The sequence below is a fragment of the Triticum aestivum genome, chromosome 2A (assembly GCF_018294505.1).
Source record: "Triticum aestivum cultivar Chinese Spring chromosome 2A, IWGSC CS RefSeq v2.1, whole genome shotgun sequence".
NCBI classification, from domain to species: Eukaryota; Viridiplantae; Streptophyta; class Magnoliopsida; order Poales; family Poaceae; genus Triticum; species Triticum aestivum.
Window position 1 is genome coordinate 36,319,665 of NC_057797.1, and position 72,089 is coordinate 36,391,753.

At 44.4% G+C, this 72,089-nt stretch overlaps 2 protein-coding genes, 1 long non-coding RNA gene and 1 pseudogene across 4 annotated transcripts; 3 read left to right on the top strand and 1 right to left on the bottom strand.

The window, feature by feature from the left end:
• The first annotated feature begins 2,117 nt into the window (after window positions 1-2,117).
• On the top strand, window positions 2,118-15,798 carry LOC123184514 (putative F-box/LRR-repeat protein 23; annotated as a pseudogene).
• Window positions 8,248-11,484, top strand: LOC123184515 (uncharacterized). 2 transcript variants are annotated; one of them, XM_044596615.1, is made up of 4 exons: window positions 8,248-8,460; window positions 8,545-8,649; window positions 9,805-9,919; window positions 11,366-11,484. In XM_044596615.1, the coding sequence occupies exons 1-4, from the start codon at window positions 8,344-8,346 to the stop codon at window positions 11,383-11,385; spliced, it is 357 nt and encodes a 118-aa protein (XP_044452550.1). In that variant the 5' UTR covers window positions 8,248-8,343; the 3' UTR covers window positions 11,386-11,484. The 2 variants fall into 2 exon arrangements, with proteins under 2 accessions (XP_044452550.1, XP_044452549.1); XM_044596614.1 differs by lacking the exon at window positions 11,366-11,484 and having other exon boundaries at window positions 9,805-11,314.
• An 845-nt stretch (window positions 15,799-16,643) lies between the features above and the next one.
• LOC123184516 (probable flavin-containing monooxygenase 1) lies at window positions 16,644-19,442 on the bottom strand. Its single transcript, XM_044596616.1, has 5 exons — window positions 18,968-19,442; window positions 18,150-18,387; window positions 17,770-17,945; window positions 17,320-17,672; window positions 16,644-17,223 (listed from the first exon to the last, which is right to left on the bottom strand). Exons 1-5 carry the CDS (start codon window positions 19,406-19,408, stop codon window positions 16,872-16,874), a joined length of 1,560 nt encoding a protein of 519 aa, XP_044452551.1. The 5' UTR covers window positions 19,409-19,442; the 3' UTR covers window positions 16,644-16,871.
• Window positions 19,443-30,397: 10,955 nt separating this feature from the next.
• LOC123184517 (uncharacterized) lies at window positions 30,398-32,987 on the top strand. The gene is made up of 3 exons (XR_006492984.1): window positions 30,398-30,707; window positions 30,896-31,063; window positions 32,660-32,987. It is a non-coding gene; the product is annotated as an uncharacterized lncRNA (long non-coding RNA).
• The last annotated feature ends 39,102 nt before the right edge of the window (window positions 32,988-72,089 follow it).

The following is a 72,089-nucleotide window of genomic DNA, read 5'->3' on the forward strand; positions in this document are numbered from 1 at the left end:
ACCAAAAATTTCTTATAATCTGAGCCAAATCATCACATAAGGAAACTGGGAATTTAAAGATACCCATGGCATACACTGGTAGCGCTTGCAACACTGCCTTGATTTGATTTTCTTTTATACCACTTGAGACATATTTTTCAATCCAATCTGAAGCTCTTTTAATGCCTTATCTTTTGTTGATTGGAACTTGCCCACCTTCATTCTACCCTCAGGTACCGGTAAGCCAAGGTACTTATCTTCAAAACCTTCTGCAATAGTATTAAGAATAACCATAGTGGCCACCTGATCCTCCATACTACACTTTTTGCCAAACTTGATGGAACATTTATCGGGGCTCAGACGCTGACCCGTTCCCACCTCATAGCCCGACAAAAAATTTTTAATGACTAAGGCTTGATCTATGGACCCTTTGAAAAACAAGAGACTGTCATCCGCAAATAAAAGATGAGAGATACGTCGCGCATGCCTGTTCAAGTGAAATTCCTTCAGAGCACCTTTGTCACAAGAGATACACGTAAATCTGGGAAGAGATACTTCCCCTTTCTTCACTATAATTAGAGATACATGCAATCAGAGGAGAGATTCTTTCAATTTTTCTGGAGGGCTAAAGACGGAATTACGAGGAACTAAAAGAAATGCATCTTACATTATGAAATTTTATCAAAAAATAAATACATCTTATATAAAGGAACGGAGGGAGTAGTTTCCGGCGACGAGAATAATGAATTTTCTCTCTAGTATGTGGATTTTGGGACATAAGTCTATGTGCACCCGTTTAAATAATTTCATTTTTTAATTCTTAAAAAATATTTCATTTTGAAATAGTAAAAAAATAAACTTGAAACTTTTTGGTGACAAACATAGTCTAGCATAATAAAGACATTTAAGATCTCAGGACAAAATGAGTTATGTAGTATTCTGAGCGGAAAAAGGAAAATTGCAGCTATAAAACTGTGAGCTGTAGCGGTTATATATTATTGATTATATCGTATTTTGCTCGGAATATGGGATAAATAATTTTGTCCCCAAACTTTAAACATGAGTATTATGATTGACATTGTATGTTGCCAAAAAGTTTCATTTTTTTACTATTTTTAGTATTTTCTATTTTTTCCAATTCAGTTGTGTGCACACCTAGGTTTCACGATGTATTTTGTTTTCTCTCAAAGAAAAACAAAACAAGAACATATTGAGCCAGCCAGCAAACTTCGGTGACTATCCCTGAGCCGAGCCGAGCCACCCAACCTCATCAATGGCTCTAGTGTCAGCAACGGTTAGGCGGACAACGATGGATGACGACTAAACGGGCCTACGGACGCAGCTGTGGAGGACAAGGATCAGCGAGCAAGCGAGCGCAGTTGCGTATTTTGTTCTGACTTAAAAACCCAAACTTAAGGAATATTTTCAGAGGAGGATAGAACACTAGCTATCATTGCCCCATTCTTCTAGACGTTATTAAAGCTTTATCATTGATATGTTGTTTGTTTGTTTGTATTTAAATATATCTATACTTTCATTGTATTTGTTTTTTTGGATTACATATAGAAAGTTTTGTGTGGGGACACATAAAAATATTAGTGTGCAACGCGATATGGCCTCATGCGAGGTCTGGCCGCCGGCAACGCGATATGGCATGCGGGTACCGGAGGTGGAGGTGGAGGGGTGGAGCGGTGACAATGACCGGAGGAAGAGCCGGACTCGTGGTCGTGCCTGCCCTTGCGCCCGGAGATCCAATGCCATTCCATGGTGCCCGACGACAAAGTGGAGATAAGGTTTGGAGAAGGCAAGCGTGTCGGGCTTCGAGGAGGCACGCATCGCTGGTAGTGAAAGTGTAGACTTCCACCGGTCCACGGCTTCCATATTAAAAAGGACCATGATCACGCCGTAAATGTGGATGGTGGGAGATAGATGAGCGGCTGCCACACAGGTCCGAGGCGAACACATGGGCGTTCGTTCGACGTCCGTGTGAACATAAACTAAATAAGGCGGATCAAACGTCAAACGAACAAAAAAAAATACAGATGTGATCACGCGTTGGGCCGTGCGGTATGTCCATTTGGGCGGACCGGATGAGGTCGTGCCTTGGAGTTGGCCTAACCCCAAGCCGACTCGCTTCTTTTTCCTCTCCTGGCAAACCCTAGCCCCACCTCACCGCCGCCGCTGCCTGGCCACCCATGGAGGAGGAGGAGGGCGAGAGCCACGACTGGGCCGGGATGCAGTCAGACGCGCTCTCCACCATATTCGGGAAGCTGGACGCGGCCGACCTCCTCACGGGAGCCGGGCAGGTATGCCACGCGTGGCGCCGTCTCGCCGACAGCGACACCACGCTGTGGCGTCGCGTCGAGATGACCCACGATGGAGACATCCTGATGGCCGGGGCCATGGCCTGCGCCGCCGTCGACCGCGCCGCTGGCACCATGGAAGCCTTCTGGGCCGACTCCTTCGTCACTGATCTCCTCCTCCGCTACATCTCCGACAGGTTTCCACATCTTTCCTCTTCCTGTTACATATATACATGCCCATTTCTTTCGTGAGATTGCAAATAATTTTGTTGATTGGGTCTGATGACCAAAGTTGTATGTAAATGCGAGTATCTGTTAGTTACCTTTAGTTGGGTTGAGACTTGAGAGGACAATCTTGATCGTACTGCTGGTAAATTAAAAGCGCATATCTGTATTCTTAACTCAAAATAAGTCTCCTGGTGATATATGTTTGCTATTCCTTAGAAAATGGACCTTTCTGCTGTGCCTTTTGATGTGAACCGTTGCTTTATCAAATCGGGGTTCACCCACGGAAATGAACTTGTCTAAAAGTTCTGAAATTGCACAAATGGTAATCAGTATTTCACACAGAAGATTAGGTGTTGGTTATGTTAAGATCAAATGGCATGCTGACAGCCTGAGAGTGGGTTAATCGATCCAAGATCAGTGTATACAATATGTAAATATCCTTTCATTTACTTCTCTTTTCTGACAATTCTAGTTTTACTACCAAAAAAAGTCTTTTTTGTAATAACGTATAAATAAAACTGGAGGGAGTGAAATGGTACTCAGCAGTAAAATGCTTGGAATATATCGCGTGAGTCTCTACTCTCTAGCGCTGCATCTTTGTGTGACTCAATGTACCTTTCTAAATGCTGCCTAGCACGTAGCTAAAAAAAGCTTGGGAGAAAACGTGGAGCAAATTTGTGAATGCGACATCTTTCCTCTTCCTATTACATACATTCCCATTTCTTCTGTACGACGGCAAATACTTTGGTTAATTGGATTGGATGACCAAATTTGTGAATGTGAGCCTCTATTAGTTTACCTTTATTAGATGGACTCAGATGACAATTTTGATCGTGCTGCTGGTAAATTAAAATGCTTACCTGTATTCTTAACTTAAAATAAGTCTCCTGCTGATATACGCTTCCTCTTGCTTCGAAATGGGCCTTTCTGCTGTGTGATTTGACAACCATTCTGCATCCTTTTATTTCTGCAAGGAATTTGTTCTCCGTTTGAACCTCAGATTTACTTTGTAGTGCCTTTTGATGTGAACCGTTGCTTTATCAAATTGGGGCTCACCAACGCAAATGAACTTTTCGAAAAAATTCTGAAATTGTGCAAGTGGTAATTAGTATTTCGTACAGAAGATTAGGTGTTGGTTAGGTTAAGACCAAATGGCATGCTGATAGCACGAGTGGGTTAATCAGCCCAAGATCAGTATAGAGTATGTAAAGATCCTTTCACTTCCTTTTCTTTTCAGACAATTCTAGTTTTAGTACCTAATAAAATTGGAGTGCGTAAAACGGTACTCCCTCTATAAACTAATATAAGATCTTTGTAGTGATCGAAAAGATCTTATACTAGATGATACCCCGCGCGTTGCAGCGGGAAATTCTACAATAATTTAGAGAGATATGACAAAGTGAAACATTTTAGCACAAAAAAAGTTAACATTGATGCATCTTCTCACTTCATATCTCATCAGACTACTGAAATTGGATTGTACATCTGATGCTATGATGTTAGGCAGGAAAATATTACAGGAAATAACACAATTATGAGCCGGCCAAAACCGTTAAAACTAATTTTATATAAGATCAAATGAATGTTTGCACATCTAGAAGAAAATTGTGAAATAGAAATAGGTTAGTTTATTTGGAGAGGGGCCTACCTAATTGCTTTGCCTGGCCGTGATAGCAAGATCCTACAATCAGGAAATTGAAAAATAAACATGGGTTAGTGCTGATAAATTTGACTGTCCTATTAGTGGACATGAAGATGGGGCTCGACAAATACGTATAAAGTAAATATAATAGTCACAAGATAAGCATAACACGACAATAGAAGACTGTTCTAAACATAATTGCTCAAAAATATAATGAAGAAAACCAACGAACCACAAAATAATTAAGAAAGGGCAGTTGCTAACCCTGTTAGGAGAAAGGTCAATTAATAAACACACAGAGTTTTAGCCAGGACAGTTGCTAGTGCTCAACCCTGTTAGGAGAAAGTAAAGTGAACTGCCATCCATCTTATCTAAGGAAAAGATGGGTCTCAACAGTTCGTTTGGTAGTTTTAGTTTACAAAGGTCAAATGTTACAGACCAAATGCTTATGAATTCCCTACAGAGTTGGAACTTTGAAGATCAGAGTACTACTTTTATAGCACAAATAAACAACCAATAAATAGGCCGCTGATTGGTGTTGACAGTATGTATGATATGTCAGAATCAAAATCCTTGAGTTAGATGGGTCTCAACTGTTCGTTTGGTAGTTTTAGTTTACAAAGGTCAGGTGTTACAGACCAGATGCTTATGAATTCCCTACAGAGTTGGAACTCTGAAGATCAGAGAACTACTTTTATAGCACAAATAAACAACCAATAAATAGGCCCCTGATTGGTGTTGACAGTATATATATGATATGTCAGAATCAAAATCCTTGGGAGTTAGAACTCTACATCAGAGATTACTACTTTTATAGAACAAATAAACACAAAGCAAAAAGGCCACTGATTCGTGTTGGCAGCATATGTAAGATAGGTTAGAATAAAATTAAATAATGTATTGTGATCTGAATGGGCTCGATCTAGTTCGCCCAGAGTTTCGATATTTTAGTTTCTTCAAAGATCCTCACTATTGAGGATAAGAGGTTCCATGTAGCCTGAGCTACAAAGGAACTTTGCGTTTTGGTTTTCCAAAAGATACAACCTCACTGCATTTTTCCCTCAATTGTGAATTAATTTCTGGTCTAAAGACTAAATGGTGCATAAAATACTAAGAGAACAAACTGCAAAAACGACCACATATAGGCCAACGACAGCGACATGACACTGAAGGAACAAACTGCATAAACCAGAAAGTAACTGAACGCCGAGGGATTGATGTCCTGGAAGGCTGGAACGCAACGACCTTGTTGTCATCCTGCACACAACAATGGAAGGTCCCACGTTGCAAGAAAATCGACATATAGCATTGCTTGCACACAAATAACAGGTCTCCGATATACATTTATCATAACAGCGTGTATATCGGAGACGGTGAGGGGACGGTGTACGGAACGCAGTAGAAGAGAGCGATGGTGGAAGCGAGGGCGCGGTGGGCGATGTTGCAAAACACACACCAGTCCGCCATCTACCTTCGCCCTTTCCCCTTCGCAACAGAGGTGTGGAAGCAGAAAGACTTTTTGCCCCCTTTCTAGGACGCAGCGGCCGTGGTCGCGAATGCTTGCCGCAGTCGTTGAATTCATCGGAAGCATAAGCCGATTCCACAGCGCACAATCGACGCAACTGGCTCTAGGCGAGGCCCCTCATGCTTGGTAGAGCAACGGTGGGTAGAATCCTCAACGGTTGTGCGCACCTTCGTTGAGGATCTGGAATTCTGGGATCAGCAATGGAAGAGTGGCCCGACCTAAACGTGTTGGCTCCCGGGTGCCAGAGTTCCCCTTCTGCCGAAAAAATTCGGGCCGCCGGAGCAATTAGAGGCCAGGGCTGCCAGACCTAGGAGATGGCGTTGGGGATGGGTCGCCTGCCATTTAGTGGGGTAGCACGAGATCATAGTTGATGTCCATCTTCCATAGGGGCTTCAAGATTTCTGACGGAGAAGATGGACGTGCAGACCACTGAGAAACAGAAGCGGTGGAGGGCTGAGGATAAGGATAAGAGACGGTCCGTATCGGATATTAAAGAGGAGAATGTCTCGTGGGTTTCAGAAGAGTAAATGTCTCGTGGGCTTCAGAAGAGGAAGAGGAAGAGGAAACGATGTGTGATTAAACCAGACTATTTAAATCGTGTAATTCTTTTGCTGAGGTGGCATATTTGCTGAGTTGGATGAATGCATGTCAATGATGATGTGGACAGTGTGCATGTTGAGAGAATTAGTTGTAGTGAGAATCAACTTCTTAAGAATGTAAGATTAGTTTACAGTGGATCAGCAGTAAAATGCTTAGAATATATCGCGTGAGTCTCTAGTGTTGCATCTTTGTGTGACTCAATGTAATTTGGTAAACGCTGCTTAGCGCGTAGCTCGGGAGAAAAAGTGGAGCAACCCAGAAAATGTATGTAGAGTAGAATAGTGAAGGTTTGTTTTCCTGGTGGGAATTGGCCTGTTCCCACTACTCTCTGCCAATAGCAGGATTCCTGAGACTGGTGTCTTGTGCTCTTTGGGTACAAATACCTAAAACATACGAGGGTAGGTAAGTTTCAGTGTGGAGACTTCACAGGGTAAAAGGCCATCTGAATATTTTTGTTGGTTTACAGCAAATTACCTTCTCCTGATGATTTACTTGCTGTAAAGGTCTAAGTAATTCTTGATCTATAGACCACAAATACTCACTTTAATGGTCTGACCTGCATGGTTAACTAGCATTATATGTTATTAAATGTTTTTGAGTAGATGATAGAGTCATACAGCTGACATGGTACATGTTCTACCTTCTGTATTAACTGGAGTGTAGAAGAATCACTTCAAAATGAAGATGTAGGTTGGCTCTGTGCTGATTGGGTGACTTCTATGTGCGAAATAACCATTGTACTGAAAGGCTGAACGTTTTAGTGAGCCTGCACGTTTCATGTAGTTAACTACATACTTGAATTGGTTCACTGTGGGGCCTCCCTCTTCAACATTTTCTTCATACAAACTGTTGAAGGCCCTTTGCTGACTGCACATTCCATACCCTTTGTGTAAATCTGTATCATGTAGTAATAACAATAGTCAACAACTATGTAGTGAACAAATAAATGTGTAACTACTAACTGTTACTAGCTACCAAAAAGGGCTTCCCCCGCTTTGTATTACAAAGCAACCACAAATAAGTCCAAAGCAAAATAGAGCAAAAAGAAAGAGAAACAAATGCCAACAACGGCAGAACAACGGAACTAAGACGACCGGTGACCGCTGCACCCTCCGGAGAAGTACCACCACTCTCCCAGCCATGGTTTTTGAGTCGCGACTCATGCGAGTCACTCTGGGGCAGTGACTCGGAAGAAGTCGAGCCTGCGTTGTGACTAGTCGCGACTCAGAGTCGCAAGTCGACACTAAGCTGAGTCGACCATATTTTTGCGACTCATAGACTAGTCGTCGACTAGTCGAGCGACTCAAAATCCATGCTCCCAGCACTCTGAAGTGCCGCGTACCAAGCAACACCTTCAAGGAGGCGACGACGACGCCGCTGTTGCCCGGACTAGTCCTAGGGTTTCCCCCGGTACGCGGGGGCAGTGGGGGGAGGGTGTACCCAACGCCCTTCAGGAAGGTCCGGCGGCACCCACAGGCGTCGCCGCGTCGGGACCGGACGAGCCGCTAGAGATTTCTCCCAACCCAAACCCCCACCACCACCCCAGACGAAACATAGTGCACCGCCCATCACGCCGCCTACTAACATGTGCCACCACGGTCACCGAATCAACTTCGCCGTCTCCTGAGGTCACCGACACGAGACCTGGAGGACGGGAGAAGAGATAGTGGCCTCGCACTACTAGAAAAATGCTTATACTTAGAACTTTACCAGTAGCGTTTGTTTGGGACCCCACGCTACTGGTAAATACCAGTAGCGCTTGGTACAAAACGAGCTGCTGGTATTACTTAGCAGTAGCGTGATTTTTTTTGGCAGCGCTACTAGTAAGTGTGCCACACTACACCCCGAAGTCAAGACATAGTAGCAGCGTGGGTGATCAACCCAGCGCTACGGCTAAAGACATAGCTGTAGCGCCTGGATTGCAAAACTCGCTACTATCACCCACGCTACAAAAAAAAATTCACCCAACACCCTATCCAGATCCCCTCCACCCCCGCCTCCCTTATACCTCCTCTCTTCTCTCAACCCACTCGCCGTCGGCCCTGCTGAACAGCAGCGGAGGGGCCATGGCGACGAACAAGCGACCCGCCGCGTCCGTTGACCCCTACGTCGAGCTCGCCTACTCGCGCGGCCCCTCTCCCCCTTCTGCCTCCCCCGAGCCCCCGCCTCACTCTTCTCTTCTGGTGCGTGCGGACCTCAGATCCACGGAACGGCTCTGCCGGTTGATCCCATCGCGCGCGCTCACACCATCTCTGTGCTCCCTACAGGGACGTGGTGTTCTCGCGCTCGGCGTGGGGGCCTGCGGCACTGACGCTGTCGACGACAAGGAGCTCCACCTCGTGCATCACAAGGACGGCCAGCGCCACATCAAGGTCCCCCGCCCCTTCCCTCCCTCCCCCGATCCGACCCCCTCTCATTTCTGCGCCAATTGGTTGTGGCGACTTCGATTCCCAAATCGTATCGACTATGGCTGCTGGAATTGATTTCGAACAAGAATGGCAGCAATCAGATGCAATTTTGAGTAGTACATATTGAATAAGCTGACCAACCAGCAACCCCTCACATGGTCTGTATTTTCAAGCAATTTTCTTCTCCAGGTAGGACATTTACTCAGGGTGAGGTTGTTAGTTGCCTGGGTAAAAATACATGGAGTATTCATACAGTCCATAGTAATATCGTTCTCCGGTGATCCAATCTGGTGCTACTTACTAAGCAAGTTAGTGATAATTTTTGTCTATCCATCAGCCTTGGCTCATGTCTATGACTATGTACATGTAGCTGTATACATGTTCTCTTAGTCAACTGTTAATTCACTGGACCGCTGACAGTTTTTTATTAGTGTGAGTGTGATTCCACTTGTAACTAAGCAAAGTGATACGCGGAGGAATTGGCAGCCAAGGTGGCTCCACCTCGACATCGGACCTCCCACTGGACAGAATCGGAGTGGGACAATGTCGGTTCGATGGTCGACGGTGGCTGCGTATAGGAAAGAAGAAGACGACGGAAGCTGCACAGGAGTTGGTATGGCTTGGCTAGGACAGCTCGCGGACAGGAACAACGGGCAAGAATTGCATACGAGGCAGAGCTTAGGACGATTTGTTTTCTGAGTAACTGAGCAGGAGGAACAAGGGAGAGCAGTAACAATGGGGAGAAGCGCTCCCTGTCCTAATCCATCATGGTTGTGGCCTTGCCTTCTCAAAGGTGTTTCATTGTGTTCTTGCCGGTTTGAATTGTTTTGTTCCTCAAGTTGAGGATGCTATTCCAGTCCAATGGCACAGCGTATTATCTTATCTCTTTCTTTATTTGATGGGTGCTTATCCATCTTAAGACTGCAACTGCAAGTTCCATTGTCGTCTACATGTCTTTCAGATTGTTTTTTATACGGTGGAGAAGCTTTGTGCAGGTGCTCACTACCAAGATTGCTGCTGTTTGTACTGCATACAGCTTTATGCATTGGCTAAATTTTTAGTTTGGCTTCTCACATCATGGTTTGCTTACCTAAATCTTTGTGTATGTTTGCACTGCAGGGCTGTGAACCTGTGATGCATCGGTGGACGAATCTGGTTTACGAGAAAGAGTCATATGCGAGCGCTTTGTTTTCTTCTTTCAGGGTGCCTCCTACAGATACAAGTACATGCTCAGGTCAGGTATATATGTTTGTTTCTTTGTCCACCGGTTAGACTAAAACTTCTTTTAGTAGGGTAAATCTAATATTTTGTGGTAACTGTCCAGAGAAAAAAATGGATGGAGTGAGTTGAGTTGCAATTCCTACAAAGTAAATAATAGAAATTATAATAAAGTATTGGTTCAACTAAAACATTCACAATTCCTTTTGGGATTCTTCGGATCCAAATCCTAACCAGTCCATTTGGTTAACACAAATGGATTACTGAAATGAATATGCAAAAAAAAATCAGAGATGATGACCTTGGGATTGACAATGCATTGTCATCAAATAGACACTGCGGCCACTATCGTAGAGGGCGGAAAGGAGGATAAGCGACACCAATGGGATGCCATGTTTGAATAGAGAACATGGAATTGTGTGGGGAGAGGGTTATCCTTTAACCATTAAGCCATGCTTGTTAGGCTAGGGGTATGTAGTATTTTTTTCTCCCGTTGCAACGCACGGGCCTTTTTGCTAGTATAACTTTAACAGCTACAATCTTGAGAATTTTTTCCATTCTTTTTTTGGCCCATGCCTTCCACTAATTTTCTGCACAACGAAGATATAGGCTACACACCTCCACATGATTTCTCTCTCAAAAAAAAAACCTCCACATGATTGCCACTCCAAACTCCAAAGGATTTCCAGCCACAATGTGTGGTCAGGAAGACAAGTCAAGTCAAGTGGAGCATTAGGTACACGCTCTGCTGTGTAAACACACACACACACACACACACACACACACACACACACACAAAGATACTTCAATCCACTCCTTTATTCTTGCTAGGAGTCTCGCTGCTCTGCCTCGCACGGTCACTGGAGTCTGGTCAACGGCAAGACTCTGGTAACTACGAACCCTTCCTTTATTCTTGCTATGGAGCTGTTGCTTGCTGAATTTAGGCTTTGTTTTTTTTTCCGATGAAGGGCTCTTAATTTAGGCTTAGTTGGAATAATTCCTTGCAATACTACTATTTTTAATTGTCAGTGCCTTCGATGATCCATGCTACATCTGCACACATATTTATTATGTGTGTTTATATTCTCAAAAAAAGATGGCGTGTGTTTATCTGTTAACCGTATCGCATAGCTAAGATCGTAACAAGATATTGGTAGTTGTACGCTTTCTAAAAAGGAACATATTTTGCTCACAAAACTAAGAGACGATCAACTTTAGGAATTGCAACTTTATAGACAATACTAATCTAGACTGGTATCCATGGTAACCATGTGCGTTCCTGTACCATTTAGTTTGTATAGCCAGTGAGGAATTAAGCATATATTTTTGGCATGAGCTCTTTTAAATTGCTAGATGAGAAGGAATCTTAACTTAATTGGTCTTGTGAATTGTAATATACTATTTGGTTGAACTTATGATATTTGCATACTAACAAGTTTTCACTTTCCCGACGTGGACGCAGGGTTGATTGACGCGGACTAGCGCGGCCCGGTGGGCGCTGTGCTCTTCAACCCGGTGAAGGCCGGCGGCCATGTCGCACAGATGATCGTCCAGGTGATCGTGACACCGAAGGTTGCCGAGGTGGAGGACCTCGACGCCACCGTCTGGGGGGGGGGGGGGGGTTGAGGATTTGGGTCTAGAGAAGATGTTTGTTTAGGTTGGTGGTGAACACTAGGGAAGGTACACACGTTTCGATGATGGTTGTGTGCATATGATGTTAAATGGACTCTTGTGATCTCTTTCAGTTGAGATGGTTCTATGACCTTAGTTTGTCTTGCACTGGATGTGTCTCTGATTTCCATCCATGAATATGGCATCTAATTTTTTCATTCCTAATTAGCTAGTAGTAGCGTGGGGAAAAGGTGCACGCTACTAGTCCTAATTAGCTAGTAGTAGCGTGGGAGAAAAATGCACGCTACTAGTACTTAGGATAGTAGTAGCATGGGTTACAAAAAAGCGCTACTGCTATCTTCAGTTACCAGTAGCGCTGGGACAAACAAGCACTACTACTAAAAAATAGCTGTAGTGCCGTAGCAGTAGCGCGTCTACCAACGCTATTGGTAGCAAAAAAACCAACGCTACTGGTAAGCATTTTCCTAGTAGTGTCGGGGGCATCTGCAACATCGCCGACGTGAGGGGACAACCACCACCGCCTCCGCCGAGCCGACCGGACGCATGGACAAGGGGCCTGCCAGGCGCCAAGGCTCGGCAGGACCCAAAAAGGGTCCGGATAGCCCCTGCCGTCACGCTGCAGCTCGCCGGCCGACGAAGCCGCCACCGCCCGCAGACCACCGCCTCCTCGCCATCAACCAGGGAGCACCGTCGCCGCCAGCCCGCCCTAGCCTAGATGGAGCCCTAAAGGGCCCAGATCTGGGCCGCCCGGGCGCCGCCAGCCACCAGCACCGCCACGCTGCCCCGCGACCAACGGCCGCGCCGCCGCACCGAGGACCCCGCGGCCTGCCGGCGAGCCGCACCGCTGCAGGCCGAGCTGCACCGCCGCCACCAGGAGGCCCCCCAGCCTCCCCAAGTGCGCGCAGGGAAAGAACGGCCTGCCGCTGCCGGCGCCGCGCGGGCAGGGCCCGGCGGACCTCGCGGGCGACGGCGGGAGGAGAAGGACGGGGGGGTGGGGCTGGAGGAGAAGAGGATGCAGGCCCGACGCCCGCCGGGGGGGGGGGAGCGGACAAGGGGGAGGAGGGGGAGGAGGAGGAGGGGGAGGAGGAGGAGGGGGAGGAGGGGCGCGACGCGCGCGGCCCGTGGTCGGAGGCGGTGGGAGGGGAGGGCGGCCGGCGGCGGCGGGGAGGAGCGGGAGGAGGAACCCTAGTCGCGACGAAAGTTGTTTGACGATCTAACTGTTAGTAGCTACTTTCTGTTATGGTATTGCAACTTCTATATCCCCTCGCTGAAGCAAAAAAGCCTCCATTTTTTTTTGAAATATTCTTGTGACCTTCTTTTTATTTTATTTTTGTGAAAAGGTATGATTTTATTCCTCTGAAATAGTGTTACAGTGCGCTAATACAAAGCAACCATCTGTTTGCTTGTTATGCGTAGTGCTAGTCAAAGTTCATATTTTTTTGTTTTGTTGATCTATTGGTGCATTGAAATAAAGTGATCTCACTTTTATTGATTGATGATTGAATTTGCTGGATATACCAAGTTTGATTTCTACCAGGCTTTGGGTATAAAGGTTTTGGTTGAGCGAAGATTCTGATTGTGGCTGATAGGAGGGACAAAACTATACACCTCGTTTACCCATGGTTTTTGAGCGAGTGAATTGCAAATAAACCACTACATTAGCGCCTAGGTTTGCAGAAAACACCGGTTTACAATCTCTTGCCAAAAATCACTAATTTTTGGCCTAATCTTTTGCAAAAAATGCTAGTTGATGGCTTTGGCCCATCTGATGAGGATTATGACAGATGGAGACCACCATTTGCTGATGTGGCGCAACGTTTGCGATAAGCAATGTTAGATGGGTCATTTGTGAAGAACTCCTCCCTCCCTGAAACTATCCCGATCCAGTTGGGGATCGAGCAACCCCCTCGTGTGAGCTTCTGTAATCCGAGGAGGAAAGAAGAGGCAGTAGGCCGGCCACCCCGTTCTCGGGGGTGCGCAGGTGGGTGTCGGGGGTGTCCGACGACCCCGTGCTCGCGTTCCAGGTGGGTGCGCGAGGGCGCCAGTTGGGTCCTGGGGGTGGCGGGCGACCCTATGCTTGCGTTCCAGCCTTCTAGGTAGGTGCCCGATGGTGTCCTCCTCGACAGATACAGGAGGGTGGTCGGGGAACTCCCGGCTACAGAGCTTCATGGTGGAGGGGAGGCTGGTCTAGAGCGCATCACTGGCAAGCTCAGCCGCGGCGCCGCCTTGTGAAGGCCTGGATGTGGGCGAGGAGCCAGAGGGGCAGGCGCATGCGTTCTTCAACCAGCGAGCTCTGGCTGCCACGAGGATGGCGGTGACGTTTGGCTCTGCGGCAGGCCGTGCTCGAGGTCTGGGCCACTGGACAACGACGAGGGCACTCGCCGGCCGACGGCGACGTGGGAGGATTTTTTAGAGAGAGAGAGAAGAAGAATTGACTAATCAATGCGCCAGCTCACCCGCCCAGCCAGCTCCGCTGCCGACTGCCGCAGCAGCCACGCATGTGTGCCCGTGCCCTCTGCTTCCGCTCCCGGTGACGAGGCCCATGACCGGCGTGCTGCTGCTTTGTTCGGCTGCTTGGGAGCCCAAATCTGATGTGGAGCTGATTGCTTATTATTATTATTATTATTATTATTATTATTATTATTATTGTTGTTGTTGTTGTTGTTGTTGTTGTTGTTGTTGTTGTTGTTGTTGTTGTTGTTGTTGAAGGGTGTCCCTATAAAACTACAGGGACTATTTTGTAAATCTAGACAATCCAGCATCTATCGTCATATACCTTAGACTGTTATGCCACGTCATCAAATGCAGGACCCACATGTCATAATCAGAGTTAAAATGCTCAAAGAGACTGATCGGTGTTTTTTGCAAAAGATTAGCCCAAGAATCAATGGTTTTTGTCACAAATTCTTAAACCAGTATTTTCTGCAAACCTAGACTTCCATGTGGTGGTTTTTTGCAATTCACTCTTTTTTAGCATAGAGAGACAGAACGCCTGGCGTGATAGCAAGGGAACAAAGATTGGGATTAAACTTGCTTGATTATTTTTCAACTAATGTTTGGCCATTATTTAGGCTATGCGTACAAACTGATCTGACTTCACCTCAATCTGAATCTAACTAAAAAATTTCTAATTATTCTGACTTCCTAATTGAAAAATAACCTCTTAATTATATCTATACTCTATACTGGAGTAGAAAGTAAGGAACTCTCTTCTTGGACCTTACGTCATTAGCGGAACCTAGTTTAGGCTTGAATTTGCGCCTGTTGTAGGGTGGATGCCGCCTGACACATGTTTCATTGCCCTCTTCTGCTCTTATTCTCATCATTCTACTGAATGTGACATGTAGAATTCACACACAGTATCAAGTCATGTGGTATTTTGTTAGAACTGCATGTTGAACTTCATTTGCATGTGACTGCAATTATCAACCTTTTTGAAGATTATGATGAATCCAACATCATAGAATGTTTTATTTTCACATGGATTTTAATTGGTTATATTGTTCCAGTGATATTTCTCATTGTGAGCTTGGAAAGCATGTTTAGATTTGATATAGCTTAAATGTTTGGGTTGGCTAAAAACTTACCATGTCTCAATGCAGAGCATTCTCGTTGAAGAGCCTTCAGCTCAGCTTTTGTGATAAAGTATCTGATAAAGGGTTGGCAGAGGCAATTAATCGCCTTCCTCAGCTTGAAGAACTGGATATTTCGTTCTGCTCATTGTATGGCAATTTCTGCGAGTTAGTTGACAAAAGCCGCTCACAACTGAAATGCTTTAAGCTAAATGAACGCTGGGCTGATTTTCATAAGCGGTTTGATGCAGCCTATGAGCGCATAGAGATTGACCCAGAAGCATCATGGATTGCTAACAGTATGCCTCATCTCCAAGTCCTTTAGTTGATTGGCAGCGAAGTAACTAATGATGGACTGATGGCAATCCTTGACCATTGCCCTCACCTTGAATCACTTGACATACGTATGTGCTACAACCTCCAAATAGATGATGCTATGAAATCAAAGTGTGCTAGAATTAGAAACCTTAAGCTTCCTCATGATCCCATCTCTGATTTCAAGTACTGGGCCTACGTTGACAGTGAGGATTACAGTGAGGATTACTCTGGTTCTGATTTTGAGGTTGATATGCACGATGATTTGCTGAATGTGGTCATGGATGATGATGATGATGGTGAATTCAATTATGTGGATGATTATGATGATGTTGGCTCAGAATCTGCCATGTATGATGATGTTGATGACATCTAAGCGGTGACCATGGACCTTCACTTTGGCGGGATTTGGAGCTGAAATGATGTGGTGCTCACCTGTTGTTGAATGAAATCCTTGGAAGTGGGGTTCGAGCACTTTGTTATGTGTGATTCTCTTGAGTTCGTGTCACCTGTTTGTTTCTCACATTTTTGCAAGAAACTAATCCATCCTCTTGCTGTCAGACTGGGTTGTTCGGTTATCACTCTTTTCACTTGTAGTTTGTGCTGCCTTGTGACTTGTCATGGAATTAGATTCTTGTAATGAACTATGACACCCTTGTTATGATTTTGGTTTCTTTTTGTTTGACCCCATCGCGGCCACTGAATCCTCTCAAAATGGCGCAATGCCATAGATGTCGGTGGCCAGCAAAGACAACAAGCTCATCGTAGTTGCTTGCAATAATGAGATGTTGTCTCGTGCGCTCAGTTGCAATAGGCAGCCATTATTTGGTTTCTCACATGGAGTAGCTCAAGTGGAACATTAGAAATGGTTATTATTTGATTTGCAATATCTGTGCAACACTAGAAATGGTTGATGTTGCACATCCTCTATGCTAGATTGAACCATGTAGTTAGAAACAAACTTATCTCCCACGGAGCGTTCATAAGTCTTGATGTGCCCTGCCTCTTGGCTGACAGAATAGGTAGGCATTTTTGGATGCTTGAAGATTAATCCTAGTCTAGATGGTTAGTAGAATAGTTGGATTCTTGCCTAACGTTTGTAGAGATCAACCATATTCTGTGTGTCTCACCAGTCATCAGATATAATATTTGTGGAAGGCAACGCTAATTTAACCATGCGCGTGGTTCATTTTCTCATATCGTGATGTTCTCAGTTTAACATATCTGATGTATGCTCATCACAGAATCATTATTTATTTGAAATATCATATGTTTAAGATATCTGATGTATGTTCATCACATAATCATTATTTATCAAAATATCATATGATCGACCATAAAGGATAATCAGGCTCGAAAATACATAAAAAAACATACTATGCTGACATAACCCACATCGATTGCTCAGAACATATGAGCTGCACATAAGAATCCTACCAAGACCTCCTCTTACTTGGGGTGAAGATTAACATAATCACGGGGACCATATACCTCAAATAATTCAGCTAAAATGCTATTCTTCCTTCTCGGGTTGCATCCCATGTCTTGACATAGTTGATCATTGTACCAGATGTGAAGAAGCCCAATACAGGACCTCCGGAAGTAGACACGAGAATAGCGCTTCATAAACTTCTCCCACTCAAGGATATCACCCTGCATCGCTTTAACACTTGGTAATCTGAATCCACCATCAATGAAATGCACTAGCCATTTGCCCCGAATTTCTGCAGTGTACAGATTCGCCAAACTCTCTGAATAACCAAGGACCGCAAGCTGCGGAATCTTAGGATGTATGCACTCCCTGAATGTAAAAATGAAGAAAATCTTCAATAACCCGATCTGGATTGGAAATCAGCTACACATGTACACAAAAGTCAGGTAGTAATAGTAAAGTAACCTGTATAGAGGTACAGTCGAGGATATTGGCCCAACTGCAATACTCTGAAAGTATTCTGAAGTAAACATGCTCGTGATCTTTTGGTCTCCCTTGAATCCCGTTCCGAAGATCACTATATCACTCTTTATCGGCGAAGATTCACCTTCAACAACTACACCTTCCTTGCAGAAGCTAAAGGTCTTGGACTTCTTTAGAACAATGCTGCCTTCGTCTAGTCTCTTGTAGTGATCCTTTGGTGTAATGGCGATCAAGCATGTCGCTAGTGCCTCAAAGAAGCTATGCTCAGGCACCATGTCATGCTTCTTCATGGGGATGGAGTAGTAGCTCTCAGCAAACTTTGAGAATAACCACCTCTATTCATATACAAACAAGAATTAAGCGTGTGCCGATTTATTTTGAAACCTAAGTGTAAATTACATCAATGCAAAACAACATGCTGACTTTTAGTACCAGTGGAGTCAAGATGGTGGCCAAGAGACATAGGAGGAAGCCCTCGCCGGGCTTGTGAATGAGGAATTCAGAGAAGCGATTCAGATACAAGTTTGATATAGGGAAACCCCAAGCATAGTAGCTTGGTATGATCCAGTGCTTTGTTCGGACAACCATTGTACATGGATATTCAGTACCTGCAGGGATCAGTAAATTTATCCAAGTTCTTATCGAGAATAATTGTTAGAATTCAGACAATGTAATAATGGCAGACAATGCATTCAATTTCGCCGAATGACAAAAAACAGCCCTATTGTTGGTCATGCGAACAAAATTTGTGATGATGACATAGTTACTTCTGCACAAAGACGAAAAAAAAATTTAGTTGTAGGATTGTGTACCATTTACGTCTGCACATTCAGCAGCCACGTCGAGCGCTGATTTCAAGTAGCCAATGACGGTCACACGCTTGCCCTTTACCATCTCGTTAGCTTTCTTGGTGCCCATTTTGGCGTAATCCATGGTGTGAATCACCTGCCCATCAAATGCTTCTGGACCTTTGCCTTGAGGAAACGTGGGTATGTTGGGCACACCACTAAACCTCCCAATGCAAAGAACCACAAAGTCTGCCACGTGTGTCTGGAGACAGGAAAATATGATGCATTTAATACCTCATTAGCTTCACTGATTGAAAAGGGACATTACATGCTAGGGGTTAGAAAATGGAAGCAAAGTGGTTTTCACTTTCAGTTTTGGAAATATTTCAGCAACAATTTCAGTGATTTTGGTCAAAGTGCTGAAACAGTTGAATTCAACCAAAATTTTAAAATTACTGAAAATAATAAAAAAGATACTTGAATTGCTGTGTACTACTGAAATTGCTTAATATTTTGGCTGAAAGCTAAATATTTCAGTGTCTACTGAAATTCATTGAGTTTCATCTGAATCTCATTGAAAGTGAAAACCATACAAACCACAATTTTAAATAGCAGGCTATGGTATATAGCGGCAACCCTTAAAAACAGCTATAGCGGGGCTATAACGAGACTATAGCGGCAAATTGTACATGAAATCAAATAGCGGCAACATGCGCAAAGAGCTATAGCGGGCTGCCGGCTATTTAAAACTTTGATACAAACACGGTCGAGAGAGGCATGGATCAGCTAGGTAGTACTTCATCTAGAAAAACTCTAGTTCGTGGATCAGTCCATATATGTACCTCCATGTTGTCCTCGGCGTCGGCCACGGTGAGACGCCACTCACCCTCGCCAGAACCAAACGCCTCGCCGCACCCGGCCCACTCCTCCCACTCCACCACCTCCTCCTCACCGACGCCCACATACTCCATCCCGACCACCCGGCGGCCAAACCTGACGCAGTCGAGCACGCCAAAGTGACGGGCATAGGCGTCAAGGTAGTCGGCGACCTGGCGGCGGTCCGGGAACACCTCCTTCACGGACTCCGGCCAAGGGAAGTCGGAGAACTGGTACATGGGCCGTTCCGACTGCAGCGACGTGCAGTCTGGGGCGCGCGCCCACACGCCGCCCAGGAGCTTGTCCGCCTCGAAGACGGCCGGCCGGCAGCCGCGCTCCAGCAGGTGCTTGCACGCCGTCAGCCCGCTCACGCCGGCTCCGACGACGGCCACCCTCTTCTTCTCCATTGAGGCTGCTAGTTTATTTACGAGTATATAAAGTATAAACGTTTGTGTTCGATGGTGTTGCTAGATGGTAGTCATATATAGGTGGCCAGAGAGCGGTTTTGCACCACGTGCTTTGTTGAAATTTTACGCGATCGAGTGATCCTGGATTTGGATAACATATTTAAAGCACCGCGCCATTCGATCTGACGTGTTATTTTTGTTACCATTCGTCCCAAGTCCACTCTTAGTCTTTGCTGAGCAAATATATGGCATCAATTGTCCAGCCACAATGATAGGCCTTGTCGCTGAAGAAACCGTGGCACGTGTATACGTTGCATGTGTTGCATGTAGCACGTACCAGGCCACGCAGACGCATGTAGACGTGTACGATATGTGGTGCACTCGAGATATTGTCGATAGGCAGTGAGTGCTCCACAGTGCAGATTAAGCTATTAAAAATGTCTGTCTTGGACAAATGTATTCTAGTTATTGCATATCAGAGAGTGACTCAATCAAAAATAAAATAATAAAAATACCCATACAGATTTTCGCATAAAATCAGTGACATATAACTTAGATATGTAACACCTAGAACACATCTAAACACTAGTAGAAAAAAAGATATTTGTCCCGGTTCTAGAGGGTCTTTAGTCCCGTTTTAGTCCCGGTTGATAACACCAAACGGGACTAAAGAAAATTTTATGAATTTGTTTTTAATTTCTTTTTTCGCATTTTCAAATTTAATCTATAATCATCCCTCATCACTGCTCAATTTAACCTCTAATCTCTAATCACCCCTCATCACTGCTTAATTTAACCTCTAATCTCTAATCACCCCTCATCATTCTAAATCATCTAACTTTCCGGCCGGTCACTCATCCTCTCACTACTCGAGCTTGAGCACGCTTAACTTCCGGATTCTATTCCCCCTCGTTTCCAAGTCTGCACTTGTTGTTTTCCTCACAATAGTAAGATGTCAATCCTTTTAACCCTCAGGAGTTTAGCTTGAGCATGAAGTCACACGTTTCACTGTTTGAGTTTAGAACTGTTATTCTAAAAAACAATAATTATTTAGTAACACTAATATTTCTTGAATAAGTAGTTTGACCATAGTTTGACCAGATTTGACCAAAATTAAAAAATTAAAATAATTATTTAGTAACACTAATATTCTTGAATAATTATGTAGTAACACTAATACTTCTGGAATAAGTAGTTTGGCCATAGTTTGACCAGATTTAACCAAAATTAAAAAAAACTAAAATTTGAGCATATGTTTTTTCCTTTTAGAATTTGAGGATTCTAAAAATTTTCAAACAGGCCATAGGCCGTCACAATCGGATGCGGATTTTCGTGCTAAACATTTTGAAATATTATACGTTTTTTTCGACATCGTATGCAAAAGTTATAGCCGTTTTACTTTTTCATGACACTTTTTTTTGCAAAATATGTCCAAATTTAAGTTTTTTAATTTTCCTAACTAGTAGATGTAGTAATATAACTACATCTCGAAGGATTTTATTTTTTTGAAGTTTTTATCATTTTCTTTTTTTTCTAAAAATGAAATGGCAATACGCGGGGGGGGGGGGGGGGTAGAGTTTGAGAAATGGGCCCTTTAATCCCGGTTTGAGACACGAACCGGGACAAAAGGGCATCACACCATTTAGTTCCGGTTCATATCTCGAACCGGGACTAAAGGTCTAATCTTTAGTCCCGGTTTGAGACACGATCCGGGACTAAAGGGTGCGATGCCCTTTTGTCCTGGTTGGTGTCTCAAACCGGGACTAAAGGGCCCATGTGAACCGAGACTTATGCCTTTAGTTGCTCGAACCGGGACTAATGATCACATTAGTCCCGGTTCGTAATGCAACCGGGACTAATGTGTATATTGCGCTATGATCAAAGCCCTGTTTTCTACTAGTAAGACGTGCTTTAACAAAATTAATAAGAAGAAGAAACGAAAAACTATGAGAACTCTTTAGATCATGAATTTAGTACGAAAAGATGCATCCAGAACACTGTAAACTTATTCTTTTTGAAAAGTAGAGTAAGCCATGGCCTCTGCATTGAGCGATGCACCCAGTCATAGTGCACTGTAAACTTGTAAACTCAAATTTGTTTGATCCTTCAAGAAACATAAACGATAAATCGCTTGTTGAAGAGTAGCTCAGTTACAACTTCAATAAATATTGATTCAGTTCTTAGTTTTGCTCGATGTTCAGCAATGTGTGAATCGATTTAGATTCCAAATTTTATTGATGGCGCAGTAATCAAACCTAACGAGGTGGAAGCATGGGAGTACCATACTTCTAGGACCCTGATAAGTGTCACGCGTGTGGCACGAACACATGGCAACTTCAAACATTTTTATGGCAAGTTTAGTGATCCCAATTCACGCAATTCTAGTGCTCGATCTGCCACTGAAAACTGTGGTGGCCATGGGTGCGGCAAAGCGGCGGCGAATGGTGGAAACTGTGCACTTGCTAGGGAGTTATCTTCCAATGAAAATTGTGGCGGCCATGGGTGTGGCAATTCAAGTACATTAGTTAAGACGGCAAAAAGAGTTGGCATAGCCATGGAAGGAACTCGAGATTAGGATGTCGGATGATCAATGACATTAGTGAAGACGGCGACAAGACTTGGCATAGGTGACGGTCATGGTATGCTGTTTTGGGAGGATCGTCGGAATGATAGCCTACGAATTGAGGAGCTAGCTCCGCAGATGTATGCCATAATGGCATAGCACGTGCGATCGGCAAGAAATGTTTGCATTGCTCCTACGAAAGGAGCTTGGGCGAGGGACATTCATCCCATTATGAAATTGAGCACATTGGCGGAATACTTGGTACTATGGCAAAGAATTGCCAACGTGCGGCTACACACTAGGGTTGCCTATACTATTCGTTGGGCTTGGGAGCTGGATGGCGTTTTCTTGGTCCGGTCCGCACAGGCTACCAAGTTTACAGGGCGGGAGGTGGTGCCCACCTTGGAGTTATCATAGAAACTGAAGGCCCTGTTGCAGTGTCGATTCTTTCCTTGGCTAGCCCTAAAGAATAGATGTTGTACATGATGCATGCCTGTTATGTGATCAACATGCTGAAACCATCAACCACATCCTACTTGGTTTTGTATTTGAGAGAACTCTGGGGACGGTTGTGTGCACCGCCTTGGGCAAGCAAAAGTGGGTACCGCCGGCGTATGAGATGCTAGGCACATGGTGTTAAGCAAGGATATATAGGGGGCACCTGCAGAAGGACATCCGCGCCATCATTATTATTGGTTTTTTTTAGCTGCAGAAACATTAGAACATGATCATATTTGAGGGTGCTACACCATCACCGAGATTTTAGTGTACATGACTGAAAATGAGGGCCGCGCCTGGAAGGAGGCAGGGTTATTAAGGGGAGCTCTGGACCACTTCTTTGGGGCGATGTCGATGTGCAGTGGATAGAAACCTTCTTCAGAGATTCTCTAAAGATTAGTATTCGCATGATTTAAATGGCGCTTAAAGCAATAAACCCAAAAATCAAAGTCCTCATTTTTCATAATCTTAAGGGGAGGACCGACATGATTCAAATAAGTGGAAGGAATCGGTCCACCATAAACAAGTGGTGGTTCCACATGGGCAAAGATGCCGGTGCCATTTTTACCACTAGAGGAAGGAGCCTTTCCACTACTAGCTTCCCCCTTGTCGGAGTTAGAATCCGTCACCTTGTCAGTGGGATCACCCACTTTCAACGGTGCGGTGGATATTTTAAGCCCTTCAATGAATTTAGTAAACATACTTTCAACCTCGGTCGTCATGGAGGTTTTCAATGTCTTCAAGGCTACATTGAATTCCTCACAAGAGACCGAGGTTCCCCCATCGCCCGTAGACGAGATCGGATCCACACCGAAGTGCTCCTCCACACTGTCTACGGTGTCAACCATACTCTTTGGGCGGCAAAGTCCTTAGTAAAGAGATGAGACTCTGATACCAATTGAAAGGATCGATATGGTAGACTAGAGGGGGGGGGGGGGTGAATAGGCAACTAACAATTTTTAGCTTTTATTTACCAAGTTAAACTTTGCATCAAAGTAGGTTGTCTAGATGTGCAACTAGGTGAGCAACCTATATGATGCAACAACAACAAGCACAACAAGCAAGGGAAGTAACACTAATAAGCTTGCACAAGTAAAGGTACGAGATAACCAAGAGTGGAGCCGGTGAAGACGAGGATGTGTTACCGAAGTTCCTTCCTTTTGAGGAGAAGTACGTCTCCGTTGGAGCTGCGTGGAGGCATAATGCTCCCCAAGAAGCCACTAGGGCCACCGTATTCTCCTCACGCCCTCACACAATGTGAGATGCCATGATTCCACTATTGGTGCCCTTGGAGGCGGCGATCGGACCTTTGCAAATAAGGTTGGGGCAATCTCCACAACTTAATCGGAGGCTCCCAACAACACCACGAAGCTTCACCACAATGGACTATGGCTCCGTGGTGACCTCAACCATCTAGGGTGCTCAAACACCCAAGAGTAACAAGATCCGCTAGGGATTAGTGGGGGAATCAAATTTCTCTTGGTGGAAGTGTAGATCGGGGCCTTCTCAACCAATCCCGAGCAAATCAACAAGTTTGATTGGCTAGGGAGAGAGATCGGGCGAAAATGGAGCTTGGAGCATTAATGGAGCTTTTGGGGGAAGAAGTAAGTCAACGAAGAAGAAGAGGACCCCCTTTTATACAAGGGGAACCCATCCAACCGTTACCCCCAAAACAGCCCCGCAGAGGGCGGTACTACCGTGCGGTGCAGGAACTGAGCCCGGTGCGGTACTGTCGCGGTGGTAGGGCGGTACTACCGCTTCTACTACCGCTGCAAGTGCCACACAACCCGACACGAGAGGCGACCCCCTCAAGTCGACGCGGTAGGGGCCCGGTACCGCAGCGGTACTGTGGCTGAGACCCACAAGCGGTACTACCGCTGGGTACTGCGGTACTACCGCTTGGACCCAAAACAGCAGACTGAAAGGGGAAAGAGCACTCCATTGAAGCGGAACGACTCAGAAGGTGAGGAAAGGATGTGTACGTGTTGATTCCACCCAAGCCTTACCAAAGCGGACCCCCTCTTGATAGTACGGTGACTCCTACGAAACTAGTCCACCAAACAAGAAACAAAAGAGCTACACCGTCTTGAATAACACTCTGAGGGGAAAGAAATCGTCTCGTGCCAAAGGATGAATCTTTGAAATGCTCAAAGCACACGATTAGTCCGCAAACATGTTGTCATCAATCACCAAAACTACATCGAGAGAGATATGCCTTAACAGCATTCCCATCCGGAGGGCGTTGCCGTGGAGGCTAGGTGTCCTAGGTCATGTCGTAGCTTTGTACTCTGGTCTTATGTCACTAGTTGTCCGGCCACGCAGTCTTGTGTGAGTGTGTTGGCTTAGTATTGAAGGATCTGTTGTATCGGAGGGCTAACTCACCACATTGTATTGTTCCGCCATGTAATTAACTTGAGTATTGTTGCTTTATATATAAAGCGGGGCGAAAGCCTGTTTCGAGACGTGGAGGATTATTATAGACTATAAGTGTCTAAACTAATGTGCATGCCCTTAAAACAAAAATACTACCGATCACGTCCAGTAGTACTGGTGGATCTAGTCCATCAAATGGTTGCGAATGGACAGCTGGTATTGTTTTGATGTACCGTAAAACACTAGTAGAAAAAGGGCCATTTGTCCCGGTTCATAAGGCCCATCTGTCCCAGTTGCGGAACAGGGACTAAAGGGTCGTTACTAATGCCCTTGGCCTTTAGTCCCGGTTCTTATACGAACCGGGACAGATGGGCCTCCACGTGGCCGCTGTGGCGAGCGCAAGCAGGAGGGTCTTTAGTCCCGTTTGGTGGCACCAACTGGGACCAATAGGCATCCAAGCGTCAGCTGTTCAGGGGCTAGGGTTTTTTTCTTCTGAAAGGGGGGTGGATTTGGGGGTTTTGTATGGTTAATTAAGGTGCTTCATATATTATGTTAGGTAGCTAATTAATTAATAGAGAGAAGTGTCCTCTTTTATCTCCGTGCTTGGTCGACGCTACGTACTATATGTATAGAGAGGCCCTCGACACGCTAGCTAGTAAGAAAATGAAGGAAACCATTAAGTACAGAAGTTCGTCATGCATACCGAGAGAAGTGATCGACCTCTCCTTCTTCGAGAGATTGGTCGAACAACAAGTTTTCGTATTATCTATCCGACGCTACTGGCTACATACATATACAATATGTAATATCTGTTACAATCCCCTAGAATCTGAAATCAAGTTCCACATGGTATTCTTCGGCTTTATTGATGACGTGGTCAAGAAAGAATCCCGCTAATTCCTCTTGAATTGCTTTCATGCGATTTTTGGTAGGAGTTCATTCCGCATCTCCCACGTCTAATTTGAAGAAGGGGGTTAATACATATATATGAATGAAACTCAACAGAAATGATGGTGTAATAAAATGAAATTGTGAATATTATTGCTTATGCACATCAAATTGTCTTTTAGAGTACCCCGCTTATCTTTGCAAGTCACGTTGTAGATGAACTCGCACACGTAGTATCCACAGAAATCATTACCTTGTTCCTGCTACACGCACTTTACGAGAAATAGAGGTCAATCAAACTGATAATGAAGCATTATAAATGGCATTGAAGAAAATAGCTAGAATCAACGGGATCGAGATGCGCGGAACTAGCTAGCTAGTAATACTTACTTTCGGGTATGTCCATCGCAGCTCCCCCGACAGTCCCGGAGCTTGTGCGGTGAATACTTTCCAAACCCTGCGAGACAAAGAAAACAATTACTTGATATCAGGAAATGAACAAAAAGTTGCTGATATGGTGCGATAATGATCGATTGAACTTACTTCTCGAGCATTTTAGTCATGTCCGCATAGGTCTCGGGAGATTTTTCGTCTCGAGTCTAAGACGGTTACTAGTCCCTGCTCAAGCTTAATCTCCAGGAGAATATAGTGGAAGCTGCGCACGCATGCATAACTCATCAATTACATTACTATAACCTCGCTCGAGTAATAAGGGAAACCGAATATGCACAAGACAGTAACACTCACTCAAAGTTGTAAGGAAAGAGTATTCTATCTTTGTTTTGATTTAGTATCAATGATTTGAGCAAGTTGGCCTCAACATCATCGGTGTTCTTTTCAACCTCAAATTTATCTATGAGATTTGTGTTAATGAACCCAATATCATACATTTCTGCTTTTCTGCACTCGACGATCTTCAATCTGCATAATATAGTGAGGATAATCATATGTACATGCAATGAAAGAGCTGAGCTATATATAGACTTAATGACAGAAGTAGTACTTACAGACAGTAGCAAGTGACAGTTAATTTAGCGAGGGCCTTTTGATTGAACCATTGGAAGAACTCCTCAAATGGAACAATCAACAAATCAATTCCAACGAGGTCGTGCTCCTCTTTAACTCTCAGATACAAAGTATTCGTCCCCCCAGACTCTCTGCAGGTTTTCATGTACCAATCATGGAATCTTCGCATCATCGTTGTTAGAGATTTTTCATCTTTGACAAGAGGCTTCCCGTAATGGTATTGGTGTTCTTCCACCTCCAAGTAATCATAATGTACATCGTCGGCCAGGTAATCTTCAAGATTGCTATAGCCGGGCACCATCCCTGCATCATTAGCGGCGATATCGCTAGACACCTTAAGCGGGGGGCACGATTGGTCCGCTTGTTCGCCGAGCTGGGCAATTTTTTTCCCAACTCGTCGTTCTGCTAACCTTCGATCACTGATAGTATTTCCCGATCGCTCCGCTTAGATATATACCTTTGCAGTAATGCGCTCATAGTTGGTTTTTGGCGGAGACTTTGGTGGTTTCCTCAGGGCAGAGAGTGTGTGCTTTGCTTTCACCCGGTCTACCTTCTCCTCCGGAGCTAGATGTCTCTTTGCTTTCACCCCTTCAAAGAAGTCATTCACTTCTTTTTCCACGATCTTCGCGTTTTCTTCCACGGTCCTCTCATATGGTAAGTTCTCTAGAGGCTTGAGAGGTGGACCGAATCTGTATTGCCTGCCTCTGGCTGTACTGCTAGACGCCGAAGCAGACGGAGCGGCTGCGGCTGTCTTCTTTCGTGCTTGCTTACGAGGCGGAGGAGGACTACGAGCGCCGGAGTAGCCGGGGCGGCGGCGGGTCTCTTCCGCCCTTGCTGGCGAGGCGGAGAAGGAGGAGGCTGGTGGCTACTCGGGCGCGCCGGCGCAGGCCGAGAAGGAGGCGGAGTGCCGCCACACGCCGGAGAAGGAGGCTGAGTGCCCTGATCACTTGTCGGAGGAGGAGGCGGTGGAGGAGGCGGAGTGCCCTGACTCGCCGGAGGAGGAGGAGGAGGAGGCGGAGGCGTCCAGTTCGGAAGGTTGATGAGCTCCTTCCGCCATATGCATGGAGTCTTCAGAGCAGAACCCAGCCGAGTCTCCCCTTCACCGGTAGGGTGTTCAAGCTCGAGCTCCTCAAATCCCTCCGTTATTTCGTCTACCATCACCCTAGCATATCCTTCTGGAATCGGCCGGCAGTGAAAAGTTGCGCCAGGTTCAGGACGTGCAACAGAGCCAACATCCGCCTTGACTTTCATATTCATTCATTGCGTCATAAGGTGGCAATTGTGAGACTCCGTCATTAAGTCCACGGCGTAGCTAGCAGGAGCCGTGAAGACAGGCTCCTAAAGCAGCTCCGTGGAAGCCACGATGCTTCTCCGCTGAGATGGCGGTGTAGCTTCGGGTGTAGCAGCTTCGGCAGGTCGCGTGCTGCGGGCCTCGTCTCGTTCCTCTAGCGCTTGTACCCTTGCGTGCAGCGCTTGTAGTTGGGTCAACTCCTTTTTCTTCTTCCTCTCCCGGCGTTTGTAACCGCCTGCGTCGGGAAATCCAACCTTCCACGAAAGGGAGCCTGGCGTGCCTCGTGTCCGTCCAGGGTGCTCAAGATTCCCGAGGGCCACTGTGAGCTCGTCGTTCTCTCTGTCTGGAACGAACGTCCCTTGCTGCGCCTTTTTGATATACTCCTGAAGCTTCTCGATGGGTGTGTTCAGCTGCTCGTTGGTCCAAACGCACTTCCCTGTTACAGGGTCCAATTTTCCCCCAACCCCGAAGAACCAAGTCCTGCAACGGTCTAGCCAGTGTCGAGTCTCTGGTTCGATCCCTTTAGCAATGAGGTCATTCTCAGCCTTGTCCCACAACGGCCGGGCTTTCAGGTAGCCACCTGACCCCGTGCGTTGGTGATGCTTCTTCTTTGCAGCATTTTTCTTGTCTGTCGCTGACATCTTCGCTGCTCTCTCAGATTTCTTTTTGGTGACAAATGCGGGCCACTGATCTTTGATCTTCTCAAATCAGCCGATGAATTCTGGAGTCCTGTCTTGGTCGACAAACGATGATTTCAGCTCATTCTTCCACCTCCTGAATAGCTCAGCCATCTTCTTAAGAGCACAAGCCTTGATCATTGGCTTTTTAACTGGATTCTCCAGATCCTCCTCTGGCGGGAAGGTGAAATTTTCCTGCAGCACGGTCCAAAGATCAGCTTTCTGCCTATCGCTGACATAAGACACATGAGAGTCTTTGTCCTTAGGCTTCAACCATTGCTCGATGCCGATCGGGATCATGTCCCTAACTAGAACCCCGCACTGAGCATTAAATTTTTGCTTGGTCTGGAGGGGTTCAATCGGTTGGCCAGCGCGATCAATTTCGATGATCGTGTACCTTTCATCCGTGCGCAACTTTCTCTTCGGGCCTCGTCTCTTTACCAAAGTGTTGCTCGATCCAGAGGACTAGAAAAGAAGAAAAAGAAGAGAGTTAATATGTGTACATACCAAAAACAATTAATGCATCAATTAGCTATAGTCAGCCCATGCTTAATTAATTAATTAATATATATATATATCTGGTCGGACTCCGTTCGGTCACCGGAGCCGTCATCACGGTGTCCTTCCTCCTCTGTTCGGTCATCGGAGCCGTCATCACGGTGTCCTTCCCCCTCCATTCGGTCACCGGAGCCGTCATCACGGTGTCCTTCCTCCTCCATTGTTTGATCATCGTCGTAGCCTGCTTCTTCATCCTGTCTTTCCAGACCATCGGTGCATGTGACGTTGAGAAACGACAAGACGGCATCACTTTCGTGTGCGATTATCTCCCCCAACACCGCTTCTGTTGCTTCATCTCGGGGGTGCGGATCCATAGTTTCTGCAAATATTTACAACATGGCAATTATTATTCAGACATGAAAGATGGATATATTAGTGGCAAACATAGAACTAGCTAGCTAAGCACAATAAGGAATCATATTAGTGGCCTGGCCTCGACGCTTCTCTAGGGTTTGGGGTGGCCTCGGCAACGCTTCAAGGGTTTGGGGTGGCCTCAACAAGGCTTCCAGGGTTCGGGGTGGCCTCGACGACAACGCTATTTTAACTTGGTAAATTTGGGTGGCCTCAAGAGAGTTTGTCGATCGGGTAGGGGCGCGGCTGGAGGGGGTAGGAGACCAACATTATTTTTTCTAGGGTTTGGCTGTCCTCGAGAGTTTTGATCGAGCGAGAGGGCCGGGGGTGCTCCCGTGGTATAAGTTATCACGGTCGAGAGGGGGTATATATATCGACCGCCCCTCATGTCGAAGTTATCTGGGAGGGAGTTATATATATCGACAACGACGACATACATATATGGGAAAATAATGTTATCGGGGAGGGGGTATATCGATAACGACATACCCGATAAAAAAAAGACGAAGAAGAAATAAGAAGAGGAGAAGAAGAAAGGAATAGAGGGTGGCCTCTAGAGTGCAGGCTTTCAGAGGCCGAGCATCAGGCAGGCCGGAATCTGGGCCATTGAAATGTGCATTGGGATCTAAAATCCGTCAGGCTGCTGGCAGGCCACTGTCAGGCTAGTCATGAATATACGGTCCGGGATACACCTAGCAGCGTACATGTTTGGCCCATGGCCTGCTCCTGTACCTCTTCTAATCTTCGATGCGGCGTCACACACGTGAAGGCTGCTGTATCCTGTGCTACGCGCTCTCCTCTATCTCTCTTCCATTATTGCCGTCGCCAGCTACCTCTCGTCTGCTCATGGCTCCGCCACACCCTACCTCAGCTCCAACGATGCGCGTGCGACGGAAGTGACGGCCGGAGCACTCGTCCTCTTCCACTCCGGCAGCCAAACCACCCGGATCTGGCGTCATCTTCCACTCCGGCGGCCAAATCACCTCGAGCCTACACAACGCCGGATCTACAGAGGACGCGGTCCTCGTCCATGGATCTGGCCAAGGGAAATCATCTTCTTCATTGTATCCGTCGGTGAGACTGGATCACATTCACATCCTGTACTTTGCTTTTCTTCTAGTTATTGTTCATCACCAGCCAGATGTGCTCCATTCGTGTTGAGTGCCATGCGTGCGTCTTCTTATTGACCGCCCGTCGGGCTTAGATCTGCGTCCCATTCTATCGATTTAAGTTTGTTTGCCTCACCACCCCCTTTTCCACAGGATCCGTGTTGGGATGGCAAAGCCGATTTCTGATGTCTTCCCCATGTAGTCGCGGGATTCCATCATCATTGCCGATTGCCAGTTGGGCCGCCGCGGTGAGAGCACACAGCTGTGCGGAGATGTCGGCTTTGACGTTTGCTCAGAGGCCACCAGCGGTTGGACCATAAGGTAATTGCGAATCTAAAACTCTCACATGTACATATGATGTAGTTTGATCATCGAAAAAAAACATGGTGTAGTTTGCTTTCCCCGATAATGCTAGACGTTCCTGTTTCTGAGACACAAACGTTTCTTGGCCAAAACCAATAATTGTGGATTTTTTTTTTCCTGGTGGGTTAATTCTTGCTTTACCACGCGATTCAGTTTTGGGCATGTCTGAAGAAAAAAAATGCAGAATTTATAGCCTTGTCGTGTCTTGGTCGATCGATTGCTCTCATCCTGTACCGTTCTGCTATTTGCCCCCCCCCCCCCCCCCCAATCCTGGATTTTGAACGAGCTACTGCAAGTTCATCGACCCTAGGCAGTGTTCTTAGTAAATTCTGGAATACAACTGTTGTTTTTTTGCCGAAAACTGCAATGCTATTACTTCCGATGATCTCATCGGGTATGGGTCGGTGTAGCATGTTATAGATAACTCCGTAGTCATAACAGTGTGGCATGCTTCAGTAAAATTCAGGGGCTAATCATTCAGATTGGTTACCATTCTCTTAGCGCTGCTCCATGCTCTGTTGTTTTTGATGGAATTTTGTGTGCCCTCTTGTGATATGGAAGGATATTTGTGACATAGCACTATTTGGGATCACCGGATCAGTGTTGTTCTGTTTTTATTTTTTGTCTTGTAGCTACTATTTATTGTTCATGGAAAAAGGAGATCCTTTATCTAGGTCATATGTTTTATGAGAGGTATTGCATGCTTGATTGTGTTTTATTTTGTACATGATGTACGATGAAATGGTCGGTGGCGCACTGATTTTAGGGTGGTCTTGAACACCCGAAGTGGATCTCAAGCTAGTTGTCATTAGGCATGATGCATTGCGGTTGTGTTAGAAACACTCTCTTATATGCCTTGATCACGACCATATTTAATTGCTTTGTGTTAGAAACACTTTCTTATGCCTTAGATCCGACGGACTTGGATTCGCCGGTCATGTGTAGTATATCTAGAGAAGTTTGACCTATTGTTATGTCCACCCTCTCATTGTTGAATTAATCATGGGTAGTTGGTTGTGTATTTGGAACTAAAAAACATTAGATTTATCTTAATCGAAAAAGGCAGTGTTTAGGATGAACCGTTTTTCCTTCATCGCTAGCCTATGATGAATGGAAAATAGATGAACGCACAATAGAGTTTAGTGTGCAGTCCGTTTCTTTTTGTTCTGCACATCTTCAGAGTAAAAAATGAAGCTTTCTTTTAGCTATAGTCTGTTTTTAGTCGCCTCATTTTTATCTTGTGTTCTAGCTTTTTTTTGGCGGGTATCTTGTGTCCTAGTTATGTTTTTATGATTAGCCATAGTATATTTTTTTTCATTTTCTCAGTAGATGATGATGATTGGAACACCCATGAACATACATTAGGGTTTAGGATTCAGGCCATTTATTTTTGTTCTATTGATTATCAGACTAGAAATGATGTGGCCAGCTGAATACTAGACCCTGATGTAGATTGAGTCTCTTTTTATGATTAGGATATCATTTTGTTCAGTTGGCAACAAGTCTTGGCCCTACCTTTGATTCGTTTGCCTGTTTGTTCAAAAAATGATACAGGATTAGGATAAACCGCCTTACGAGCAACATTTGAAGAGGTCTGCTTTTGCAAGATTTGTGGAGTGCAAAAGCACAACATGTCTTGGTAGAAGAGATTTTTTGAAGGAGCCAAGGAAATTGCCAAAATGTTTGAATGTGGTGTTCCGAAATGTGCGTTTGAAGCTAACTTTCTTTGGATGGTTGTTGTTGTTAGCCAAAGAGTTTCCAACTCAGGAAATCCTTATTTATGTGCCGTTTCATGTAATCGCGAACTGTGTAATGTGACTTTACTATTGGACATGGACCATTTTGTTGAAGACTAATATTTGGGTGAAAATTTGTGTCTGTTGACATCATTTTTGTGAGGCGGATTGTTATGTTTCAATTGAATTTACCATTTGCATTTTTTTGTATTTTGGCTCTGCATTTGTTCATGTTCCAAATTGTGATGTTAATACTGCACTCTGTTCTGGGAGGTTTGCTCGTGTTGTACCGTTCATCAGTCTGTCTACCAGACATCATACGTGGTTTTTTGCCGGGTTGTCATGCTGCCAAGGTTTTGGCTTGGTCGTTCGATTAGAAAATTGGTTCGTGCTGGAGAGAAGTGTGAGTGTCCATGCCTAGCAGTGCACGCTGTATAGCTACGACTAGTGAGTTGACAACACTGCACCTAGCATGCTTGGGGCAGGCGTCGCAGTAAATGAGGGCGGGTAGTCTGCCCTGGACAGGAACAATTGAATTTAATGCAGAGAGGAGACGGTGGAAAGTGAACCACACTGCGCGACGCAAAGCTGATGCACAAGACGTCTAGTGAACTCGCTAATTCTAATTGAGATCAGGGAGGACTAAACTTTTTGCCGTGTCAGACAAAGCGCATGTGGCTAATCTGTTTCGATTTTCTAGCATGTGTGGAACAGATAACACTGAGGTGCCAGGTTAGTGGTAATGGTTTTTAAACACAAAAACAGCTTACCCGTGTTGCATTAGCTGGTCAAAATGGACAGACAAATTTACATGAGAGAGATTAAACTTGCTTAGTGAACATGATAGCTAATGTGAACGAACTTGCATGGTCGCTGGCGACATATGATCCACGTTCGCACTTGACAAACTGGTGGTCTATGACTGGCCAACGTTGCTCAACGGCATGCACACAGTGTACAGGCCTGCATGAGAAAGGACGTACATGTCAGGTGAACGTCGAGGCCTAGATGCTATTGCATGTGCGTGGGGCCTGCCTGGTTCAATACAGGGCAAAAATAAATCGAATACATGACTTATACTCCTGCAGCGCGGATCCCTATTGCAAGCACGGCCTCCGTTTGCATTTTCCGGTGGCCTCTATTCCTTTCTTCTTCTCATCTTCTTCTTTTTTTCTTTTTTTCTCTTCTTATTTATTTTTCCTCTTCTTCTCCTTTCTTCCTTTTCTTATTTTGGTTTTTTCTCTCTTTCTTTTCTTCTTCTTCCTTTCCGATATATAAAACTTTTCTTTGTTTTCCTTATTTTACGTTTTCCTCTACACTAATATAAAATGCACTAACCTTCTTTTTTCACTCCTTTTTTTTTCTAAATATGGACATATACATAAATTGACAAAAAATGTGCACAAAAACATATACATAAATTTTCCTATACATGCACAATTGTTTTACAAATATGCACATATATATATATATATATATATATATATATATATATATATATATATATATGAACATATACATAAATTGACAAAAAAATACATTTATGAAAAAATGCTATGAACATGTACACGCATATATACACATACACACACATATATGCGCAGGGCAGGGGCGGCGGCGCGGTGGCAGCGCGCGGCGGCCACGGCGGCCAGTACAGGGAGGAGGAGCTCACAGTGAGGTGGCGTCGGCGACAAGGAAGGCTCGGGGATGGCGGACGGAGAAGGCGCGCTCGGGGCGGGGGCAGGGGCGCGCGGGCTCGGGGACGACGTCGGCGATGGCGAGGGCGACGACGCGGTCGGGGGCGACGGCAGGGGCGGCGGACGGCGTCGAGGCAGCCTGGCGGCGTCGATGAGCTCGGCATCGTCAGGAGGCAATTGGCGATGAAACTGACAAATTTTCTAAGTGTGGGCTTATATAGCAGAACCTTTGGTCCCGGTTGATGGCACAAACCGGGACGAATACCCCCCTTTGGTCCCGGTTCGTGCCACCAACCGGGACCAAAGGTCTTTTTTCAGCAGTCCAAAGGGCGGGAAGCAGTGGCCTTTGGTCCCGATTGGTAGCACCAACCGAGACTAAAGGGGGGGCATTGGTTCCGGTTGGTGCCACGAACCGGAACCAATGCACCCCTTTAGTCCCGGTTGGTGCCACCAACCGGGACAAAAGACCTTGCACAGTGGGGTGGTGTGAGTTTAGTCCCACCTCGCTAGTCGAGAGGGGCGCGCAGTGGTTTATAAGCCCCACTGCCGCACCCCTCTCGAGCTCCTCTCCATTGCAGGCTTACGGGCCTAATTGTGACTGCTATGCCTGATGGGCCTACTGGGCCTTCTGCGGGCCTGAATCCTAGTCCATTTAAGGGTTTCTAGTCGTATTCAGGCCGTGGTGGCCCAGTAGGTGGCAAATTTTTTATTTTTTCCCAGTTTTTTTGCTTTATTTTTTTGTTTTGTTTCTGCTTACAACAAAAAACTTATTTATTTTATTTTATTTTGTTTGTAATTACTTACTTATTTTATTTTATGATAATTCTTTTTGCTACTAAAGTTTCTAACAAAAAAGTTCTTTATGAAAGTTCTTTTTGTTTTTAATGATTTTGAACAGAGAATACTTTGATAATTTTAGTTGCATCAATTTTATATAATTTTAGTTTCATAAATTTTAGATGTTGCTTATAATGTTTTGAACAGAAAATACTTATTTATTTTATTTTATTTTATATAATTTTCCCCAGTTTTTTTGTTTTCTTTTTTGCTTTATTTTTTTGTTTTGTTTCTTCTTACAACAGAATACTTATTTATTTTATTTTATTTTGTTTCTAATTACTTATTTATTTTATTTTGTGATAAATCCTTTTCCTATTAAAGTTTCTAACGAAAAAGTTTTTTATGATAATTCTTTTTGCTTTTAATGATTTTGAACAGAAAATACTTTGATAATTTTAGTTGCATCAATTTTATATAATTTTAGTTTCATAAATTTTAGAGGTTGCTTATAATGTTTTGAATAGAAAATACTTTGATAATTTTAGTTTCATAAATTTTATTTATGTTATTAAATTTATTTCATTTTATTTTATTTTGTTTCTACTTATATATTTTATTAAAGTTTATATTATTTTGTTTCAAATTACTTATTTATTTTATTTTATGATAATTCTTTTTGCTGAAAGACCCTGAAATTCGTAGTATCACGGTTTCATATGGAAACTCGTCTGTTATAAAGGGATTTCATTGTTTTGAACTTATTTGAACTCCATACTTTTTCTGTGTTCAAAATGCACCATTCAAAGCCACATCATCAATTTTCAATCCTTTCTGACTTCATTTGTTATTTTTCATGCATTTACTGATTATTTTGAGCTATAGGACCCTGAAATTGAAAAGCACTACAAATGAACTCTGAAAAGGTTGAAAGTTGGCATGGTATCATCATTTCATCCACATAGCATGTGCAAGAAAGTAGAAAGGCTTACGACAAAAACTGGATGCACTTCGTGTACAAAACGGACAATCTCTTTCGAAGTATCAGGGTTTCATACGGAAACTCGTGTGTTACAAAGGGATTTCATTGTTTTGAACTTATTTAAACTCCATACTTTTTCCGTGTTCAAAATTCACCATTCAAAGCCGCATCTTCAATTTTCAATCCTTTCTGACTTCATTTGTTATTTTTCATGCATTTACTGATTATTTTGAGCTATAAGACCCTGAAATTGAAAAGCACTACAAATGAACTCTAAAAAGGTTGAAAGTTGACATGGTATCATCATTTCACCCACATAGCATGTTCAAAAAAGTAGAGAGGCTTACGGCAAAAACTGGATGCACTTCGTGTACAAAACGGACAATCTCTTTCGAAGTATAAGGGTTTCATACGAAAACTCGTCTGTTACAAAGGGATTTCATTTTTTTGAACTTATTTGAACTCTATACTTTTTCTGTGTTCAAAATGCACCATTCAAAGCCACATCATCAATTTTCAACCCTTTCTGACTTCATTTGTTATTTTTCATGCATTTACTGATTTTTTGAGCTATAAGACCCTGAAATTCAAAAGCATTCCAAATGAACTCTGAAAATGTTGAAAGTTGGCATGGTATCATCATTTCACCCACATAGCATGTGCATAAAAGTTGAGAGGGTTACGGCAAAAACTAGATGCACTTCGTGTACAAAACAGATAATCTCTTTCGAAGTATAACGGTTTCATACGGAAACTCGTCTGTTACAAAGGGATTTCATTTTCTTGAACTTATTTGAACTCCATACTTTTTCTGTGTTCAAAATGCACCATTCAAAGCCACATCATCAATTTTCAATCCTTTCTAGCTTCATTTGTTATTTTTCATGCATTTATTGATTATTTTGAGCTGAATGACCTTGAAATTGAAAATCACTAGCAATGAATTCTGAAGAGGTTGAAAGTTGGCATGGTATCATCATTTCACCCACATAGCATGTGCAAGAAAGTAAAGAGGGTTATGGCAAAAACTGGATGCACTTCGTGTACAAAATGGACAATCTCTTTCGAAGTATTAGGGTTTAATCCGGAAACTCGTCTATTACAAAGGGATTTCATTTTTTGAACTTATTTCAACTCCACACTTTTTGTGTGTTCAAAATGCACCATTCAAAGCCACATCATCAATTTTCAACCCTTTATGACTTCATTTGTTATTTTTCATGCATTTACTGATTTTTTTGAGCTATAAGACCCTGAAATTCAAAAGCATTCCAAATGAACTCTGAAAGTGTTGAAAGTTGGCATGGTATCATCATTTCACCCACATAGCATGTGCATAAAAGTTGAGTGGGTTACGGCAAAAACTAGATGCACTTCGTGTACAAAACAGACAATCTCTTTCGAAGTATAAGGGTTTCATACGGAAACTCGTCTGTTACAAAGGGATTTCTTTTTTTGAACTCCACAAATCTTGTGTGTTCAAAATGCATCATTCAAAGCCACATCATCAATTTTTAACCCTTTCTGACTTCATTTGTTATTTTTCATGCATTTACTGATTTTTTTGAGCTGAATGACCCTGAAATTGAAAAGCACTACAAATGAACTCTAAAAAGGTTGAAAGTTGGCATGGTATCATCATTTCACCCACATAGCATGTACTAAAAAGTTGAGAGGGTTACGACAAAAACTGGATGCACTTCATGTACAAAATGGACAATCTCTTTCGAAGTATCAGGGTTTCGGACGAAAACTCATTCTTTATAAAGGGATTTCATTTATCTGAACTTATTTTAACTCCAGATTTTGTGTGTGTTCAAAATGCACCATTCAAAGCCACATGGATAGATAAGTGACCAAAATAATAGAAGTTCATCATCACATTATGTGTGTCAAAACCATTACAGATTCACATGGATAGATAAGTGACCAAATTAATAGAAGTTCATCATCACATTAAAAACAAAGTACATACATAGTTCTCATTGAACAACATATAGCTCTCCAGAGCATCTAGTTAAACCATACATTGAAACTATGTGAAACCTTTCAATGCAACAATAAATGCGATCATAATCACAACCAAGGTAAAAATTGATCCAACAGCATAATGATACGAAGCCTCAGTATGAATGGCATATTTTCTAATCTTTCTCATCTTCAACCACATTGCATCCATCTTGATCTTGTGATCACCGACGACATCCACAACATGCAACTCCAATATCATCTTCTCCTCCTCAATTTTTTTCCTTCAAGTAATTGTTTTCTTCTTCAACTAAATTTAACCTCTCAACAATAGGGTCAGTTGGAATTTCCGGTTCAACTACCTCCTACATAAATAAAATCTATGTCAACTTGATGGGCATAATTGTCATAAACAATAAATGAACCAAATAGTTATAAAAGATAATATATACCACATCCAAATCATAGCCAGGACGAGGGCCAACGGGGGCGGATACCAAAACCATCGCACTATATAATAACAAGCAATAATAAGAGTAAGAAAATTAGACAAGTATCTATCTAAAGTAAGAATTTTTTCTTTCAGAAGAAGATAAGAGGCTCACCACAGTGGTGCAGGCGACGAGATCGGCGCGGGCGATCGACGACGGTGAAGATGGGGACGAGATGCGACGGACCGCTAAACCTAGACAAATCTCGGGGAAAATGGAGCTTGGAGGTCGAGCTTCGAGAGGAGAAAGCTTAACTAGCGTGGCTCGGGCATTTCATCGAACACCTCGTGTGCATAGGAGGTGAGCTAGAGCACCCAAATGCCCTCTCCTCGCCGGCCAGAAAAAACAGAGCACTGTGGAGTGCTCTGCTGCGGCGACGGTGTATATATAGGCAAATCATTTGTCCCGGTTCGTGGCTGGAACCGGGACTAAAGCCCAGCCTTTTGTCCCGGTTCGAGCCAAGAACCGGGACCAATGTTTGTGGGCCAGGAGCGAGGATCATTGGACCCGGTTCGTGCCTGGAACCAGGACAAATGGGTCCATACGAACCGGGACCAATGTCCACGAGGCCCCGGCCGGCCCCCTGGGCTCACGAACTGGGACGAATGCATCCATTGGTCCCGATTCGTGGAAGAACCAGGACTAATGGGCTGGCCAGACCCGAACGAAAGCCCCTTTTTCTACTAGTGAAAGAACTCAGAAAGAAATACTCTCGCAGCATTCTGGTTCCGCATGTTGCACACATGGAGATTCACGCCAGAAGTTTACATTACGATACTTCAACAAAAATCAGTTTGCATATAGACTAACATCTCGAAACTTATTTTACAATGTGGCCTTTTCACAAGCTGAACACAAAGATCGTGGATTATGATAACTTGGCAATACAAATTGGAAAACGTTTAAAATCATCCGGCTGATCTTTATCTCTCTTAAGCCTCCTCCTCCGAGTGCCACGTGTCTGCTCTGGTTGTCCACTGCTTCCCCCTCCCCCCTTATCCTATCTCTACGAAGCTGCTCCACCATACATTTTCTTTCTTCTCTCTTTTTCCTATCTCATCGCCAGAGGAGAGGAGTCATGGGGAGCACCACCACCAGCATAGCTAGGAAATCAGAAGAGTGTCACGACACATGATAGAGTTTGATGCCGGCCGCTGGCACTAGCAGCTGGAGCTCCTCCGGTGCATCGCTGGAGGCGAAGTAGCTACAAAGCAGAGTCCATGGAGTGGAGCCATGGCGAATGATACGTCTCCAATGTATCTATAATTTTTGATTGCTCCATGCTATATTATCTACTGTTTTGTACATTATTGAGCTTTATTATCCACTTTTATATTATTTTTGGGACTAACCTATTAACCGGAGGCCCAGCCCAGAATTATTGTTTTTTGCCTGTTTTAGGGTTTCGAAGAAAAGGAATATCAAACGGAGTCCAAACGGAATGAAACCTTCGGGAACGTGATTTTCTCACCGAATACAACTCAGGAGACTTGGACCCTATGTCAAGCCAACTAACAGGAGGCCACGAGGTAGGGGGGCACGCCTGCCCCCCCAGGCGCGCCCTCCACCCTCGTGGGCCCCCTGTTGCTCCACCGACGTACTTCTTCCTCCTATATATATCCACGTACCCCTAAACGATCAGAACAGGAGCCAAAATCCTAATTCCACCGCCGTAACTTTCTGTATCCACGAGATCGCATCTTGGGGCCTGTTCCGGAGCTCCGCCGGAAGGGGCATCGATCACGGAGGGCTTCTACATCAACACCATAGCCTCTCCGATGAAGTGTGAGTAGTTTACTTCAGACCTACGGGTACATAGTTAGTAGCTAGATGGCTTCTTCTCTCTTTTTGGATCTCAATACAATGTTCTCCCCCTCTCTTGTGGAGATCTATTTGATATAATCTTCTTTTTGCGGTGTGTTTGTTGAGACCGATGAATTGTGGGTTTATGATCAAGTCTATCTATGAATAATATTTGAATCTTCTCTGAATTCTTTTGTGTATGATTGGTTATCTTTGCAAGTCTCTTCGAATTATCAGTTTTGTTTGGCCTACTAGATTGATCTTTCTTGCAATGGGAGAAGTGCTTAGCTTTGGGTTCAATCTTGCGGTGTCCTTTCCCGATGACAATAAGGGCACCAAGGCACGTATTGTATTGTTGCCATCGAGGATAACAAGATGGGGTTTTCTTCATATTGCATGAGTCTATCCCTCTACATCATGTCATCTTGCTTAAGGCATTACTCTGTTTTTAACTTAATACTCTAGATGCATGCTGGATAGCGGTCGATGAGTGGAGTAATAGTAGTAGATGCAGGCAGGAGTCGGTCTACTTGTCTCGGACGTGATGCTTATATACATGATCATACCTAGATATTCTCATAACTATGCTCAATTCTGTCAATTGCTCAACAGTAATTTGTTCACCCATCGTAGAATACTTATGCTCTCGAGAGAAGCCACTAGTGAAACCTATGGCCCCCAGGTCTATCTTTATCATATTAATCTCCTACTACTTAGTTATTTACTTTGCTATTTACTTTGCCTTTATTTTACTTTGCATCTTTATCATAAAAATACCAAAAATATTATCTTATCATATCTATCAGATCTCACTCTCGTAAGTGGCCCTATAGGGATTGACAACCCCTATTTGCGTTGGTTGCGAGGATTTATTTGTTTTGTGCAGGTGCGAGGGACTCGCGCGTAGCCTCCTACTGGATTGATACCTTGGTTCTCAAAAACTGAGGGAAATACTTATGCTACTTTGCTGCATCATCCCTTCCTCTTTGGGGAAAACCAACACAGTGCTAAAAGAGGTAGCAGCGAACACCACCACAACAGTGGAGGACCGTGAGTTGCCACCGATGCGAAACGACGCTCATCGACGAACGCGAGTGCTGCAACGCAGCTATGCGTCCACGGCCACGGGATGTGACAGAACAACTTGTCCATGGTCGTCGCACTGCGTTGCAATGAGGCCTCGTGCTTCCATGTAGCACTCACATGACGACGTCGGAGCCGTAATGGAGCGCTCCTCGTCGGTGGTGGAGGAGCTGTAATGGAGCGGTCGTCGACGGTGGCAGAGGAGCTACAATGGAGCACTCGTCTCCCGCGGAGGAGCTGCAATGGAGCGGTCATCGCCGGTGGCGGAGGAGTTGCAATGGAGCGCTCGACGCCCGCGGAGGAACCGCAATGGAGCGCTCGTAGCCGGCGGCAGAGGAGCTACAATGGAGCACTCGCTCCCGTGGAGTAGCTAGCTGGAATGGAGCGGTCGTCATCGGCGGTAGAAGGGCTGCAATGGAGCGCTCGACGCCCGCGGAGGAGCAGCAGTGGAGCGCTCGTCGCCGGCGGCAAAGTATTTGCAATGGAGTGCTCGTCATCGATTGCTGAGCTGCAATGGAGTGCTTCGATGCAGCACTCGCGCGAGGGGTCTCGGTGCTGCATCCCAATGTTTGCCTACACCCGACGGCTCTTGGGGCAGCTCGAGCGAGAGCGGCATGGCGGCTGCAACTACGAGCTCGTCGGAGCTCAACGCCATATCTAGGGATCCCGTCTGTCTGGGAGGGGGGCAGTGGCGACGCCAGGAATTTGCTCCTGGGTATTCTTCTATTTTTTTGGCCAAAGCAATATAACAAAGCAAAAAGTACTATAAAATGGCAATATCAATGACCATTTCATCAATAATAGTAGAAAAATATCATTGTGGCAATATCTCTAACAATTAATAAAGAGATGTAGTGGTCGCTGGGTTCATTATGTCCGTCTAGCAATCAGTGAATCACATAAGTAGCAAGTGAATCACATAATAAGTAGTGGTCGATAGATACCTTCGACAGAACCACGGTGGCTGGACTGCCGGAGGTGAAGACGTGTCGTGGAGGGCGCCTGTAGCCCAGCAAGGCGAGCCGAGCCGGGGAGGCCAGAGGGCAGAGGTGGACTGGCCCCTAGGCTTGGCGGCAGGGGGAGGCATGACCGGACGCAGAGTTGCAGATTCGCGGAGGGGAGGTCGGTGAGGGCCGAAGGCCGAGCGGAGGGAAGGGGAGGGAGTGAGAAGAGCGTCGGCCGGATGGGAGGGAAGGGACCGAGGGAGAGGGCAGCCGCCGGACTTGGAATCGCCGCCGCCGCTACCTCTAGGTTGGGAATCAGGGGAGAAATCGGTCGCCTAATCTGGCTCGGTGGTGTGTGGTTTGGCGCGTCGCTGCGACGCTGCCATAGGTGCCAGTTTGGGCTGGACTCAGTGGGCCATGTTTTAGCGGATACACATATGCAGTAAAAAAATTGAGGCCAAAATCTTGGGTATTCCAGGGAATTCCCAGAAAGACCCCCAACGCCGCCACTGGAGGGGGGAGGGGTTGGATTTGCGTTTGAAAGTGCAACTATCCCTAGGTGGTTTTGGTAATTCATAACAACATATAGCTCATTGAGCTAATGCTATTCCAAGATAATTATTTCAGGAAAGCTCAATGATTGGCATGGCATGTATGTGAAAGTGGAACCCTCAAAATGCTAAGGACAAAGGATTGGCTCAAGCTCAAAAGCTCAAGACTCTTCATTTTATATTTTAGTGATCCAACATCACATTGAGTCTTTAAGAAAAGCCAATACTATCAAGGAGGGATGAGGTGTTGCTTAATGAGCCTCTTGCTTCATGTGCTTAGTGATATGCTCCAAAACACTCAACTACTGTCCCATATCCACATATGACCTAAACCCTAAGCCAAACTCGGTCCTACCGATTCTTCCTATCCGGCGCCACCGAGTTTTCATTTGTCATAAGCCACTGCCAAACTCTAGCAATTCGGTCCTACCGATAGGGATCTCGGTCTCACCGAGATGGGGTTGCAAACTCTCTGTTTCCCTTTCGTAACTTTTCGGTCTCACCGAAAGAGCGAATCGGTCCCACCGAGATTGAAATGTAAACTCAGTGTTTCCCCTTTGTAACTTTTCGGTCTCACCGAGTTCCACTCGGTCTCATCGAAAGAGCAAATCAGTCCCACCGAGTTCGCCTGACCAACTCTCTGGTTAGCTAATTACCAAATTCGGTCTCACCGAGTTTGTGTAATCGGTCTCACCGAGATTACGTTATGCCCAAACCCTAACCATATCGGTCCTACCGAGTTGCATGTCAGTCCCACCGAAAATCTCTAACGGTCACTAGGTTTACATTTTCGGTCCGACCGAGTTTGTTGATTCGGTCCCACCGAGATTGGAAAACTGTGTGTAACGGTTGGATTTTGTGTGGAGGCTATATATACCCCTCTACCTCCCCTTCATTCATGGAGAGAGCCATCAGAACACACACACCATTCCAACTCATATGTTCTGAGAGAGAACCACCTACTCATATGTTGAGACCAAGATATTCCATTCCTACCATATGAATCTTGATCTCTAGCCTTCCCAAGTTGCTTTCCACTCAAATCTTCTTTCCACTAAATCCAAATCCTATGAGAGAGAGTTGAGTGTTGGGGAGACTATCATTTGAAGCACAAGAGCAAGGAGTTCATTACCTACACACCATTTGTTACTTCTTGGAGAGTGGTGTCTCCTAGATTGGCTAGGTGTCACTTGGGAGCCTCCGACAAGATTGTGGAGTTGAACTAAGGAGTTTGTAAGGGCAAGGAGATTGCCTACTTCGTGAAGATCTACCACTAGTGAGGCAAGTCCTGTGTGGGCGATGACCATGGTGGGATAGACAAGGTTGCTTCTTCGTGGACCCTTTGTGGGTGGTTGCTTCTTCGTGGACCCTTCGTGGGTGGAGCCCTGTGTGGACTCGCGCAACCGTTACCCTTTGTGGGTGGAGCCCTGTGTGGACTCTCGCAACCGTTACCCTTTGTGGGTTGAAGTCTCCATCAACGTGGATGTAGGATAGCACCACCTATCCGAACCACGGGAAAAAAATCCGTGTCTCCAATTGCGTTTGATTTCTCCAAACCCTTCCCTTTACATTCTTGCAAGTTGCATGCTTTACTTTCCGCTGCCAATATACTCTTTGCATGCTTGCTTGAATTATGTGATGATTGCTTGACTTGTCCTAAAATAGCTAAAATCTGCCAAGAACTAAATTGGGAAAAGGTTAAGTTTTTATTTTGTCAAGTAGTCTAATCACCCCCCCCTCTAGACATACTTTTGATCCTACAAGTGGTATCAGAGCTTTGGTCTCCATTTGCTTGATCTCCATAGCTTTTGGTGGTCATAGCCTTGGTTTCACAACCTAGGAGAGTATGGCGTCTAGCGAGGGAAATTATCACCGTAGAGGTCCTTACTTTGATCGTACTAATTTTGCTAGTTAGAAGCATAAAATGAAAATGCATATTCTTGGACATAACCCCGCCGTTTGGGCTATTGTGTGTGTTGGCTTGCAAGGTGACTTCTTTGATGGGAGAGAACCAAACCGTGAAGCTACCGCGGATGAGTTGAAGATGTTGCAATACAATGCTCAAGCTTGTGATATTCTCTTCAACAGATTGTGCCCCGAAGAATTCAACAAAATCAGCCGTCTTGAGAATGCAAAGGAAATTTGGGACACTTTGATTGATATGCACGAAGGTACCGACTCCGTCAAGGAATCCAAGTTGGATGTGCTTCAAAGCCAACTTGACAAGTTCAAGATGAAGGATGGTGAAGGTGTCGCTGAAATGTACTCTAGGCTTGCTCTCATCACAAATGAGATTGCCGGCTTAGGAAGTGAAGAGATGACCGATAGATTCATCATCAAGAAGATTCTAAGAGCCTTGGATGGAAAATATGATACCGTGTGCACATTGATCCAAATGATGCCCAATTACAAAGATCTCAAGCCAACGGAGGTGATTGGAAGAATTGTTGCTCATGAGATGTCACTTAAGGATAAAGAGGAACTTCACAACAAATCAAGTGGTGCCTATAAAGCCTCATGTGAAGCCCCTACATCATCAAGTGAGAAACAAGACTTCAATGAAGAATTAAGCTTAATGGTGAAGAACTTCAACAAGTTCTACAAGAGTAGAAGCAAAGATAGAAGCTTCAAGTCAAGGTCCTACAATGATAAAAGATCTTCTAGTCGAGAGCGAAACTGCTACAATTGTGAAAGACTCGGACACTATTCCAATGAGTGTACGGCTCCCTACAAGAGAAGAGAAGATTCTCCAAGAAGAAGAAGCAAAGAATCACCACCAAGAGAGAGAAGGAGTAGAGATGATCGTTATGAACGAAGATACTCACGGAGAAGCAAGGATTCGGAAAGGAAGGAAACATCATCAAGGAGCTACACAAGACGAAGACATCAAGCTCATGTTGGTGAATGGGTATCCGGCTCCGGCCCCGACAGCCACTCCGAGAGAAGTTATCACTCCGACTCCGAAGATACTCAAGATGAAGGTGTTGCCGGTCTAGCACTTGTGTCAACCAACTCCTACGACATATTTGACTCACCAAATGAAGGAATTGGAAGATTCTTCATGGCCAAAGGTCCTAAGGTAACACACCCCGAGTATGTTGATTTCAATAGTGATGAAGATGACTTGTTAGGTGATGATTTGCTTGTTGACAACTCTAGTGATGAATATTATGATGAAAGACCAATTAATCATGCTAATCAAGATAAAACGAATGACAATGATAAGGAGAAGATTGAGGCTCTAACTAAAGAACTAAACACTCTTAAGTTAGCTCATGAAACTATCTCCGAAGATCATCGAGAACTTTTAAGAGCTCATGAGAAATTACGCTTTGAAAAGCTCAATCTTGAGCAAGAGCATGAGTTCTTAAAAGCAATCAATGATGATCTCCGCAAGAAAAGTTCTTCTTACATTGCCAAGCGTTTACTCTTATCCACTTACACGCCTCAAGTCAAGTCTAGTAACAAGAACAAGAAAGATTCTTCCTCTAGCAGTACAATGATCATGCTAAATCCAATATTATTGCTTCTAGTAGTTCTCTTAATTCCACTAATGATTCTTTTAGCCAAGTTACACTTGAGCAAGAAAATAGTTTATTGAAGGGAATTATAGAGAAAGGAGTGTACAAAAGCCTTGCCAGGAGTAAGCAATTCGAGGAAATTGTGCGCAAGCAAGGAATGCACCGGAAGAATCAAGGTGTTGGCTTTGAACGAAAGTTCAATACCAATGGAGTTGGGTGGGAAGAAGATCAATACCCCAAGACAAAGTTTATTCCTCAACAAGAGAAGTACGATACTTCTTTCAAGGGGACACAAGCTCAAGATGATCTTCCACCACAAGACTACAAGCAAAAAGGCAAGGACAAGCTTCAAGAGGAAATTGACGCATTTGAAGAAGCTCCAAAGACCTTAGTCAAGTGGATTCCCAAGATTACTTCAAGTTCCACTTCATCAAGTACGACTACAACTCCAAGGATTCCCATCAAGATGATGTGGATCCAAAAGAAGAAGAACTAGAGAGTTCTTGAGGGTGACTCCACCGACATACTTCACTCTTATCATTTTGGCAAGAACAAGTGCAATCAACTTCCACATATTGCACTAGTTCAAGGAGTCACAAACCCTCTTGTTGGTAAGACAAGGGACAAGGTAACCTAAAAGTTTTCATGGACATCATCTTGTGTGTGCATCACTCTATGTCTATGGATATCCTTGTTTGTTCCTTGTGGGACTAACCCATGTAGGTATTGAAAGTGCAATTCACTCAAATGGATAGCTCCAAGAGATCTACATCAACATTGAGCATCCACATCTTCAATATCTACATGAAGTCATCATCGACAAAACCCAAGGTTAGTTCATCCCTCTTAGGAGGGATATCACATCTAGGGGGAGCTTTACTCTAAGACTTGAGCTAAAGCAACTCTAAAGATGTGAACAAAACAATGCTTTATGTAAAAGTGGTAACCCCACTTGATCTTAAACGATGAGTATGACCTATGATCAAGTGCTCTCACTTGACTCCTAAGTCAATATACTCATATATAGATGACCTAGTCACCGCAAATTGCTTGATAGATGCTAGAATTGGTTGTGCATGCCTTGTCACATATTTCATTTGCCATCTTATTGTGTGAGCATGCTGGTTGCATATTTTACTCATTCGAGGACATCCACTTGTTGTTTTGATTGTTCGGCTTTATTTATTTTTGCCAAGTGGATGGACAAGAATGCCTAAGAACCTCCTCTAGCTATCTATGCTTTTCTCGTCTCAAATTCTATTCATGCTGCATCACAAAATTTGATCAAGTCAGATTCGAACCACTCTGTGTGAGGAGCGCTCGGAGTCCCCGATTCGTCATAGACTTAAACTTCCAAAACCTCTTTATGATTCTCAGTCTGACCGATACTCCACTTTCGGTCCTACCAAGATCATTAAGTTGATCTAGGTTTTCGATCTCGGTGCAACCGATTTGAACCTTTCGGTCACACCGAGTTTCAGTAACTGCCTGCAGTTATGAATCTCGGTGCCACCGAGTTGTTCCACTCGGTCACACCGACAGGGTCGGGCTATATATAGTCACGGGCAAAATTTTGGAAATTTCTCCGAACCCCTTCGCCCGCGCGATAGCCTGCTCTGCCAACGTGGTCTCCGGATCGTCTTCTCGCCGCCAGCCGCCTCCAGTAGCTGGTCTCCGTCGCCGTCAACGGGAATTCTGCCCCGCCGTTGCCGCCGTAGCAAGTCCCCGCCGAACTAGGGTATGGACTTGATCTTTGTGCTATTCTCCAATCTGATTCCTAGCACATTGTGTTCTTCATGATTCTTGCCATGATTGAAACACTCCTATCCAGTCAAAACGCCCGTAGATTAGCTTTGATTCGAAAATTTTAGGGTTAGGTTTCCGTCGAAACCATCTCGGACCCACCGAGTTGAAAAACTCGGTCCCACCGATTTGGCTTATGCCATTGCACAAGTGAGACTTGGTCTGACCGAGAATTACTTATCAGTGTGACCGATTTTGGAACTCTGTGAAACCCTAGCAGTCTCGGTGCCACCGAACTGTGACTCGGTCCTACCGAGTTCACTAGTTGAGGTTCCAAAACTGCTTCGGTATCACCGAGTTTAAAAATCGGTAGATACGAGATGATTTCAGTGGGAAACTAAAACTAAGTTTTTGGATCATTCTTTTGCAAAAATCTCTGCATTTTGTGATGCTCATCTTTTCTATCTCATCTGTAAACTATTCACAGGGTCAGCAGTCAGTTGCAGCATGTCCGATCAAAGTGATAGCCAGAACATGTCAGAGCAGCAGGTGCACATGAGTGAGGGCACTAGTCCCTCAAGTTCTTCAGATGAGGGCAGCAGGAGCACCCCTAGCAACTTGCCAAAGGCTGCCACGAGACAGAGGAAGAAGAGAACTTCAGACTCTGAAGATGAAGACTATGTGGCAGAGGAAGAGGCCACTTCCAAGAGAGTTGAGGCAGCTCAAGGTACAAAGCCAGGGCTGAAAATCAAAAGGCCAGCAGGCAGGCAGCCAATGTCAAAGGCCAGAATGTCAACTAAGAAGCCCATAGAGCCAGTTGCAGCTGAGGGCAAGAAAATAAAGGAAAGGGTGAAGAAGACTGTGGCTAGAGTGCTTGGCAAAGCTTCCATCATGGAAGAGGAAGAAGAAGAAGAGGTAGCTGCACCAGCACCCAAGGCACCCAAGCTAATGGGAGATGCCATAAAATCAGGGGGAGCTGCTTCCAAGGCCAAGCCAGCTCCAAAGCCAAAGCCAAAGAGGAACACAAGAAGCATCCCAGCTGCTGAAAAGAACAAGGCCCCAGCGCCTGAAGCTGCAGAAGAAGAGGAAGAGAATGTCCTAAGGAAGCTAAAGCCCAAGATCCCAGACCAGAACGATGCTCATCCTGTGGCTTAGGATATGAAGCTCAGGAGAGATTCAAGGCTGAGGAAGTGGAGAGAAGCAGACCCGTATGCTTCAAGGAGAAGGACAACAGTTGATTACAGATTTCACACCAAGGAGCAACAGGATTTTTATGAGACAGTGCTGCTAGATAAGAAGCCCATTGTCTGTGATATGCGATGGGTTGATTGGCAATACATTAAGGACAATGAGGAGCACTATCCTGGAGTGCAAGACAGCTTCATAGCTTGTGGAGTAGCTGACTTTGTTGGGCAGAAGCTCACAAAGTGGAACGAGGAGCTTATCATGCAGTTCTACTCCACGGCACACTTCTACCCAGATGGGAGGATCATATGGATGTCTGAGGGTACAAGGTACCAATCCACAGTTGCTGAGTGGGCACAGATCATTAATGCCCCAGAGGAGCAAGATGATGACTTGGATATCTATGCCAAGAAGAAGATGGACCACAACTCAATGTCAAATATGTACAAGAAGATCCCAAATGAAGCACTTGATACCTTCAAGTTTGGCTCAGTACATTACCTTCTGTCAGGGCTCCCGACTATCAATTGGATCTTGAGGCACACCTTATTGCCCAAGTCAGGTGATCACAAGATGATCAGAGGCCATGCTATCAACTTGCTACATGTGTTTGATGTGCCTCAGAAGTTCAAAGTGATGAGCCTCATAGTGGAAACTATCAAAAGGACTGCAGCAGATCAGAAGAGGAGTTGCGGATATGCCCCTCAGATCCAGGAGCTCATTAACTTCAAGATGGGCACGGGCATATATCTATTGGACAAGGAACACCTGCCCATCCGTCCAGATTTTGAGGATAACCAAGTGGTCATGACTGAGAACGAGCCATCATCTGCCCAAGCATTCGCAAAGAAGGAGAAGGCAAGAAAGGAGAAAGCTGCCAAGATGCGAACTCAAAAGGAGGCATCTGAGTATTTTTTGAAGACTAAACAAGAGCAGCTTGGTTACTTGATTGCATCCACGCTGAGGATTGAGCAAAGTCTGGCCACCCTCACTCAGAATCAGCAGAGCCTAGAGAGAATCATGGAACAGAAGTTCTATGACTTGGATGTCAAAGTAACGGAAGTTCAGTCTGCAGTGGAGGAGCTCCAAGATGATATGCAGGAGAGGAGAGGCAGGACTACTACTCATGCCTTTGCCAGAGTGCCAAGAGGTCCGAGGTCGTCTGCCGTGCCAGTTGCTAACACAAGAGCCACCACTTCATGACCAGCTACAGGCTCAGTTCCACCAGCTCCAGCATCTACTTCAGCTCCAACTCCAGCGTCTACTTCAGCATCTACCGAAGCCTTCGTCCTTGGAGTGATCCGGACTCCACCACCACCTGAAGATCAAGCCTGAACGTCGATCTAGTGCTATGCATTTTCTAGGAACTTTTTGGTAACTTGTTGCCAAAGGGGGAGAAGATGTATAGATCATAGGCTTCGAGAGAGAGAGAGTGTTGCTTTTCTCTCTTGCTTTATTTGGTGGTTTTTCGAACTTGTTTGCTTTTGAGTGCTTGAGATACTACGTCATTATTTGTGAGACATTGATGATCATGTGTTTGATCATAAGCTACACTTAATGTTTGCTTAATGCTATTATCTTATCTATCTTATGTGATCTTTCACTTTTCTTGGTGATGAGTGCATGTATTTCATTCTTATCATTTTAAGCGCTCCACCAAGATGTATGTGACATGGAAGAGTAACCCATGACTCTAACTCCTTGTGCATTTGCAGTCCAAAGCAAATTTTAAATATGCACAAATTTAGGGGGAGCTCTTACTTATCACATACTTCTCAAAGCGACGATATATTTCATGCTTATTATCATTTGTCGAAGCTTTGATCTATATGTTGTCATCAATTACCAAAAAGGGGGAGATTGAAAGTGCAACTATCCCTAGGTGGTTTTGGTAATTCATAACAACATATAGCTCATTGAGCTAATGCTATTCCAAGATAATTATTTCAGGAAAGCTCAATGATTGGCATGGCATGGATGTGAAAGTGGAACCCTCAAAATGCTAAGGACAAAGGATTGGCTCAAGCTCAAAAGCTCAAGACTCTTCATTTTATATTTTATGATCCAAGATCACATTGAGTCTTTAGGAAAAGCCAATACTATCAAGGAGGGATGAGGTGTTGCTTAATGAGCCTCTTGCTTCATGTGCTTAGTGATATGCTCCAAAATCCTCAACTACTTTCCCATATCCACATATGACCTAAACCCTAAGCCAAACTCGGTCCTACCGATTCTTCCTATCCGGCGCCACCGAGTTTTCATTTGTCATAAGCCACTGCCAAACCCTAGCAATCCGGTCCTACAGATAGGGATCTCGGTCTCACCGAGATGGGGTTGCAAACTCTCTGTTTCCCTTTCGTAACTTTTCGGTCTCACCGAAAGAGCGAATCGGTCCCACCGAGATTGCAATGTAAACTCAGTGTTTCCCCTTTGTAACTTTTCGGTCTCACCGAGTTCCACTCGGTCTCACCGAAAGAGCAAATCGGTCCCACCGAGTTTGCCTGACCAACTCTCTGGTTAGCTAATTATCAAATTCGGTCTCACCGAGTTTGTGTAATTGGTCTCACCGAGATTACGTTATGCCCAAACCCTAACCATATCGGTCCTACCGAGTTGCATGTCAGTCCCACCGAAAATCTCTAACGGTCACTAGGTTTACATTTTCGGTCCGACCGAGTTTGTTGATTCGGTCCCACCGAGATTGGAAAACTATGTGTAACGGTTGGATTTTGTGTGGAGGCTATATATACCCCTCCACCTCCTCTTCATTCATGGGGAGAGCCATCAGAACACACACACAATTCCAACTCATATGTTCTGAGAGAGAACCACCTACTCATATGTTGAGACCAAGATATTCCATTCCTACCATATGAATCTTGATCTCTAGCCTTCCCAAGTTGCTTTCCACTCAAATCTTCTTTCCACTAAATCCAAATCCTATGAGAGAGAGTTGAGTGTTGGGGAGACTATCATTTGAAGCACAAGAGCAAGGAGTTCATTACCTACACACCATTTGTTACTTCTTGGAGAGTGGTGTCTTCTAGATTGGCTAGGTGTCACTTGGGAGCCTCCGACAAGATTGTGGAGTTGAACCAAGGAGTTTGTAAGGGCAAGGAGATCGCCTACTTCGTGAAGATCTACCGCTAGTGAGGCAAGTCCTGTGTGGGCGATGGCCATGGTGGGATAGACAAGGTTGCTTCTTCGTGGACCCTTTGTGGGTGGTTGATTCTTCGTGGACCCTTCATGGGTGGAGCCCTGTGTGGACTCGCGCAACCGTTACCCTTTGTGGGTGGAGCCCTGTGTGGACTCTCGCAACCGTTACCCTTTGTGGGTTGAAGTCTCCATTAACGTGGTTGTAGGATAGCACCACCTATCCGAACCACGGGAAAAATATCCGTGTCTCCAATTGCGTTTGATTTCTCCAAACCCTTCCCTTTACATTCTTACAAATTGCATGCTTTACTTTCCGCTGCCAATATACTCTTTGCATGCTTGCTTGAATTATGTGATGATTGCTTGACTTGTCCTAAAATAGCTAAAATCTGCCAAGAACTAAAATTGGGAAAAGGTTAAGTTTTTATTTTGTCAAGTAGTCTAATCACCCCCCCTCTAGACATACTTTCGATCCTACAACGTTGGCTATGAGCCTGTGACACGGGGAAGACGAAGGCCCCGACGACGTTTTATTGCGTGAGAACGACGTGGCAAAGTTGAATTAATCCAACATTTGTTGGGGCTTTGATCGGACGGCTGGGGACCTGACTGATTTCCCGAGGAAATCAGTCGGGTGATTTGTAACAGCCACCATACAAATTTGGTGCGTTGTCAAATAATATTATGAGAGAAATATTGACCTGGCAATGGTATAGCACATGATGTAAACTTGCCCACATGACCACCCTTTCTTATGTACACGTGTTTTGCAAGTGTTGCCGTCAAAAGCAACACGTATTGCAAAACAGTACTAGTCAACCAATGTGCATTGCCTCCGGCTGGTTCGAAGTGATATTTCCGGTTGGAAAAATCTTTGAACATATAAATTTTCAGAGAAATGATATTGACATTATGCAACACAAAGAGTTTGTCATTAAGTTGAAGGACACAAGATAGGTGGTAGGAAGTAACCGATGGTTTTCCCACAATCAAGGAGGATAGTCTCTGCATGCACTGTTGCATAGCAGGATGCAGCCCTATAAATTCACAGTGCCTATGTGCTAGTATGAAAACACCTAGAGCAGCTAGCAAGGGCATTTGGTTTCCAGATTTCGGTGATGCTGGCACAATGCCATAGCCTCAATTTCATCTCCATATTTCTAGGGTTCGCTAGCTAGGCTTGGAAGGCAACAGGGAACTTACACGTGCGAATCATGTCAGATCATCTGTTCCGCACATTCAAATGCGCACGGTGTTGCCCTTGTGCCTCACTCAGAATTGAGATATCAGCATCGGAGCCACACACGAGCAAAGGAGCGGAAGCTGAACCTGCAATCTCACACAGTTGTGAGATAGGGAACGACGGTCGGAAATCCAAAATGTTCTTTACTGTTTTCTCTCAACTAGCGTTGTGGCCCGTGCATCCCACTTAGCCAGTGCCGTCCATTGAGGGATCGTGCGCCTTCCTAGAGAGTTATGTTGATCATCAAGAAAGAACCGAGTGCAACTGCTGCTCCGGACATAATACTTGGTGGGACGCAGCGGCAGCGATACTCACGGAATGTGTGGACATCTCTACTTTGATTGGGAAGGTCAATTTTAAGCATTATTTTGGATAAGCAAATCAAATGGCGCATGTGCTAGCTAGTTTTAGCTATTGTAATAAAGTTTCTTCTAGTTGGATTGACGAGCCTTTAGATTGTCTGGTGAGCAAGCTCGTAGATGATGTATCTCTATTAATTAATCAATAAATCTAGCCATGATGACCTTTCCTCCAAAAATATAAAAAACGACTATAGACCCATACAAGGGAAGAAGCGTGGTGCACTACAATCATAACGCCAAACCGATTAAGGAGCAGACAAGTAACAACCGCTTGGTTGTAGCCCACCAAGTGACAATTATGCGAAGTTAAATGTAGATGGGTCCTACATGAAGAGGGACGGTTCGGCTAGTTCTGAAATGATATTTCGCGACTGTCATGGACAGGTGATTTTCGTCGCAACATGTGTCATGCTCAACTTCTTAGATCCCTTGGAGGCAGGGTTTGTTGCTTGCGAGGAAGGACTGCGACTGCCCTTCAATGGATGAACTTGCTTTAGTACTGGAGACTGATACTTGAGCGGTAGAAATTCTTATTCGTGATGCTCCAAAAGCCGTTCAAATATGGCCACCGACCGGAAGAGATTTCTTTAGCTTTAATCTTGACCACAATAAAACTAGTCATCACCTTGCCTATGTGGCACACTTTTTGTTGGATGGGGATCTTCATGAAGGATTTAGCTAATATGGTTGATGAAGATTGTAGTAGTATTGGTTTTATAATCAATGAGTTTTTTTCGGGTGCTACTATGGCGGTAAGCCAACCAGAGAAACAATCTGCACCGGTTAGTTGCGTAGTTCTTCACTGCTAGGAGGTCATCTGGACAAGATGCGAAAGCGGCTTCATATGTAGAAGCAACAGGAAGGGTTTTTTTCATTGATCCTGCAAATTCTGTTATCTGGTACCTGCGACAACAAGTTAACAGTGGCTGAAAGGGTACGCAAGCATTACAGCTCAGTGGTAGCAATGTTTGACAGTGTCGGCTGCAATGAAAGATGAAGGTCCGCTGTAGAGAGCACGAACGCAACACAGACATTTGTCTTGTAACGTGGGATTTTTTTTCGCAAAGTGAACACCTCGAGTGTCATTGCCAATCCAAGATCAAGCCAAAACACAGTGGAGAGACCATTGCCAATCTTCACACACGTAATGGAGCGGAAGAGATAAATACCAAAAGTAAGGTATTTCCAGACGTTTGTTTGAAGTTTATGCCTCCGATATGTTGAATTATAGATGAGCTTTGGGCCCATACAAATAATAATTCCTGGTTAATATCTAAGGCTCATATAGGGTGCATAACATTGATGGAAAGTTTAGTACCATACTGCTACTGAAGAAGAGTTGATGCCTCTTTATAAGGTATTCTCTTCTTCATGCTATCGGAAGTTGAGAAGAGGAGTGGTCACGCACGCTCCTCCTCCATCGTTTGACTCACCACGCCTCGACCGCACATCGTGTTCCATGAACCAACTGAGCTTAGACCTATGCCATGTGTGCACTTTATTTTTGCCAGTCATAAACAGTTAATTAATCAGATATTAATTACGAGTTCCTAATGGAAGTGCCATTGCCCGAGATGTTGGACTGTGGGTTGTTTGCAGACTTGGTTGTGAGCCTAAGCCTAGGCACATGACTCCCACCTGATGGCCAATATATCGGTGGTAATGGCAACTTCAGCCGACATGCTCAGTTCCTCCTTGCGCATAACCCTAGCTATCATATACTATTCCACTTATTATTGCTACTTCCGGCGATCCCATCCTGTCGACCACGTGCATGACCATTTGGGAGAGCAGGCCTTCGGAACCCCGCCCTTTGCGATCCTACACTAGGAGAAGGACGATAAGGGTTTTAGGGAGCGTCTCGACACGACTGCTCTCTGTTCGTCTTTGTGACTTTGTCCTTGTCCTATGCTTCGACTACTTCCACGACACCGCCATCATGGTTGTCGACGGCGCCACCAAGAAGAATGTTGCGGAGGAAGCCGCTACCACCTCTGTGGCTTTAGCCTGGCCTATGAGAGGGCATGATCTGCTCATCCCCTATTTACTCGTTCATGTGCTATGCGTATTTACTGTTTTCATAGATGTTTCGATTCATTGTTCGGTACATGCTCACATGTTTAGGTATTGGTATGAGCTTCATACTGTTCTCCTAGCATCATGATTTATTCATGGGTTAAATTAATCAAAAAAATTCTAATATATCCACAAATCCAAAAACTTTATTTAAATAGGTACTTTTTGATTCAAGGCTTTGCTACAACATCGAAACAGGGGTAGCACACATTTTAAGCATTGGCATAGCAAGACTATCTTGTGGCTCACAACGATGGAAGTGTTCTGGATCGCTAGTGGCACTCCCACTAGAACGATTGCTCTTGAAGAAAAGGCGTTTAAGGAGGAAACTGCCATCTTTTTGTGGGAGTCGTTCTAAGTGCGATCAGAGATAAAGTTAGTTGACGCATCTCTGCATATACGGTTTGACAAGAATTTGTGGGATGCGCTCGAAGTTAATTAAGTTTGGTGTAACCTATGTTGGAAGGGAGTTGTATGCTATGGAGCAGTTCCATGATTACATGATGGTTGATAGCCTCCTGTATTGGACCAAGCTCATGAGGTACAGTGCATCATTAAGGAGCACGAGCTCCTAAAGTGTGAGTTACCGGACACATTTGTTGCTGGATGCATAATTGCTAAACTCCCCTTCTTTGAGGTACTTTGCTACTTCTCTCAAGCATTTGAGATGTGAATTCTCGGTTAAGGATGTCATTGGCCATCAAAGTGATAAGCAGAATTCGAGAGCAAATGACTCATACATGAAAGGGACCGAGGGATCTTCTACCGCAAATATGATGCAGAAGAATCTCCGCAAGTTTAAGGGAATGAACATGGTCTAGCAGAATACTACCTTCAAGAAGAAGAGTAAGAAGAAAGACGAAAAGAAATATATGGTTGCTTCACTAATTATAGACGTATGGTACCATTTTTTCAGGAGATGCGTCGAAGAATGAAAGATCATTGTGGAACATATCAGAACTGAAGAACAACATGCCCATATATTATATACTATATATGTAGAATTATATCTAGTGTAGGAATATTCAATGTCACGAAAGAAATGATATCAGTATGAGGCACAATTATTCCATTTAGTCATGCTTCTTAGAAATATCTTCTTAAAAGTATACTATATATGCAGAATTATATCTAATGTTAACGTTTGTTGTCTATTACTGAGCACTAGCTAGTTTTACGTATGTTGCTACGAAACAATTACAATACTAGATAAAAAGAATGTAAAGAATGTAAAGAATGACTATGGGAGATATACTTACATTATCTTTTAGAAAAAGACTACACAAAACAGTTCAATCTTGGCTAGTAATATATAGAATAACAGAAGTGTGATAGACTATATCTTCATAACATATTGTCTAATATCCAAAATTTCTGCAATATGGTTAGATGGAGGGCCGCCGTCAGCCTCCGTCCACATCCATCGCAGGCTACCATACGGTCGCCGAAAGTAGCCCACACGCTCACGGAGAAATGCATGCACCGCCCTTCCGACGCCGCCCGAGTTCGATGGACCAAGCCTAGTTGGCACCGCCACCACCAGAAGAGCATCACCACAACCATGCCACCACCTCCACCGGCCGTGCCCGCCGGATCCAGCTTGCCTGCTCCTTTCTTATGCTTCTATCCGTGCTTTCACTTCATCCTACGGCTGTCTCTTTTTTTCTTTTCTTTTTCTAATGTAATCATCTCTCTCCCTGATTTTAAGGGGATGGGGCCGCATGTTATTTTGTTCCAATCAAATCAAGCCACGTACGCGGGAGCACGGATGGGCACACGCCCGGGGAGCAGGCAAGTCTCATCCATGCCCGCCATGGCAAAGGTGCCCACCTGCAGCCCGCACTGCCCGGAGAACGGATCTGCTAAACCAGCAGCTGCCACCCCGGGCACACACTACCACCTGCCGCCATTATAAATATGTGCGCCAACCGCGCCTGCACGTTGCCCAGCGCCAGCACCATACCTTGCCCCGGGGGTGCTGGTCTGCGCCAACCCCCATGCGTGTAGGCACCAAGAGGCCCCGCCACTGACGGCGCTGATCGGGCATCGCCTGGCCGCGCCTTTTGGCGACGGCGAGGAAGGAGGAGGGGCAGCCCGGTGGTGGCGATCTAGGGCCCCCTCCTGGTCGCCACACGGAGGAGACTCGAGAGGGGTGGGATTTGTTTTCCGTTGGATGTGGTGGCATTTAGTACCGGGCAATCAACGCATGTTCTCCCATTGCTCTAAATGACACTTCAAAAGAAAAATCTTTGATTGCGTATCTTTCACAAAGATGACATGTATGCTCAGTCATGCATCAATGAGATATATATTAAAGTTCGAGGTCTCAAGATAGGTAAAAAGTAACAAGAGGGTTGGGAGGTGATGGAATAAGTCACTCTCCCAGCCTCTGCAGCAGCTCTATAAATTACAGAGTGTGCTAGTATCTGAAAATCTGGAGCGTGTTGGAACCAAGGATCGATGAACAATCAGAAGAACATGAGGAGATGGAACACCCGCGGCGACGGACGCCCCCCGGCGAAGAACACCGGGGCCTTTTTCCTTCACTATATTCAATTGGCTCAATGAACAAGGCGCAATGCATTGGCTTATATAACCCAGCACACACAGGGCCGGCAGCCACACTTGGGCACGCACGCACGTAGCACCCACTACCCAACCCTACATGCATGTCCATATCCAGCTGATGCATGCACGCACTAACCAACTAGCCTACTACTAGCTAACAAACCGGCTCGAACTAGACTCACTCGATGGACACAGACGTGAGCACGAACTCACCCTGGACACACACACACACACACACACACACACACACACACACACACACACCACGGACACAGACACGGCCATGAACCGATGCCCGAACTCGCCCTAGAACTAGACACACACTGGTCACCACGACGAGTCATGGTTTATGCCTAACAGAGCGAGCAGCAAGGTATTACATTTCCACTGATGCATAGTTCCGGATTAAACCAAACTTCATGAGATATATAGCTAGGTCATATTTCCTTTCCTGCTGGCAATGGGGACACCTTAAATTTTGCCCGTAAGAATAGTGATGCCTTAATTTTTATGTCCATCGTATATGTTAGCAAACTAGCTAGGTTGGGAGGCAATAGGGAACTAAGCTTGCAAACATAGCTAGCTTGTCCGCTTCAAGGTCTTTTCACACGATTGAATTCTCAATGATGTGGTTAATTGTCGCTCAGAAAGGCACATCTTTGGAATAAAAAGTACTTCCTTCGTTTCTAAATATTTGTCTTTTAGAGATTTCAAATGGACTACCACATACGGATGTATATAGACATATTTTAGAGTGTAGATTCACTCATTTTGTTTCGTATGTAGTCACTTGTTGAAATCTCTAGAAAGACAAATATTTAGGAACGGAGGGAGTAGATGTCAAGACCTAGAAAGAGCACCATGTAGAAAAATACAGCGAGTACCCCTGCTATTCACATTTCAAGGATGGGGATTCACGGCGTGTTGAGTTATTTTCTTCTCAGCCGGCGGCTGCGTTGATCTCATGCTCTCCCACATGCTCGACAGGGTTTGTATGAACGGAAATTCTAACAGCCCTAACACCTGGCCATTGCAGCCCATCTGTCCTGCTCCTCCATGTCCTTGTGGTCCGCTCATCCGACGCCCAACTTGAAGTTTAGGGTCCATGCTTGTATGTGATCCATTTCTTTAGGCTCTGATCCAGATTGGAGGGTTTTGATTTGGATGGCCCATTAATTTTAAGCGTTGTGTAGCAAGGTGCAAATTATGATGCGAGTGATTAATTGCTCTAATAGATAGGCTATTCATCTTTCTGCAGGAGATTCTACATAGGTGTAGTCCTGTCTGATGCAAGTGCATGATCTATCTTGTTTGCGGTGAAAACACTGCACACGCAGATGCAAATTTTGAATGGTTCATAGTCTTGCGATGGTGCCACCTGCAAATCAATTTGTAAAGGCCTTCCAAGACTAGGAGTTGGAAAGCTGAGATGATGCAGTGGTCACGGAAATCATTGCATCTTTTCAATTTCCAAGTCTTCTGTAGTCCACTCTGCTATTCCTATACAGAAAAATAGTGGTCTCACAAAAATCAACGCTGAAGTAATATATAACATCCTAAACCCTCAGCATGATACTAAGACACAAGTAACATGATAATACACAAGTTGAAGAGGCTGAAAAGAAGATAATACACGTGGCGAAACTTGCAGAAACAGTACAAGCCAATCAACATATGTCATCCCCTTGATCGGAAATTAGACGTACAAGTGCCAAATCTTTGATTGCATCCTTATTAGAGAAACTAGCTACTTCACGTATGTTGCAACGGTGGCATACACATTTTAATGGTTTAACATTAATCATCTCTGATATATACCTTTAGAATACTCATGTACATTAGGCGGTATTATCGGTTTGATTTATCGTTAAATAATTCCTCCTCCTCCACCAACCAATCTCTCTTTCTCTAAAGAACAAAAGATTGGATTAACCTTGACGAAATAAACCCGGCCAGTGTATAGAGGGAACTGAGGGTGGAACGGACATGTGCATGTGGGTTGTAGCAGACTGCTTTTTCCCTAGTTTCTTGGTGTGCTAAGCATGGGGTGGATGAGGACGAAAGTTAAGCAAAAAGTTCAAGAACATACGATAGGTAAAAAGTAACTCGAGGGTTGTGAGATAATGGAATAGATCACTCTGCATCAGTGGCGATTCCATGTGTAAGCTGTGGGGTCAGCTGACCGCTTTTTTGATTGCAAGCCTAGTTGTACTCATATTTATGCAAAAAATTAAGGCATTTTAAAGAGGGTAGTGCATTTGAACCCACAGCTTTTTAGTGCCGGGACCGCCGCTGCTTTGCATGCATGGTGTGGCGCTCTATAAATTACGGAGTGTGGGCTAGTATCTGAAAACCTAGAGCAACCACTAATGGTTTACATTTCCAGGGTTGCATAGCTTGGAACTACACCAAACTTCATGAGGTAGCTAGATCATATCCGCTTACCATGCTAGCAATGAAAACGGCTTAATTTTTATCTCCGCATATATGCTAGAGCAAGCTACCTAGGCTTGGGAGTCTGTAGGGAACTAAGGTATGCTAAGAAAATCACCACTCTATAGTGTTCCATCCAACAATGTGGTTAATTGCCGCTCAAATGAAGGCGCATCTTTATAAGCAAAATATGGAGGCCAAAACCTACGGTGAGCACCAGATACAAGTGAATGCCATATTGCCGCCACAATGATGCATGGCTTTCACGGTGAAGGGAGGAGGATTCATGGCTGGTGTTTATTTAGCGCCTTCAAAGAAGCTCCAGGTGGTCCAGTTATCTTCATTCTATCTCCATGGAACTTGCTTTTCTCCCCTGATAGGTACCAGTTTTAGTAAGCGTGGGCACAAGGCATCTGCAAGAGGCTGCAGTTGATTCTTTGTGTTCCGTTATTTGGAATTTCCATTTAGCAAAGAGAAAAGTATGTTTTTGGTCCCTCAAGTTTCCCAAAAGTATAGACTTGGTCCCTTAAGATTTTTAGGAATACATTTGGTCCTTCAAGTCTCAAAACCAGATAAGTTTGGTCCAAAAGCAGATTTTAAGCACGTTGACCGGGTTTGACCACATTGACCTGTTTGAATGATGAACACTAAATTCAAAAGCTTGTTGGCTTTCACAAGCCTGTAGGTTGTCACAAAATTTCAGATTTTTTTGAATTTGTTTCCTACTTTGCTAAATTTGTTGTTCATCGGTCAAACATGGTCAAACCCGGTCAAACTCCGGTCAGCGTGCTCAAAATCTGGTTTTGGACAAAACTTATCCGGTTTTGAGACTTGAAGGGGCAAATATATACCAAAAAAATCTCGAGGGACCAAGTCTATACTTTTTGGGGAACTTGAGGGACCAAAAACATACTTTTCTCTTTAGCAAATGATTTGAGCATCATCAGTGTAGCAAAACTTGGTTGTTGTCTTTATCAAATTTTAGGCATCAAGCGACACGTTTTTCTCTTTTCTTGAGAGGGTACCACCACATTGTCACGTAACAAAGACTTCTTTGGAATTATTCCCAAACAAATAGCACGCCATCAATCTCCACCCACATCCATCGGGGACTACCAACCATTCGCTGAAAGAAGCCCACACGACATGCCCACGGCGAAATGCCTGCACCGCCCTTCCGCTGATGTCCAAGCTCATCGGACAAAGCCTAGCCGGCACCGCCACCGTTACAAGAGCACCACCAGTGCCACACAACCACCTCCACCGGCCTAAACTGTCATGCCAAAGGCGGAGCCCGCAGTTGGCACTGCCCGAACAACAGATATACCTAAACCCACAGGCCACAGCCGCCATCCCTGTCTCACACTACCACCGTGTTGTTGGTCACACCGCCATCGCACATGTGGGCCAGACGTGCCTGCGCGCCACCCAATGCCAGCGCCATACCCTGGCCAGGGGACGCCGGCCTGCGCCAACCCCCATGTGTGAAGGGATGAAGAGGCCTTCGCCCAGCCGCGCCTTCTAGCAATGGCGAGGAAGGGGGAGGGGCTGCCCGGTGGTGGCGATCTAGGGTCCCCTCCCCGTCGCCATGTGTGCGCGTCGCAAGAGGGGTAGGGTTTTTTTCGTTGGGTGTGGTCTGTGGTGGCATTGAGTACTGGATAATCAGCACATGTTCTCTCCTTGACTTGAAATGACACTTCCAAAAGCAAAATCTTCGATTGCGTATTTTTCAGAGAGAAGACATGCATGTCCAGTCATGCATCAAATCAAGGAGACCTATATTAAAGTTCAAGGACACAACATAGGTAAGAAGTAACAAGGTCACTGTCCCAGCCTCTGCATCAACTCTATAAATTATAGAGTGTGTGGTAGTATCTGAAAACCTAGAACGAGCAGCAAGCTATTACATTTCCAGTGATGCATAGTTTTAAAGCAAACTTGATGAGAGATGATATAGCTAGGTCATATTCGCTTTCCATGCTGGCAATGGCAACACCTTAAAATTTTTTCCATAAGAATATCGACGCCTTAATGTTTATGTCTACCTTATATCTTAGCAAGCTAGCTAGGCTTGGGAGGCAATAGGGAACTAAGATATGCAATCATAGGCAGCTTCTCCGCTTTAAGGTCGATTGACACGACTGAATTCTCAATGATGCGCTAATTGACGCTCAAAAATGATCATCTGTGGAAGAGAAAAGTAGACGTCAAGGCCTAGACCATGTAGAAAAATACGGTGTGCGGACGTTGCGAGGTCCCCTGCTATTCACAGTTGACGGATGGGGATTCACGGCGTGTTGACTTATTTTCTTCTCAGCTGGTGGCTGCGGGGACGAGAAGGTGGATCTCATGCTCTTACCCTTGCTTGACGGGGTTGGAATGAATGGAAATTCTGACAGCCAGCTCATTTGTCCTGCTCCTCCATGTCATCCGATGCCCAGCTTGAAGGTTAGCGTCCACGCTTGTATGTGATCCATTGTTTTACCGTCTGATCCAGCTTTGTGGATTTTGATCTGGATGGTCTGTTAATTTTAAGCTTTGTGTAGCAAGGTGCAGATTCTGTTGCGAGTGATTATTTGCTCTAATAAATAGGCTATTCATCTTTCTGCAGGAGATTATACATAGGTGTAGTTTCTGTCTGATGCAAGTGCATGGCCGATCTTGTTGCGGTGAAAAAACTGCACACGCAAATGCAAATTTTGAATGGCTCATAGCCTTGCGATGGTGCCACCTGCAAATCAATTTGTACAGGCCTTTCTAGGACTAGGAATTGGAAATCTGAGATGTTGCAGTGGTCACACCAATGACTGCGCATCTTTCCAATTTCCAACCCTTCCGTAGTCCACTCTGTTTATTCCTATACAGAAAAGTAATGGTCACACAGAAATCAACGCTGAAGTTTATAGGATATGGCAAATAACATATTACAGCCTAAACCCTCAGTGTGATACTAGGACACTAGTAACATGATAAAACAGTACCAACTAATCAACACATGCCACCCCCTTGATCTGAAATGACATTTCCAAGTGCCAAATCTTTGATTGCATCTTTTTTAGAGAAACTAGCTAACAACCCGCACGTTGCAACGCGGGCATACACATTCTAATTTTTTTTTTTTGAAAAGGGGGGTCTCCCCGGCCTCTGCATCAGAACGATGCATACGGCCATCTTATTAACCAAAACATACATACACATTCTAATGGTTTAACATCAATCATGTCTAATATATACCTTTACAATACTCATGTACATTAGGCGGTATTATCGATTTGATTTACCGCTAAATAATTCCTACTCCTCCACCAACCCTAGAAAACAAAAGACTTGATTAACCTTGAAGAAAAAAGCAGAGTGTATAGAGGGAATAGAGGGGGGAACGGACATGCGTGTGTGGGTTGTAGAAGGCTGGTTTTCCCTGGTTTTCTTGGTGTGCTAATCATGGGATGGATGTAGATGAAAGTTGAGCGAAATGGGAACGTTAGGTCTTTTTTTGATAGCGTAGACATTATATACGGCAGTCATGCATCAATAAGAGCTATAGTAAAGTTCAACAACACAAGATAGGTAAGAAGTAACTCGAGGGTTGTGAGATAGTGGAATACTCCCTCCTTTCGGGTTTAGGCCACTTCCAATGCATATGTGCTTAGATAAGGTGCTAAGCACATTAAAAAGTTTAGCAACTAATGTCCATAATGCATAGGTGCTTCTCTTGCTGGTGCTAAGCTCTCCTCATTTAATGCTCTAAAAACTAAACTATTTCATGCATTGGTGAGTTTCTTTCATTTAATTGCTTTTGTCTAGGTTCACGAGCTTGGCATTGTTAGAAGTATAATTATGTTTATGTTAGGGATTAGGAGTTAGAGGTAGGATTGGTTTAAACCATGTACGACTTGTCTCCTACTCCAAGTTTCTCTCTCATATTGTACTCTATATATATCCAACACCTGGGTCAGATCAATACAACGTACAAACAACAATATTCAACCATACTACAATTTCTACATGGTATCAGTCCCCGCCCTAGGTGCCGACCCATCAGCCATCAGAGGCGCAGTTGATGATGGTGCAATGGAGAAGACGACAGAAGCGCAACACTTCAAATTCAGCCGCAATCGTCCGCTTCACTCCCGCTACGACTGAGGGGAAATGTTAGAAGTATAATTATGTTTAAGTTAGGGATTAGGAGTTAGAGATAGGGTTGGTTTAAACCATGTACGACTTGTCCTCTACTCCAAGTCTCTCTCGTATTGTACTCTCTATATATCCCACACCTGGGTCAGATCAATACAACACACAAACAACAATATTCAACCATACTACAATTTCTACATGATATCAGTCCCCGCCCTAGGTGCCGACCCATCAGCCATCAGAGGCGCGGTTGATGATGGTGCAGCGGAGAAGAAGACAGAAGCGCAAGACTCCAAATTCAGTCGCAATCGTCCACTTCACTCCCGCTACGACTAAGGGAGAATGTTAGAAGTATAATTATATTTAAGTTAGGGATTAGGAGTTAGAGATAGGATTGGTTTAAACCATGTACGTCTTGTCCCCTACTCCAAGTCTCTCTCGTATTATACTCTATATATCCCACACCTGGGTCAGATCAATACAACATACAAACAACAATATTCAACCATACTACAATTTCTACAGGCACTGGTTCTTCCTAGAGTCACCAAACGCATCTCTCTCCTCTTTATTACCTTGCCACATCATATTTTTTGCCTACATGGTAGCCGTAGCACATGTACAAGCACTAGTAGAAAAAGGACCTTTAGTCCCGGTTCTAGAGGGCCTTTAGTGCCGGTTCTGGAACCTGGACTAAAGGGTTGTTACTAAAGCCCCCCTAGTCCCGGTTCTTACACTAGAGGTATTTTTCCGTAATTTTTTTGATTTTTTTTAAAATCGATTTTCAAATTTCTGAATTATTTTCCAATTTAATCTCTAAACACCCCTCATCACTGCTCTATTTAACCTCTAATCTCTAATCACCCCTCATCATTCCAAATCATCTAAGTTCCCGGCCGGTCACCCATCCTCTCACTACTCCAGTCTGAGCACGCTTAACTTCCGGGTTCTATTCCCCTTCGTTTCCAAGTCTGCACTTGTTGTTTCCCTGACAATAGTAAGATGTCAATCCTATTAATCCTCAGGAGTTTAGCTTGAGCATGAAGTAATTTGACCATAATTTGGCAATAGTAAGATGTCATTCCAAAACAATAATTATTTAGTAACACTAATATTTCTTAAATAAGTAGTTTGACCACAGTTTGACCATAGTTTGACCAGATTTGACCAATATTCAAAAAATTGAAATAATTATTTAGTAACACTAATATTCTTGAATAATTATGATTTAACACTAATATTTCTTGAATAAGTAGTTTGACCATAGTTTGACCATAGTTTGACCAGATTTGACCAAAATTCAAAAGGCGATCCACGGGGGGGGGGGGGGGGGGGGGGGCAGTAGAGTTTGAAAATGAGACCTTTAGTCCCGGTTTGAGACACGAATCGGGACTAAAGGGCATTGCACCCTTTAGTCCCGGTTCGTGTCTCAAACCGAGACTAAAGGTGTAATCATTAGTCCCGGTTTGAGATACGAACCGGGACTAAGGGCATCGCACCCTTTAGTCCTGGTTCGTGTCTTAAACCGGGACTAAAAGGCTCATTTGAACCGGGACCAATGCCTTTAGCCGCACGAACCAGGACCAATGCTCACATTAGTCCCGGTTCGTGACTGAACCGGGACTAATGGGCTTATCTGGCCCGAACGAAAGCCTTGTTTTCTACTAGTGAAGATGGAGTATTGGGAAGGGCCTTATAGGTCTCAAATCTGAAATCTCATCAACCAAGACATATGGTGAGTGGAGGAATGTATCTCGTACTTTACAAAACTACTCAAATTAAATAGATGCATTAATTGGATTAATTATGGTGCATGCATGTTTGACCACTAGATGAGTAGGAACATTACATGCATTGGTGTGCTTCTTTTTAATATTTGCATGCAAAGATTAATTGCCCCTTGAAATGTTAAAATGAGATGGAGATGAGCCCTTCAAATTGAAAAAAACAAAAAAATTGAGATAAGCCTTATAAACAGGAAAGAAGGGAGTAGATCACTGTCCTTGCCCCTACAGCCGCATGCATGGTGTGGAGCTCTATAAATTAGAGAGTGTGTGGTACTTCGTCCGTTCCTAAATACTCCCTTCGTTGCTGTTTCGGACGGAGGAAGTATAAGTCTTTTTAGAGATCCCAATATGGACTACATACGGAGCAAAATAAATGAATCTACACTCTAAAATATATCTACATACATTTGTATATAGTCTGTATTGAAATCTCTAAAAAGGCTTATATTTACAAACGGAGGGAGTAGAATCTAAAAACCTAGAGCATTACATTTTCAGGGATGCATCTACCTGTCTGCCTCGGATCCATCCACTCAGTGGGTGGCCGCTGCCACATTTGCTCGGATCCGGCTGCTCGTTGGAGATCCGCAGCAGGAGATCAAGGAGGGGGACAAGGTGGTTGCACCTGGAGGTCGCCGTGCTGCTCCTGGTGATGGTGCTCGCCCTCGGCCTCCGGGCCCTGCTGCTGGTTGTGCTACGGCTACTCCTCCCCCGGCATCACAGACCATCAGATCGAAGTGGCATGGCCTGAGCACCTAGTTCATCTCATTGCGGCGCAGCGCGGCGAGCATCCCTGTGACGGCCAGATACAGATGTATGCGGCAGGGCACCACGGTGGGATCTCCTCGGCAGCATCACGGTGAGATCCCGCTCGACGGAAACGAGCGAGCTCTTGGAAGTTTTTTCTTTGGAAATGGAGGCAAGCTCTTGGAAGTTGGCGGCGGCACAACAATTGCTTAGACGTTAGCGGGTGGTGAGATGTGATGTTGGTCATAGTCCACGGCAGCGCGGGCTCTTGGTGGCCACGGCGGTGCGGCCGGATTGTACTGTCAAGATGGCACGGTGAGGTCGTACGCTAGCCATTGCTCTATGGCCATTCCTGCCCTGCTAAAATCACATCAATTATCCTGAATGTTATCAGAAAAAAAGGTTCAGAAGCATGCCACCCTCTATTTCTAAGTTCAGAGTTCTGTATTTTCCTCAAAAAGATTTGATTTGCTGCAGCCCAAGGGAAATCAGAGATGGATGGAAAGGGGACATAGTGCTGCAATAAGGGAAATCAAGGATGGATGGAAAGGGATGTAGCTGATGATCACAAACAGCGGCGGCACGGAGACACAAGCATGGTGCTCCTGATGTGTAGCTTCGTACACACATGCTAAATCAGTGTACATTATTTTTTTTTCTAGAAATTTCGAAGGATTGTAAAGCTTGTTATTGTAGCTTGAATGTTATGATCATTTCTTTTCAATATGAGTAAGAAATAGTCCCTCCATTCCTAAATATAAGAACTTTTATAGATTCCACTATGGACTACAGATGTATATAGATATACATTAGAGTCCAGATTCACTTATTTTCCTCCGTATGTAGTCTATAGTGGAATCTCTAAAAGGTCTTATATTTAGGAATGGAGGGAGTATGTATAATGCAAACAACTTTTTTTGCTAGTCACATTATTTTGTTGGCATTTTTAGTAGTAGTAGTTGCACACATAGTTGTTTCAGTTGGATACAACCCTTAAAACGTTTGCACATGATGACTTGTCATGCTCGTATTGAATGTTCGGCACCTCAAATTCTGTTCGGCTGCTATTTTCTATTGAATATTATACATAATAATACACAGTTAAACATGCATAGTTGCATCGAGGGGTATTACAAGTTCCACAGGAGGTAGGATATAGTTTGCTTAATTAATTATATATAATTGCACAAATATATTTTTGGAGTTGCACTTCGACTATCAGGCAGTTGGTCATGTCAGCATATGAATTTGCATATCTCACATAACAAGAGAGCTAAAGACTATCCCTGGTTTTCTTAACTTCAATTCCTAAAAAGAAATGCAAATCTCCTAGATCCTTTAGAGCAAACTCTGAACTTAAATCTTCCAGTAATCTAGTTATTGCCTCATTGGTGAACTAGTCACAATAACATCATCAACATATATGAGAACATAGATGAATGTCTTGAACTTGTTGTAAATAGATATGCTTTGATGGAATAAACCCTAGTTTTTGCAGCTTTGCACTTAAACGAGAATACCATGCTCTCGGGGCTTGCTTTAGTCCATACAAAACTTTATCAAGCTTATAGACATGAAAATATGCATTTTATCCTCAAACCCAGGAGTCGGTTTCACGTACACTTCCTCTTCTTGAACACCATGAAGAAACACATTCTACACATCTAGCTGTCTAAGACTCCATCCGCTAGAAACAATGGATAACACAAGACGAATAGAAGCAGCTTAAAGTGTTCACGACTGATGTTTAAATTATGATACCTTGGCAAATCACCAGTTTGCGTAAAGACTGAAATATCATAAGCTTATTTTACAACATGACATTTTCACAAGCTGAGCACAACTATTTTTGAATACCACAAGTCAACTATACTAATTTCGTGTGCTTTCAAACAAATATATTTCCTGGCAATGATATAGCATGTGTTATAAACTTGTCGAGATTACCGCATTCCCTTTCTGTCGATGCTTTTGGAAAGTACTTCCATCAAAAGCAGCATGTACCTGGCCAATCAACGGGCGTGCTTCCCCCTCAAACCGAACTGATATCAGTTACAAAAATCTTTGACTATAACTTATTAGATATACGATATTGAAGTTATGCAAACATTGGGAAGATCATAAATTTGAAGGACACACGATAGGTAGGGAAATAAAGGGGTGGGTTTTCAATAATGAAAGAAGTCACTCTCCTGGTCTATGCATGCATGATTGCTTGGACGATGTCGCTCTATAAATACTGAGTAGAAACTCCTAGAACAACTAGCAATGGCTCTTCATTTCAGTGATGCATGTCTTGGAGGCAAACCAAACTTGAGGAACATAACTACCTCATATTGCTTTCAATGATGCCAATGGCATGGTGTTATTTTTCATCTCCACATATATATGTTAGAGCTAGCTAACTCGGAATGGGAGGCAACAGGGAGCAAACACATCCTAGTTAGCTGATAAGTAGCTGAAATCCAGCAAGAGCCTGCATGTCGGCTCTGATGATAGCTAACCTCGCCCCCAAGGCGACTACCATATTACTAGTAAGAACATGGGTGTGATAGTGTTAATTAGCTAAGATGGTTATTATATATGTTATTTCATAGCTAGGAAGTGTTTGGGTTGTCTATGGAGCACGGTTTTGCACCACGTTACGAATTCTACATCATCAAGCGATTTAGGTAGCCTATTTGAAGCATGGCGTCATTCATTCTGACGTGTTTATTTTTGTTGCTACTCGTAGTCCCCAAGTCCACATTTCTAGGCTTCCTGCAAATATGGCGACTTGTCCACCGCATAATGATAGGTGCTGTTGCTGACTAGGGAATCCTGACTTACATATGTATGTTCCACGTAGCACAGACCATGCAATCGTAGATACATTGGTCCACTTGAGAATTGAGATAGTATTATCAGTTATCACTGCTGCCTAAGCAGCTCCTAAGCATGTGACTCACTCCCTGTCCGTTTTCTCTCTCTTCTGGCGCGGTTCATCAACCTCCAGTGGAATTTCAAGTTTTCCTTTTTAATTTCTTTTGGAAGTTTAGCAGTTCAGAATCTTCAAAAGGATTGAAATTCGAAAGTGGGGGCAATTAACTGACATTTGTGTCCGCATTTTCTAAAGTTAGCGAAAAACATTGATCATGTGTTGACATTCCAAAAATGAAAACTGTTATCAGAAATTGACCACAGGCTACTTCTTTGAGGGTTGAACTCGGGTTGGCTTAACCCTCAGTGTTGCACGGTGCAGATTGAGCTATCAAAAAAGTACAATATATTTTGAAACTATTTATATCACGAACTAATACAACACGGTGCATCTAGCACACTATAAAATTCCAAACTCAAATTTGATCGACACTTTAAAAAACAAAAAGGAGAAATACATTAGTGAAAAGTAGCCCTAATCGCCTTCTGAGAGAGCAAAGAAAAGCGCATGAATGCATGTGGCTATGTTTCTTCTTTGTAAGGTCTATGCAGCAAATTTATTCATTATTCAAAAAGACCTTGCAAAGTAGTACATCAGGTAGTCTGAAGTCATCATCTCAGCAACATATGTTGCTGCTCCTATCCACATGATGAAGGGGTGCCGATAGTCCGAGCCTAATACTAAACAGACATCACACAAATACCTAACATCTAAAACTAGAGGCCCCAACCAAGCCACATACTGGGTTTGGAGCACAAACCGGTCCGACGCACTCTCATGTGTCGTCGCCGCCGTCCTCAATCAATCCATCATCAGAGCAAACTAACAAACCGGCCTTGCCAAGCTTTTCTGCCATCGATGCTACCATACGCCAGGCAGCATCCTCCTCCTGTGCGAGTCCATCTCCGTGCATCGGACTTTAAGTCTCCAGAGTGCCATGCCGCCGAGATCCGCCATCATCAATGTGTAAGATGAAGCACCGCTCCACCAAAGAAGCCGTCCTCCGGTGCCTCGACCCCGTGTTCACCTCCAAGAATGACGCCCCCAACGGGGAAATGACACCAGAGAGTCGCTGTC

What these genes read in the sequence shown, in the direction of transcription:
- LOC123184515 (XM_044596614.1), top strand. Translation starts at nt 8,344, where the DNA reads ATGGCGACGAACAAGCGACCCGCCGCGTCCGTTGACCCCTACGTCGAG. An exon ending in CGCCTCACTCTTCTCTTCTG is followed by an intron (nt 8,461 to 8,544) that starts GTGCGTGCGGAC and finishes TGCTCCCTACAG; the next exon opens with GGACGTGGTGTTCTCGCGCT. An exon ending in ACGGCCAGCGCCACATCAAG is followed by an intron (nt 8,650 to 9,804) that starts GTCCCCCGCCCC and finishes TTTGCACTGCAG; the next exon opens with GGCTGTGAACCTGTGATGCA.
- LOC123184516 (XM_044596616.1), bottom strand. Translation starts at nt 19,408, where the DNA reads ATGGAGAAGAAGAGGGTGGCCGTCGTCGGAGCCGGCGTGAGCGGGCTG. An exon ending in ACGCCGAGGACAACATGGAG is followed by an intron (nt 18,388 to 18,967) that starts GTACATATATGG and finishes TCCTGTCTCCAG; the next exon opens with ACACACGTGGCAGACTTTGT. An exon ending in TGAATGTGCAGACGTAAATG is followed by an intron (nt 17,946 to 18,149) that starts GTACACAATCCT and finishes TGATCCCTGCAG; the next exon opens with GTACTGAATATCCATGTACA.